This window comes from Xiphophorus hellerii, chromosome 22 (assembly GCF_003331165.1).
Source record: "Xiphophorus hellerii strain 12219 chromosome 22, Xiphophorus_hellerii-4.1, whole genome shotgun sequence".
Lineage (NCBI taxonomy): Eukaryota > Metazoa > Chordata > Actinopteri > Cyprinodontiformes > Poeciliidae > Xiphophorus > Xiphophorus hellerii.
The window spans coordinates 22,491,750-22,551,407 of NC_045693.1; the positions used below are offsets into that span (position 1 = coordinate 22,491,750).

General features: G+C 39.6%; 3 protein-coding genes and 2 long non-coding RNA genes across 6 annotated transcripts; 1 reads left to right on the forward strand and 4 right to left on the reverse strand.

Annotated features, from left to right (window-relative positions):
* Positions 1 to 1,460: 1,460 nt before the first annotated feature.
* LOC116713400 (sporulation-specific protein 15-like) lies at positions 1,461 to 5,739 on the reverse strand. Its single transcript, XM_032553543.1, has 2 exons — positions 4,715 to 5,739; positions 1,461 to 1,535 (listed from the first exon to the last, which is right to left on the reverse strand). The coding sequence occupies exons 1-2, from the start codon at positions 5,696 to 5,698 to the stop codon at positions 1,461 to 1,463; spliced, it is 1,059 nt and encodes a 352-aa protein (XP_032409434.1). The 5' UTR covers positions 5,699 to 5,739.
* A 1,532-nt stretch (positions 5,740 to 7,271) lies between these two features.
* On the reverse strand, positions 7,272 to 7,794 carry LOC116712536 (uncharacterized). Its single transcript, XR_004337556.1, has 2 exons — positions 7,713 to 7,794; positions 7,272 to 7,546 (listed from the first exon to the last, which is right to left on the reverse strand). It is a non-coding gene; the product is annotated as an uncharacterized LOC116712536 (long non-coding RNA).
* Positions 7,795 to 12,268: 4,474 nt separating this feature from the next.
* On the reverse strand, positions 12,269 to 13,896 carry LOC116713401 (uncharacterized). The gene is made up of 2 exons (XM_032553544.1): positions 13,654 to 13,896; positions 12,269 to 13,373 (listed from the first exon to the last, which is right to left on the reverse strand). Exons 1-2 carry the CDS (start codon positions 13,740 to 13,742, stop codon positions 12,269 to 12,271), a joined length of 1,194 nt encoding a protein of 397 aa, XP_032409435.1. The 5' UTR covers positions 13,743 to 13,896.
* Positions 13,897 to 18,783: 4,887 nt separating this feature from the next.
* On the forward strand, positions 18,784 to 50,881 carry LOC116713479 (28S ribosomal protein S5, mitochondrial-like). Its single transcript, XM_032553657.1, is given in 12 exon segments — positions 18,784 to 18,919; positions 30,322 to 30,447; positions 30,983 to 31,096; positions 32,022 to 32,073; positions 32,075 to 32,139; positions 34,648 to 34,682; positions 44,809 to 44,899; positions 45,148 to 45,194; positions 45,413 to 45,470; positions 48,630 to 48,692; positions 48,835 to 48,971; positions 50,364 to 50,881. Coding segments are annotated over 12 exon segments (1,128 nt in total). The 5' UTR covers positions 18,784 to 18,804; the 3' UTR covers positions 50,589 to 50,881.
* On the reverse strand, positions 38,827 to 48,352 carry LOC116713480 (uncharacterized). 2 transcript variants are annotated; one of them, XR_004337876.1, is made up of 4 exons: positions 48,209 to 48,352; positions 48,027 to 48,094; positions 47,883 to 47,959; positions 38,827 to 39,280 (listed from the first exon to the last, which is right to left on the reverse strand). It is a non-coding gene; the product is annotated as an uncharacterized LOC116713480 (long non-coding RNA). The 2 variants fall into 2 exon arrangements; XR_004337875.1 differs by lacking the exon at positions 38,827 to 39,280 and having other exon boundaries at positions 47,273 to 47,959.
* Positions 50,882 to 59,658: the final 8,777 nt, after the last annotated feature.

Below are 59,658 nucleotides of genomic sequence, written 5' to 3' on the forward strand. Positions count from 1 at the left end.
CAACGGAAAACAACCGCTAGAGCTGACGTCCCCACGACGAGCCTCCACATAGGCGTTGAACGTAAACCAGACGCGTGAAACGCTACATCTAGAGCAAAATGTCAAGCGTCTGCATTCAAAGTGCACGCGCATCGAACTTGAAGCGTCGGATGCGTTTGGTGTGAAAGCACCATTAGACTAAAGCCTTGGTTGAGGGTCATTACTGACCACGAAAAGAATCTCCTGGAAGTCATCGCAAAGATATTAATATTTTTTGGCTTAGCTGTGGTCACATTCAAATCCAATAACATACATTTCACTTCAGCTCATTTGTAGTAATATACAGTTCAGTTGATCATTTTAATATTAAAACGTTGTCAGTGTAAGGAAGCCAAGCCAATGACATCTCTTCATTACAATAATCCCTCCATCTGAGTATGTTTTAACTTTGGAAATCAAACTTCAAGTATGTGCAACAAGCTAACTATGCTTTCCAAAATGAGTTCCTAATGTTTTAACATAGGAGAAATCAACAGTGATAAAATAAACTCAAGGAGATAACGTCCCATAAAACAGCTGGGTTAAAGTAAACCCCTTCAGGTTGTTGTTCCCCCCACTGCTGGATAATTATATCAACCAGAGTAGCTCAGGGTCATTTAACACAACGGGGTTGGGTTACAAGTTTGACACCGCATGCTGTGTTAGGTTTTGAGCTAACATGTCATTTTAACGCAAGCTAAGGGTGGATTCAACAGAAATCCAACAGATCCAACAAGCATTTCTAAATAAGTCATGTATGGGTTAAAAAGAATGATTCATCTTCTGTATAAGCTTTCACTACAGGGTGAAAAACATCTAGAGGCCATTTAAAGTGGAGAATTCACTAGTTCCTGTAGTTTTACTAGTTATTGTGATCAAGTGGAGAAAATGCAAAGTTCATGTCAGCTGATACAACTGTTTTCTGACTTTATTAAATTCAGGTAAAGTTAGGAATGTAGCAATAAAGGGGGGAGAACCATCCATGAAAAGATAATCATTATTTTATAATTGTATATACTGTATCTATATTTATAACACATATTTCCACATGTGGAAATGTGTGCATCACATGTGATTCACATGTGATACACATGTGATTTTACCACAAAACGTTCCAAAATCACACATATACATGTGATTCACATGTGGTTCACATCGTTCATACATCATTCACATGAACAAAGTTGTGTGAACCACATGTGTGGTTTTCATGTGGTCACATGTGATTTTTTTGTAAGGGCGGACACATAATCCCACCGTCTGCATCCCCGGCCCATCTTTCTTCGCCTCAGGCCCTGGCTGGGCCCGCCAAAGTCTCGCTGCATCGATCTACGTCACCCTCCCAGCTCATCGTTCATCATCTCTCCATTTCACCACCGCCGTTCATCGCATCGCCTTTCCACCGTTTCATCGCTCTGGTTCAGCCACGTCAACAGCTTCTCTCACTTCCGCATAGCCGCTGTGAACCCGCTCATCAGCACCTCCCATCGAATTTTTCCTGCTACGCCCGCCTCGGGCTTTCGGGGTAAGACTTAGCATTCATGATGTGTAACGCTAGGAAACGCAGGAACTTTTATTAGTCTATCCTCTTCCCGAACTTGCAGGCACTATTCATATGCGTTTCAAATGCTTCAGGGCTTTTAACTGAATGAATGCATGAATAAATTAATAAATAGTAGCCTCCCTCCCAGCAGTGAGCCAAGGTGGATCACCAACCTCTTTTCTACAGCATCTCGCATTCATTTACTGTAACCAAGCCCCCAATATATTCCTTCTTGAACTTTATTATGCCCTGCACTGGACTTCCTGCCCCTTGCACCTGTTAAACACCATCTCATTGCATCACCGCATCACCCCAGCTGGCCTTAATCTACCAGCATCCTGCCATTCCACGCCTAGCGCCATCCCCAGCTGGCCTTTATCTGCCAGCTTCACATCACTTTCCCCCTTTTCACAGCAATGTCGCCTTTTACAGACTCAAGTCCCAGCCCGTAAGCCCGAGTTAGCGTAGCTTCTCCCACCTGCTCCTACTTTTCTCGTCGGGAATTCCCCAGCCTCAGCGCTCCCTTTTTGGGGGATGACTTTCCTAACCTACATCGGGAATGCTCATCCGAGCTCATTGCAATTCACAGCTCGATGTCCTCAGCCAAGGCCCGAGCGCCAAAGAACTTTAATTAATGTAGAGTACAGACCAAAGGTTTGGACACAACTGTGTGTCCAAACTTTTGGTCTGTACTGTATGTCAATAAACCCTTTTAATCGCTGTCTTTCTCCGTCTGAGTCTCTCCACCCCTCTTGAAAAGTCAATAAAATGCTCCCCCCTTTCAAAAATCCATCCACAAAACCTGATTTGTCCCCACATGTCCTGCAGGACCCTCTGCCCCCCAAATAATGAGAGTTGACCACCTCTCTTGAAAAGTCAATAAAATGCTCCTCCTGTCAAAAATCCATCCACAAAACCTGATTTGTCCCCACATGTCGTGCAGGACCCTCTGCCCCCCAAATAATGAGGGTTGACCACCCCTCTTGAAAAGTCAATAAAGTCCTCCTCCTGTCAAAAATCCACCCACAAAACCTGATTTGTCCCCACATGTCGTGCAGGACCCTCTGCCCCCCAAATAATGAGAGTTGACCACCCCTCTTGAAAAGTCAATAAAATCCTCCTCCTGTCAAAAATCCATCCACAAAACCTGATTTGTCCCCACATGTCGTGCAGGACCCTCTGCCCCCCAAATAATGAGGGTTGACCACCCCTCTTGAAAAGTCAATAAAATCCTCCTCCTGTCAAAAATCCACCCACAAAACCTGATTTGTCACCACATGTCGTGCAGGACCCTCTGCCCCCCAAATAATGAGAGTTGACCACCCCTCTTGAAAAGTCAATAAAATCCTCCTTCTGTCAAAAATCCATCCACAAAACCTGATTTGTCCCCACATGTCATGCAGGACCCTCTGCCCCCCAAATAATGAGGGTTGACCACCCCTCTTGAAAAGTCAATAAAATCCTCCTCCTGTCAAAAATCCACCCACAAAACCTGATTTGTCCCAACATGTCGTGGAGGACCCTCTGCCCCCCAAATAATGAGAGTTGACCACCCCTCTTGAAAAGTCAATAAAATCCTCCTCCTGTCAAAAATCCATCCACAAAACCTGATTTGTCCCCACATGTCGTGCAGGACCCTCTGCCCCCCAAATAATGAGGGTTGACCACCCCTCTTGAAAAGTCAATAAAATCCTCCTCCTGTCAAAAATCCACCCACAAAACCTGATTTGTCCCCACATGTCGTGCAGGACCCTCTGCCCCCCAAATAATGAGAGTTGACCACCCCTCTTGAAAAGTCAATAAAATCCTCCTTCTGTCAAAAATCCATCCACAAAACCTGATTTGTCCCCACATGTCATGCAGGACCCTCTGCCCCCCAAATAATGAGGGTTGACCACCCCTCTTGAAAAGTCAATAAAATCCTCCTCCTGTCAAAAATCCACCCACAAAACCTGATTTGTCCCCACATGTCGTGCAGGACCCTCTGCCCCCCAAATAATGAGAGTTGACCACCCCTCTTGAAAAGTCAATAAAATCCTCCTCCTGTCAAAAATCCACCCACAAAACCTGATTTGTCCCCACATGTCGTGGAGGACCCTCTGCCCCCCAAATAATGAGAGTTGACCACCCCTCTTGAAAAGTCAATAAAATCCTCCTCCTGTCAAAAATCCATCCACAAAACCTGATTTGTCCCCACATGTCGTGCAGGACCCTCTGCCCCCCAAATAATGAGGGTTGACCACCCCTCTTGAAAAGTCAATAAAATCCTCCTCCTGTCAAAAATCCACCCACAAAACCTGATTTGTCCCCACATGTCGTGCAGGACCCACTGCCCCCCAAATAATGAGGGTTGACCACCCCTCTTGAAAGGTCAATAAAATCCTCCTCCTGTCAAAAATCCACCCACAAAACCTGATTTGTCCCCACATGTCGTGCAGGACCCTCTGCCCCCCAAATAATGAGAGTTGACCACCCCTCTTGAAAAGTCAATAAAATCCTCCTCCTGTCAAAAATCCATCCACAAAACCTGATTTGTCCCCACATGTCATGCAGGACCCTCTGCCCCCCAAATAATGAGGGTTGACCACCCCTCTTGAAAAGTCAATAAAATCCTCCTCCTGTCAAAAATCCACCCACAAAACCTGATTTGTCCCCACATGTCGTGCAGGACCCTCTGCCCCCCAAATAATGAGAGTTGACCACCCCTCTTGAAAAGTCAATAAAATGCTCCCACTGTCAAAAATCCACCCATATGGCAAAATATGTCTCCACATGTTCTCCACGACCTTCCCCCACATACTGAGGTCCTGCCTACGTCTTTCTCAGATGCTATCATTCCATCAGTCAAACATTAACAACCACATCCTTTTATTTTTTCGCTTTTCCATATGGAGTGATTAGAAGAGGTGGAAGATAAACAATATTTTGGGGTTTCTTCATAGACCTTGGGTTTGTGTCCTGAGATTTCAGTTTGATATTACTTGACTTAATTGGCGGAAGATCATCTTTCTTTGAAAATGAGATCTCTTTAAGCTTATTTGTCAATTCTTTGATGTTGGCATCTTGCAGTTTTATTGTTGCTATATACGTTTTTATCTCTGCTTCTTGGGCTTTAATCTGTTTTCTGAGAGCTCTAATGTCGGTCTTACTCACCTGGATTTTATGCAATGTATCTTCCGGCAGATAGTCTAACTTAGACTTGAGATTTTTCACCTCATGCTGCAGATTGTCCTCCTCAACCTTGAGATTCTCAATTTCTATGTCTTTCTCTTCCAGTGTTTTGGACAATCTGCGGTTCTCAGCGCGATACATTTTGAGTTTTTCCGTTTTCCTGTCGGTGTCTGGGAGAAGTATAATATCTCCTTTCTCTTCATCTAACCCTAACCTTTGCACCTTTGAATAAGTTGCTCTAACCATTTTAAATTTCTGAGCATTCTCCTGGTGTCGCAGAACTTCCTTATTTAGCTCTATAATCTTACATTCCTGTTCGCGAATTAAATCTGCCTGTATTCCAATTTTTTTCTCATTAGAGTATAGTCCTTCTGTGGCTCTTTTGGTTTTTGTCAGAGCTTCTTCTCTCTCCATATTCAGTTTCATATAATCCTCCTGTGTACGCAGGAGGTCTTTTTCAAATTTGATCTTACTTTCCTTGGAGCTCTGAATCGTTTCAGCCAGCTTTATCTTGACCTGCTCCACTTGATTCTTAAGTAACTGATTCTCTTGCTGGGACTTTTCTAGCAGTGTCTGGGTTTCAACAACCTCTCTCTCAAGACTCGCTGTAGAAATTTCCAGTGTGTGGTTTTTTTTCTCCAGGATTGCTTTGTCTGTATGAGCCTGTTCAGATTTCTCCTGGAGGATTTGGTACTGCAAATCTAGTTTTGACAACTTCATCTCAAATTCATACAAAGACTTGTGTAGTGACGTGACTTCCTTTCGTAGGCTCAAATTTTCTTCGTCTTTGTGCTTTATTCGCTTCATTGTTATTTCTTCAATCTGGCGATTTCTTTTCACTTCCAGTTCTGTCTCTTGTGCAGCTTTGCGTTGTCTCTTAATCTCCTCTTTATGAGCTTCGATTACCTTTTGTTTTGCATCCAATGCGGTCTTAAGATTGCCAATTGTGTTCTGTTTAGCTCTCATGACATCTGACTGTTTTTTAAGCTCAACTTTAAGGGTCTCTGATTCATTTTTAAATGTGCTTGTTTTTAGGATAGACGCGTCTAACTGTAATTTCAATTTTTGGTTGTCATCCGTAAGCTCCTTCACCTGCTTTTCTGCGTCCAGCGCTCGTTCTTTGAACCCCTTCAGTGGTTGCACTAGCTCAGCCAGTTCGCGCCTCCGTCCGATTTCAGTAAAGAGAGAATATGACTTATCTGCAAGAGTTTGTTCCGTGTTTTTTAACTGATCTTCTAGTTCCTGAATTCTAGTTTCGCTTTCCTCAAGTTTAGTCGAAATACCTTCATATTTGTTAGTAAGTTTAAAATTTTTAACCTCTAGCTGTTTTATTTCTTTCTTCTGCGAACTTGTGATCTGTAGTTGCTTCCGTAAATCTTTTTCAGTTTGTTGTAGTCTCTCCTTGCACAGATAAGTTTCTGTTCGGTTGTCCTCTTGCCGTTTTGTTGTGTCTCTAGCTTTTTCACCCGCACTTTTCATAAGTTTCTTATGGGATCGGGGACTATTATCAGTTAATTGATCCGAGCTGGCCTTGGTCTGCGAATCTTGTGTTGAACGCTTCATTTTCTTCTTGTTTTTGGATAGCAATCGTTTTGCTTCTCTAAATCACAGAAAGTAATCTCACCTTGGAACTCTTGGAACTCAATGACTTTGACATAGTCAGGGTCATTGACTATATCAAAGTCATTGTCTATGTCATCACTATGTCATGAGTGATGTCATGATCTTTGTCCCCATGACATCACTGCTCCTGCAGCAGTACAGTGAACCCTCATTTTTCGAGGGAGTTACATTCCAAAAAGAACCCAGATAGGCGAAATCCGCAAAGTAATGACCTTTTTTTTTATATAATTATTATACAATAAAATACTCCATAATACATTGAAACCAAAGAACAAAACCTTTTTACAGGCCCAAACATTTGTTTAACAAATAAAAATACTCTATAAACTTTTTTTTTTCTTTTTACAAATAACTACTGTGCAGCAAAATAATTTTAATCATCAATACGAACTGAAGGCGGATTTCCGTGCCCGAATTGCGGAGATCAGCACCGCCCCACCGCAACCCGAGTCATTGGATCAGAACGGGAGAAAATAAAAAATGATTCTGAAAATAAAAATAGAAAGTACAGTAGGACAAATAGTGACTCAAGTGTATTTCACTGCTCTTCTGACTGAGCTGCTGCATCCTGACTCCGCCCTGTAACGTAAACAATGAGGGTCCTTCCGGCACCTCCTGGGAGGCTCAGTCTCTGATCACAGCAGCTTATCACTGATGGGAGCTTTTTTTTCTTTATTAGCTTTTTATATATATATAAAAAGCTAATAAAAAACAACCTTATATAACCCTTATATAAAAACAACCTTTATTGCAGATGTGGCGGCACTAGATTGAAATCAGGAATATTGTGTAATTTAAATTTCTGGACCCAAATAAGTTGCTCCACAGCGCCACCCTGGGAATTTCACCCAGGGAACATTACCTTCTTCTTAAGGCACACAGGTTCGGTCATGCATCGATGTAGACATCTGAGACATTTTCAAATGTGCAAAAAGCTGTTTATTAAATTCTTTTAAAATACTCTTGTTTCTAAAAGCAGTTCATCCTAACAAAAAAAAAAAAACGGAAGAAAACAGAAGAAACTACAGTAGCTGAGGTTACCGGCAGAAGGGGCCACTATAGGGACGGCATCCACCAAACAAAAACCCTTTAAAGCACCAGACGCAGTGAGACAACCCAAACTCAGGAATCACGGCACACAGAAGAGGAAGACACCGTCACCACACCAACACCGCCACCGGACCTCAGCAACTGCCAGCGGAAAAAGACAAGTAATAAATGCAACAACCATAAACTTAATACAACAAAAGAAAAACAGAATCAGCCCAAATAAATAAACAGTTATATAAAGAACCAAAAAGGGCTGGAAACAAAATAAAGAAAACATAGAAAATGCAAGTTGAAATATCATCAGCACCAGGTGTGGCCCTCTGGCCACGCCGCAGCAGGAGGCGAACTGGGCGCGCCAATGCCGCACTCCAAACACCATCTTAATCAGGGCGTGTAGCTGCTACCACAGTCCGACTTTGATTAGTAACGTGCAGAAATCCGGGAGACAACAGAGCAGCAATGGTCCAAATATGGGGAGACCTATAAAAGTTAATTAGTCACCGTTTCAAATAGAACTGCAACAAACTGGAGCTTACAATGAGCGTTAATTCCTTACCTGCCAATCCACACAAACGCGCACACACACACTCGCTGATCGAGGAAGAGGAGGAGAGCAGCGCAGTAGCGTTTCACCAACGATCGCACTTAAATTTAGATTTTCTGACAAATAACAATAGTGCAGGGAGAGCGGAGACCTACCACAAGGAAATCAGAGCAGCATGCACCACACTTGGCGATATGTTGCCTTTTTACCGCCAGAACCCAAGAGACGCGGGCCGCACAGTGGGATCATGAGGAGGACCTGTCTCCGACTTCTTCTTCTTCTTGAGTTTATTGGCGGTTGGCAACAAACTTTAAGTAGCATTACCGCCACTTACTGGTATGGAGTGTCGTTCGAGATGGACTATCTATTTATATAAATATATATATACTCCTACAAATAACAATAATGAATAAACTAAATAAATAAATCATACATATATATATATATATATATATATATATATATATATATATATATATATATATATATATATATATATATACACACACACACATTCATCCATTTTTATACTTAACTTTATACTATACCTCTCTAGATCATGCACATATTCACAAACACACCTACTATAATCAAATTCTGTGAAACAATTTAGTTTTCTTTAAATATTTAATAATTATTTGTATGTGTTTACTCCCCAAATTCTTCCTCAAAATATCTAATAAATTAATCTTTTCCTTAATACATTCAAACTCTCTTCTCATGCATCTTCTTTCTCTTTCATACTTATGACATTCTAATATAATATGCTCTATTGTTTCATATTTTCCACAGTAATCACATTTGCCATTATCATGCTTTTTATTTTAAAAGTGTATAATGAAGTCTTGTATGTCCAAATCTTAATCTTGTTATCACCCTTTCCTCCTTTCTATTTCTTCTTCCATTTCTTCTCTCTCCTACTATTTTCTGAATTTTATAAAACCATCTTCCTGTTTTTTCTTCATCCCACCTTTTTTGCCATTTTTCCATCAGTTTTCCTTTAACCATACTCTTTCCCTCAGATTTACTTGTTTTCACTGTAAAACTAATAGGATTTTGAATTGCCCTCTTTGCCATTTTATCTGCTCTCTTGTTTCCTTCAACCCCAATATGTGCTGGAACCCACACAAATATAACTATTAAACCCATATTTTGTATCCTAAATAATGTATGAAATATTTCTAATAAAATGTCCATCCTACTATCTGATTGACTGTTCTTTAAACTTAATAATGCAGAGCTTGAATCTGAACATATCACTGTTTTTAATGGTTTTATTTCTTCTACCCATTGTAAAGCTAATAATATTGCCAACATTTCTCCTGTGTATACTGATAATCCATCTGTAATTCGTTTTCCTATTTTTAAATTGAATTCTGGTACTACAAAAGCTACTCCTATTTTTCCATTTATTTTTGATGCATCTGTATAAATTTGCATATATTGATAATAATTGTTTAAATGTATCTGTACTGAATAACTATCTGCTATGTAAGATTTATCTTGTTTCTTTTCCATTATTGACATGTCTACTGTTGCTTCTGGTAGAATCCATGGTGGTGTTATTGATATTGGTGTCTGACTTATTTCTAAACTATTCATTTTAAATTATTTTATTTTATTTTCAATTGTCCATCCAAAACTCCTCATTTCTTTCTTTTCTTTTTCCCAACATGGACTTAAAATTTCCCTAGTTGGATGATCAAATTTATTGCTTTGTACATTTAACCAGTAATTTATTTCTAGTTTTGTTCTTCTTAAATCTAATGGCATTTCTCCCATTTCTACTTCTATTGCTGCTGTTGTTGTGGTTTTAAATGCTCCAGTACATAATCTTAATGCCTGGTGTTGAATAATGTCTAATTTGACCAGATGTGTTTTAGCTGCTGAACCATAAACTATACAACCAAAGTCTATGTTAGATCTTATCATTCCAGTGTAAATCTGTTTTAGTGATTTTCTATCTGCTCCCCAGTCACTGCCAGCCAAGCATCTTAAAATATTTAAGATTTTTTTACATTTATCTACCACTTTTTGAATATGAATATTCCATTTTAGTTTTTCATCGAACCATATTCCTAAAAATTTTATACACTTTACTTGCTCTAATTCTTGATTATATAATTTTAATTTTATTTCCTTGTTTAATTTTTTCTGAGTAAATATCATTACTTTTGTTTTTTCAACTGAAAACTTAAATCCCCAGTGCAACGCCCATTTTTCTATTTCAATAATAACCTTTTGTAATTTTCTTACAATGAAATCTACATTTTTCCCTCTTTTCCAAACAGCTCCATCATCTGCAAAAAGTGAACATCCAATTTCTTTTCCAATATCTTTAAATACATCATTTATCATAATTAAGAACAATAATGGACTTATAATACTTCCTTGCGGAGTTCCATTTTCTACTTTATATTTTCCTGAGATCACTTCACCAATTCTAACTTGTATTTTTCTATTTGTTAAAAAGTCTTTAATCCATTTAAATAATTTTCCTTTAATGTCCAACATACATAATTTAATTAATAATCCCTCAACCCACATCATATCGTATGCTTTTTCTATGTCAAAAAATACTGCCACTACACTTTCTTTATTTACTTGTGCTTTTCTAATTTCATGCTCTAGACATAACGTTGGATCATTAGTGCTCCTCCCTTTTCTAAAACCACTCTGAAACTTTGATATATATCCTTTACTATTTAAATAATATACGATCCTATTGTTAATCATTCTTTCCATTATTTTACATATATTGGATGTTAAAGCTATTGGTCTGTAGTTTTCTGGGTTTGAATGATCTTTTCCTGGTTTTGCTATTGGTATTATAATTGATTCCTTCCAGTTCAATGGTAGTTTTCCCTCCTCCCAAATTTTATTAAATAATTGCAATATTATATCTTTTGATTTTTCACTAAGTTGTCTTATCATTCTATGATAAATCCGATCTTTACCTGGTGCTGTATTTTTTGTCTTCCTGAGTGCAGAATTCAATTCAGCTTTTGTAAACTCAACATTTAACAGATTATTTGTTTCTTCAACACTCTCTACTAACTCTTTATATTTAAGTTTTGTATTTTCTCTCCCTTTTCTTCCCTCTTCACTAATATTATTTGAACTATGAATTTTACTAAATGTTCTTGCCAATATTTCAACTTTATCTTCATCTCTTACTATATTTATATTATCAATTTTTAATATAGGATATTCAAACTCTCTCCTTATGCCATTCATTCTTTTAATTATTTTCCAAATTTTTTCTATTTTGGTTTCTTTCCCTATTGTGCTACAGAAATTCCTCCAATATTCTCTTTTAGCATTCTTAATAGTTCTTCTTACCATTGCTTGCTTTCTTTTATAATCAATTAAATTCTTATAAATTGGGTTACCTTTTAGTACTTTAAATGCTTTATTTCTTAACTTTATTGCTTTTTTACATTCATTTGTCCACCATGGCACCATTTTCTTATCATTTCTACACCCTGTTTTCTTTATAGAATTATCTGCTGCTTCCATAATTATTTTACTAATTTCTAAATTTATATCATTTATATCCATTGTCATATCTACTTTCTCTAAATTTATTTGACTCAAGTATCTAAATTTAATCCAGTCTGCCTTATTAAAATTCAGTTTTTTATTGACCTTTATATTCTTATTTAAATTTAATCCTACTCTTATTATAATGGGATAATGATCACTACCTATTGTTGAATTTTTATCAATGAACCACTCACAAATACCAGCTAAAACATCTGAAACAATTGTTAAATCAATAACTGATTCCATCCCTGTTCTTACATTGATTCTTGTTCCCCTCCCATCATTAATACATACAAGATTTTTCATTCCCATTAATTCTTCTATAACCTGTCCATTTTTATCATTACTTTTACCCCACAAGGTACTATTTGCATTAAAATCCCCACACCAAATTATTTTCCCTTCCAAATATTCGGTTAACTCCTCCAATATTTCAATTGATAATGTTTTGCATGGATTATAAAAATTTATTATTTTAAATTTGCCTTCTTGTTCCCATATTTCAATTACTATATATTCAAGTTCTTTCCCTTTCCCTAATACCTGATATTGTATCCCTTGTTTTATAAATATTCCACATCCTCCTCCACCTCTCTCCTCCTGTCGGTCTCTTCTAACACTATTATATCCTTTAATCACAAAATCTAATGTTGTTTTTAACCATGTTTCCTGAACACAAATAATTTCTGGTTTATCCTCAAGACTATCAACATAACCTTTAAGTTCCTGTCCGTTAGCAATTAAACTTCTTGCATTCCATTGTAATATTAGCATTAATTATTTTCACCTGTTGGTCCTGATCTACCATCTACCTCCAGCTTTTTGTTTATGTTTTCCCATGATCCCTCTTTAAACACCCAAAACTTTTCAGCTCCTCTCACTATTATTTTAATTTTCTCAGTTTTATGCTTGGCTTGGTCAGTGCAGTTGATAACATATGCTACAAATAATATTAGTTTTTCTACTGATACTGTGATATTATCTTCTGATTGTACCTTGTTTTGCTGTGGGATTTGGCTCGCTATTTGTTCACTCTTTCTTGTTGTCTGCTCCTTCACATTTTTAACAGTTTCCGCATAACTAATGTTTTTAGTTGTTTTAATCTGTATAATTTCTTTTGCCTTCTTCCTTACCTCACATCCTCCATACGTAACTCTATGTTGCCCTCCACAGTTACAACATTTTTCTTGTGCTTCTTCTTTACACTCTTCTAATTTGTGATCTTCACCACATTTTGGACATCTTTGTTTCCCTTTACAAACTGCTGCTATGTGTCCATATCTTTGACACTTGAAACAACGAAGTGGTGGAGGGATATAAGGTCTGACCTGAAAACTAAGATAACCTATTTTGATGTTTTGTGGCAATTCTTTCCCTTCAAATTCAATGAGGATTGACAAACTTCCTACTCTTTCTCCATTTATTGTTCTTGACAATCTCTTCAAGTTATTTGCTTTTGCTCCTACAATACTTCGCTTAATTTGATCAAGATCTTCATCTAGAGGGATCCCATAAATCACTCCTCTAGTTTTTTTATTTTCTCCCACAATTTTTTTCTCCAACACAGTTTTTTTACATATATTATCCACATTTAAAGCCTTATTTTTTTGTTCTTCATTTTTACAAACTACCAATAGGTTTCCATCTCTCAAAATCTTTACCATTTCAACATCTCCAATTTTCTTTTTTATTTCTCTTGACACCACAATGGGGCTGATGTTATCCTGTTCTTCTTCATTCTTAAGTTTTAATATTATTTTAAATTCCTCCCTCACAACTTTCCTCCTAACTATCCTTTCTTCTTCGGAACTACTTCCTTCCAGTTCTCGTTTATTTCCTTGATTATCACCCATTTCCTTTCCTTCATCTGTTTTATGCCTTTGTAACGGTGACAAACAATCAAAAGAGATATTGAGATTGAGTCCGCAACATTTCGTCTCGTTCCTAACAGCCGTTAGAAAAAAAAAAGCACATTTACCAACGTTCCACAACCGTCGTTACCTAGCAACGGCGGAGTGATATTGACCCCCTCCGCAACCACGTCAACCTGCAACACCACTAGTAAATAACACACAACGAAACACAAAACAGTATTAATAAACACAAAACAGTATTAATTTACCTCGACTATTCCATCACAATGGCCTGTATGCCACACCTTCCCCGTCCTCTCCCTCTTCCCACTGGCGTCCACCCTTCAAAATCCATGTCTTCCTCATTTCCTGTCTCCATTTCCAACCAAACCATTCACATACAAGTTTATGCCAAAATCCGCCTTTTCCAACTCTGATATGTGTTTTGTTTTGCCGCACTCCGTCTCACAAAACCAGCCTGGGCTCCAACTCAACTACAGGTCTCGTGCTGTCAATCTCCGTCGCCGCCCACCTAGGACACCAACCCTTGACTCCCACCTAACCGACCATAATCTGTTCGCGAATTAAATCAGCCTGTGTTCCAATTTTTCTCTCATTACAGCGTAGTCCTTCTGTGGCTCTTTTGGTTTCTGTCAGAGCTTCTTCTCTCTCCATTTTCAGTTTCATATAATCCTCCTGTGTACGCAGGAGGTCTTTTTCAAATTTAATCTTACTTTCCTTGGAGCTCTGAATCGTTTCAGCCAGCTTTATCTTGACCTGCTCCACTTGATTCTTAAGTAACTGATTCTCTTGCTGGGACTTTTCTAGCAGTGTCTGGGTTTCAACAACCTCTCTCTCAAGACTCGCTGTAGAAATTTCCAGTGTGTGGTTTTTTTTCTCCAGGATTGCTTAGTCTGTATGAGCATGTTCAGATTTCTCCTGGAGGATTTGGTACTGCAAATCTAGTTTTGACAACTTCATCTAAATTCATACAAAGACCTGTGTAGTGACGTGACTTCCTTTCGTAGGCTCAAATTTTCTTCATCTTTGTGCTTTATTCGCTTCATTGTTGTTTCTTCAATCTGGCGATTTCTTTTCACTTCCACTTCTGTCTCTTGTGCAGCTTTGCGTTGTCTTTTAATCTCCTCTTTATGAGCTTCGATTACCTTTTGTTTTGCATCCAATGCGATCTTAAGATTGCCAATTGTGTTCTGTTTAGCTCTCATGACATCTGACTGTTTTTTAAGCTCAACTTTAAGGGTCTCTGATTCATTTTTAAATGTGGTTGCTTCCAGGATAGACATGTCTAGCTGTATTTTCACTCTTTGGTTGTCATCCGTAAGCTCCTTGACTTGTTTTTCTGCGTCCAGCGCTCGTTCTTTGAACCCCTTCAGTGTTTGCACTAGCTCAGCCAGTTCGCGCCTCCGTCCGATTTCAGTAAAGAGAGAATATGACTTATCTGTAAGAGTCTGCAATTCTTTCCCTTCAAATTCAATGAGGATTGACAAACTTCCTACTCTTTCGCCATTTATTGTTCTTGACAATCTCTTCAAGTTATTTGCTTTTGCTCCTACAATACTTCGCTTAATTTGATCAAGATCTTCATCTAGAGGGATCCCATAAATCACTCCTCTAGTTTTTTTATTTTCTCCCACAATTTTTTTCTCCAACACAGTTTTTTTTACATATATTATCCACATTTAAAGCCTTATTTTTTTGTTCTTCATTTTTACAAACTACCAATAGGTTTCCATCTCTCAAAATCTTTACCATTTCAACATCTCCAATTTTCTTTTTTATTTCTCTTGACACCACAATGGCGCTGATGTTATCCTGTTCTTCTTCATTCTTAAGTTTTAATATTATTTTAAATTCCTCCCTCACAACTTTCCTCCTAACTATCCTTTCTTCGTCGGAACTACTTCCTTCCAGTTCTCGTTTATTTCCTTGATTATCACCCATTTCCTTTCCTTCATCTGTTTTATGCCTTCCCCGTCCTCTCCCTCTTCCTCTCCCCACTAGCGTCCACCCTTCAAAATCCATGTCTTCCTCATTTCATGTCTTCCAGGATAGACATGTCTAGCTGTATTTTCACTCTTTGGTTGTCATCCGTAAGCTCCTTCACCTGTTTTTCTGCGTCCAGCGCTCGTTCTTTGAACCCCTTCAGTGTTTGCACTAGCTCAGCCAGTTCGCGCCTCCGTCCAATTTCAGTAAAGAGAGAATATGACTTATCTGCAAGAGTTTGTTCCGTATTTTTTAACTGACCTTCTAGTTCCTGAATTGTAGTTTCACTTTCCTCAAGTTTAGTCGAAATCCCTTCATATTTGTTAGTAAGTTTAAAATGTTTAACCTCTAGCTGTTTTATTTCTTTCTTCTGCAAACTTGTGATCTGTAGTTGCTTCCGTAAATCTTTTTCAGTTTGTTGTAGTCTCTCCTTGCACAGATAAGTTTCTGTTCGGTTGTCTCCCCACTGGCGTCCACCCTTCAAAATCCATGTCTTCCTCATTTCCTGTCTCCATTTCCAACCAAACCATTCACATACCAGTTTATGCCAAAATCCGCCATTTCAAACACTGATATGTGTTTTGTTTTGCCGCACTCCATCTCACAAAACCAGCCTGGGCTCCAACTCAACTACAGGTCTCGTGCTGTCAATCTCCGTCGCCGCCCACCTAGGACACCAACCCTCGACTCCCACCTAACCGACCTGTCTCCGACTGGACGCAGTGGCTTCTTATATACCACGCCCACTTTACCCAACTGGAACTTCCTACCTTGGAACTATTTGTGTAGAAATATGTATATTTCTATACCACTACACAGACTCCAGAAACAAACACTCCCGTCACACAAATGTAAATAAAGTCCTTGCTTTGTGACCAACTGACACAAAAAAGTGGTAATTCATGCTATTACATGATACACACTATCCATTATTAAATTTTTAAGTCAATATTTTAAATAATTTTAATATTAAAAAATTTAGTGTTTTTCTTTAATAGCTTCCAGGTCATGTGACCTATGGACTCAAAAATCAGTGTGAAATAGTTCTACTAGTCAGTATGGATGAGGCACATTTTTATTCCATTTCATCAATTTTTTTTGTTTTTTTAGCCAAACCCTTTTTATCGTCATATATAGTAAGTGAATGTGAAGGTAGAAACCAGAATCAAGAATCTAGATCAGCTTGTCGTGAAAATAGGAGACTACCAATGTGAAAACTTTCTGTATATGTAATTCACCTATCAGTGTGCTTGGCAACACCAAACTAGTGGCATTTATTTTTGGTGTTGCACACTCATCAGTTCTGGGAAGCTATCAATGCAGCGATTGCCCTTCTGGAGTTGTCCATCTAATTTCTAAGTACTGCAGTCTTTCAGGAATTCAGCTTAGATGAAGCCCAAACTGAGGCAAAACCAAAGGCGGGCAGTGAAGCACTTAATCTTTTTTAAAAAGAAGTTGTGGGGAATCAGAAATGTGAAAAGTAAGCAAAAAAAACAGACAAGGCAACAGGGATGACAACTAAGAACAATGAAACTGGGGAACTATATATATATATATACACACAGCAATCAGGTGATAGAAAACACCTGTAGCAGGAAGCAAAACCCAGCAGGCTTCAGGGAGAGCAGGATGAACACTATGGCACAAAACAAAAGGGAACTCCATAAACTAATAGAAACAATAAACAGAAAGAAAGGTACCAATCCTTACTGAGGAGGATAATTTACCTTAGTAAAGTGGCGCCATTTGTGTTCTTTACTAAAGATGTTTCCTCAGGGGGAAGTTTTTGCTGCTCTATTAAATGTTATTCATTTTCATCAACGCAAAATATCAAGAAGTGAAAAAGATGTAATAAATTATTTTACCTGAAATAACTTGTACAGGCAATTTGATTCAAATTTGGTTACTTTGGGAGCAGGTTTGTTTTTATCCCTCTACTCTCAAAATTTTTAGCATACAGACTAAAAAAAACCAACAGGGGGAAAGAACTACGTACAAAATTAGAGAACCAATAACTAAAAAAAGTTACCTATAAAGGTATAGAAATAAGAAAATGCTTCAAAAAATACTATCAAAAATTGTATGCTCTAAAAGAACAAGGAATGGACAAAGCTAATGCACTACATGTCATCACCAGAGGTGGGGACTCGAGTCACATGACTTGGCCTCGAGTCGTTAAAATCACGACTTGAGACTTGACTTGAAAAAATGCTCAAAGACTCGGACTTGACTTTGACTTTCATGCCATTGACTTGGGACTTGACTCGACTTGAAGCTGTTTACTTGAAAAATCTTGATATTTTTTACTCAAAGTCTTAAAATTTAAAACACATTATTTATAAAGTGGCGTCATTAATTAATGTCACTCATTCCGTATCAATATGCGCAGACCGTCACTATGGTTTTCCTCTCTCCTTATGTATGTATGTGTACGTAGCTGCAGCACAACCAATCAAATTAACAGGATTTGGACGTTTAAAAAAACGCGGCAAAGCTGCAGAGCTCAGGAACGAAATACGAAATAACCGCTCGAATATGCTTCCGCGAGTAATTTCTTTTGGCTACGTAGGTTATGAACTTTCGACTAAAAAACGAACTGCAACTTGTAAAACATGCAAGAAGAGAATATCGGATGGAGATGCCACGACGTCCAACTTTGTCCGGCATTTGAAGCTTCACAAAGATCGGTAGGTGGCACTTTTCTTTTGCTGTAAGATAGTTGACTTTAGCTAACTTCGTGTTAGCATGTGTACTCCGGGTTAAATTGGTGATTATTTACCATAAATCCGGTCCTTCAAATGCCTCCACAAATAATGTGCACCGTGTTAGCTCAGGAAGCCGGTGGATAGTGAGCGGGGCTCCGGAACAGAAAGCAGATTCTGGACCTGAACACAGGGAACAGAGTCTCTCTGTCCCATCATGATGATGAGCCGGGTCTAGTATCATCTAAGGATGGTTGGTGTATTTGAAGACATCTACGTTGGGAAATTATATTGACAATATATTGTTTTGACAGGTGAGAGAAAAGAGGAAAAAACTGCTGTTATGGTTCTTTGTATTGTGCTGTGGAAATGTCAGCATTTTCGTCTTTTTTTATTGAATATCAAGTTTAACAGAACTGGGCAATAAAGTGGTCCAATTTAAAAATGTTTTTTATACTTTGTGTTCAGCTACACATGTTCTATCATTTGAGATAAATACATATTTTAAAACGAACAAATGGTCTATTATTTGAATTTTTTGTATAATTGCAAATTATAAAAATAAAATAAAAACGACTTTAATGACTTGAAATTAAAGGTTCCTGACTTGAGACATTTTAAGTTGTGTATGTACACTTAGAAGATCTACTGTATGGCTTACCTAAGTGGAAAAGACAGTTTGCAGCTTTTATACACGTTTCCTGTCTTCCAGGCGCAGCATCACTCCGCACCACGGTGGGAGCTGTTCAGATGTCTCACTTTGTCTGTCGAACCTCATCAGGCTCTCTGCAGAGACGCCCAGAGTTTCTGTTGAACCCGTCAGCAACCTGGCAGCAGAGCAGACATGGCAGTTTCTTCAACAAGTGTGAGTTAAGGACATTTTTTCATTATAACTGTTTTCCATTACAACCTTAAAAACACAAACTGTTGGTGTGATTAAAAAAAATGGGGGAAAAGAATAAGTCTAGTTGAAATAATGCATCTACCCTGCTTCTGTTGTTTTCATTTATACATATATTTATATAAAAAAAGTGAGTTGGATCCTCCAAAAACCAAAACAACAAAACACAAATAAACAAAACAAAAGCAAATTAAAAATAATATTTATTGCAAAATGTGTAAAAAACATCAAACAATGAAGCAGAGGAAAAATATCACAAGAGAATATTTTGATTTCCATATTTATATCATGGAATGCAAAACTTAGATTTTATTTATATTTCTTGATCATGTTCTTGTTGAACATGATCACGTAATACTTGAACATAATGAACACAATGTGTTGATAAAATAGAAATAATTGAAAATGCACCCAAAGGGTCACTTTACTAATGCTTAATATACAGGAACTAAAAGGAAAAAAAAATGTTTAGATTAAAAACCAAAAAGCAAAATCAAACATAAATCAGAGAGAAAAACAATATACATAAAGCAAATAAAAATATTTATTAACAACAAAATGTTACATCAAAATGAAAATATAACCAACTGATTAAATACTATAAAACTTTAACCAAGAAGAAACTGTTTTAAAACTGAAACTCAGTTCATGAAACTGAAAGCTAATATTTTCTTCAATCTTGTTTTGTCTTTATGTTGCGATTCAGAACAACTGCATTGTTAAAGTAGTACATTTAGGGCCCCATATAAACTTATTATTCTCAAAGCTATAATACCAGACAAGTCTTGATTAAAAAGACCTGTATGGTAAAAGACGCTGAGATATTTACAGCAGTAGTTCGTACTGTAATAATTCTAAACCTCCTGGTCCATCTGCAGCAGGTGAAGCGTAAAGGAACAGTTGCTTCTTTGGTCATCATGTCTGTGGAAAATACCACAGCTTCGCTGGACTTCGCCTTGTAGGCTTGTCTGAACCGTGATTGGCTGGTCTGCCTGTCAATCATGGTCGACAACAACCTATCAGAGCCTTAATGGGTGGGAATGTTCTAGAAGGGGGCAGAACATGTTTTTCATATAGTTTTTGCAGTAGTTCAGTAGTTGTAGCAACTGTATTATCAGAAAGGAGTTCTAAGTTCGATATTTTCTGATTACTGGTTTGTTTTGCTGCATCAAGAATTGTAAGTTGAATGATAATAAAGGGACGCCACATCTTTGATCGGATGCCTGCAGTTTTTTTCAGATACACCAAGCCCTTCAGTTCAATTGTGGTCCTTCGAGCCGGATTTGGGAAATGCTGCAGGACATGGCGACAAGCACTCCAGTTAGAGAAGAAGAACCCAAGATGCAGCCCGTGGTAAGACCCAGACGAACTGCACGTCCACGAAGCTATACGGCAGATTATACACTGGATCAGCCTGTGCATCAGCCTGCTTCTGGAGCACAGATGCTCTTATCTGATATCAGCGATTCAGATGCGGAAGATCATTGCAGTGCACCCATTAGCCAGCAACCTAGTCCTAACCATTGGAGAATGATGGATCAGTGGGAGGATGCTGATGAAGTTGAGAGAGAAAAGGAGTGTTTACAGAAAGAAAATCAGTGCCAACGTGAAGCTATTTTGGAGCTCACAAGAGATAGAGATGATCTATATCACAGTAACAATGAGATGAGGAGGGAATTGCAGGAGTTGCGACAAACAGCAGCACAGCTGTCCACAGTCCTGGAGACGTTGAAGGTGATGGAACACAAAATGGAGAAACTCACAGCAAGCGAGGCTGAAGATAACTCTTTTGCACCCGCAGCCCATAATGTATGCACCACAGCATTTCCTGTCCCAAAGCCAAGGATTCGCACACTACAGAAAGAGAGGGAAGACGTAGAGCATTATTCACTTTCAGCACTTTCAGCAAGTATAAGAGACGAGTCTACTGGCCCTCACGAAGAGAAGCGTGTGCATCATTCAGATCGAGGCTACAGGTATGGAAATAAAATATGCGAAGAGAGTGTGTCGGAAAGCCTATCAGCAGCTCCAGTTCCTTCGCCACGAAGTTCAGCGAAAATGAGAACCTTTACACCTCCAGTGCCAGCTCCGAGAAGGTCAGTCACATCCCGAATCTCCAGATTAGAGCACCCAGATTCTTCTGCTTCTGCTCTGTTTGAAAGAGAAGATCATTATGATTCTAGAAGGATCCAAAGCTCACATTCAGCACCTAAACACGGAAGTACATATAATGGTCCTGCTCCAACTATACCCTATTTTGTGCATCCAGACCCACGTGAGTTCTCCAGGCTTAGGATTGCTCTTGATAACATTCTGCCAGCAGGTGCTTCTGAACATTTTAAATATCAGGTCCTAACAGATCATCTCAAGTTAGAAGAAGCTCTCCTGATAGCAGATTCATTTTGCAACTCTCCACATCCTTTCACCGACACAATGGATGCCCTGTTCATGCAGTTTGGCCAGCCACATCAGCTTGGATAGCTCAGTTTTCGAGTCCTTCCCATATCGGCTCACCAGGGCCAAAAGGCCGGAGTCCACCCTGACGACTCTGATGGCTCAAATTAGCATCCCTTCTTCAATTGTAAATGTGGTCGTTGACCGTCAGGCCAGAAGGTAGGAATGTGAATAGTCCATGTTGGGGGTGGGTGCAATCTATGATGGAGGCAGCTCTACAGTAGACTCTCCTGTAGGTAGTGCTCTTCAGTTTAGTTTTGAAGCATACATGAAGTGTTTTTGGAGAGATGTGACCTTTTGCAGCTGATCCATGATGTTGTGCTGCATTATCCAGGTCATTTTGCCAAATGTACATAGAGTTTGCAAAACATACAATCTGTTTCAAGAAATGTGCAAAGGTTTTTCTAAAAGAAATTAGTAATGTTTCTCTTTGAAATAAAGCTAAGAGGGTATAAAATGACAGTTTAGAAAGAGCAGCATGCACAGCGTGGTTGAGACTGAGGATACCACCAAAAGGAAGCCAAACACGGTCACAGATTACAACAAAACAAAGTGTGGTGTGGATGTGATGGACCAAATGGTGCGGGAGTACAGCGTGCGTGCAGGAACACGGAGATGGCCAGTTGCGGTGTTCTACAACCTGATTGACATGGCAGCACTGAATGCACATGTGCTTTATCAGGCATGCACTGGGGTGAAGGAGAGACGGGTAGACTTCCTTGTTGAACTTGCTAAAGAGTTCGGTAACTCTCATGTGAATGAGAAGAAGGCACACAAGGAGAAACTGCTTCGGGAACAACCTTCCACACCCAGCCCAGGCAAAAGGGCGAAGTGTCAGGTCAACCAGCGAACATTTTTCTCCTCAAACATTGTCCTGAGCCGTATGCAACGAAATTTCGTTCTTTATACACCCTGTGCATTGAAAATGACAACAAAGTCAGTCTAAGTCGAAGTCGAAGTCTAAGTCTATTGTGCAACTGTGAGATGCGTTGAGGCCATTACCAGGGTACTGATAAGGTAATGGCCCTATTTACTGAACAAAAGCACCTGCTAGATAAAATCCTTCAGGCCAGTTGGACTATCGAAGCCGAAATAGGTATACGTCAAAGTGGACTAACTTGAGCTATTCTAGTGTTAGCACGAATAGCAGAACTGATGGATGGACCAGACATACGCAGCGGGGATGGGGAAGCATTTCGCATGTTTGCACTACGGATACGTTCTCTGTTGGGCATGTTAGAGCAACTAGGAAGAGAAGGTAGTATTGAACTCCATTGCGGGTCTCATGTTTCCAGATTGCTAAGCAAGCTTCCACACGAGCTTAGAAGCAGTTTTAGAAGAAGAGTGCATCCAAGTAAGGTTCCAATTCCAACTCTGTATGATCTAGGAGAATGGCTGGATTTTGAAATGCAGGTTTATGAAGATAGTACCAGATTCTGTACTCCTGTCAGAGATAGCCAAAGGAAAAGAGGCACAGAAAAGGACAAAAGGGTGGTGTCAAGAACTACAGCATTACTGCTCAGTTCTGGGAAATCAGGAGAGACCAAGGTTTCTGAGCTGACACAAAATGCCATTACTACTGAGAAGGTCAAGAATAAACCATATTGTCCCTACTGTGACCATTCCAGTCATTTTTTGAACGGTTGTCAGAACTTTCAGCAGCTTACAAAGGAACAGAAAGTGCTGTGGATCAAAACAAATAACCGCTGCTGGCGTTGTGGGAGAGGACATCTGTCTGCCAAATGTACTCTCAAGGCAACGTGTAAAACCTGTGGACGTAGGCACTTGCTGATACTACATGATGTAAATGAGAAGTGGCAGGAAAAAGAGGAGACGGCAGAGAGGGGGAAACCCCCAGACCAGGGAACCATTGTGGGTGCATGTCTAACAAGCAGTGTGGATGACAAACTTTATGTTGGACGTTCTCTAACCAAGCGTAAAGTTCTTCTAAAAATAGTCAAGGTCCGATTGAGTAACGGGAGCAAAAGTATGGAAGCCTTCGCTGTTCTGGATGATGGTTCGGAGAGATCCATTTTGCTCCACAGTGCAGCACGTGAGCTTGGTTTGGAAGGGGAAGCTGAAGCTCTTGTTCTCCACACAGTGAAAAAAGACTCAAGGGTCATCCATGGCCATGCAGTTTCATTCTCTGTCTCCCCTGTAGCTCAACCAGCAAAGACATTTTGGATTAACCGGGCTTTCACAGCTAAATCTTTAAACCTTGCAGAACACAGTCAACCCACTGTTGCTCTTCAGAGAAAATACAAACATCTGCAAGATTTACCACTTCAACCGATAAACACGGTTCAGCCACTTCTCCTGATTGGATCTGACTTCCCATATTTAATCACTCCCATGGAACCGGTCCTCTTGGGGAGTAAAGGTGGCCCAGCAGCAGTCAGGACTCGCTTAGGTTGGACATTACAGGGCCCTGCGGAAGGAGTGAAACCGGGATCAGACACACAACAATGTAATTTCATCTCATTTCAGTCTCCCACCATTGAGTTGCATCAACAAGTTGAGAAGCTCTGGCAACTTGATGTTCTTCCATATCGGAGCACAAAGGAAGTGACCAGGTCCCGACAAGATAGTGAGGCTTTGTGCACCCTTCAAGAAAAGACTGTCAGAACTCAAGTTGGTGGAGTACTCAGATATGCTACCCCAATGCTCCGCATTAAAGGCACAGAACCTCTGCATGCTACTCCTGAAGCAACTCTTCCACTCCTCAGAAACATAGAAAGGAGACTTACTAAAAATCCTGATCAGGCAGAAATATATAAGGCTGAAATGAAGAAACTGGAGGATGCTGGTTACATACTGAAGTTACAGCCTGAAGAAGTGGAGAAATCTGATGAAGCCTGGTACATCCCACATCACTTGGTACAGCACAACAATAAAAGCAGAGTAGTTTTTAACTGTTCATTCCAATATCAAGGCAGAAACTTAAACAAACTACTCCTACCAGGTCCTACTTTAGGCCCATCCTTGCTGGCAGTGCTTCTTCGCTTTCGCGAACATACAGTGGCCATTTCTAGTGATATTAAAGCAATGTTTCACCAGGTGAGACTTCTCCCTGAGGACAAACCACTGTTGCGGTTCCTTTGGAGGGACTTAAAAAGGGAGGAACCGCCAAGTGTATATGAGTGGCAGGTGCTCCCCTTTGGGACCACCTGCAGTCCATGCTGTGCCACTTATGCACTGCAAAAGCATGTTCAAGATCACAGCCTGCCTGAAGAGGACATCCGAGAGGCAGTTGAAAGGGGTTTCTATGTGGACAATTGTCTCCACAGTTTCAGTTCAGAAATGGAGGCAAAGATGTTAGTTGATAAACTTCGAGATGTCCTGGCTGAGGGAGGATTCGATCTAAGACAATGGGCGAGCAACGTGCCATCCGTAATCAGTCATCTCCCAGAAGATGCCAGATCAACTAGCAGCAATTTGTGGATAAATCAGAATCAGCTTGATACATTTGAATCCACACTCGGACTCCACTGGCATTGTCCTACAGATCTGCTGCATTACAAACATCTTCCTACTGGTGACCTCTCAGTGACGATGCGAAGCATTTACAGAACTCTGGCTAGCCTGTATGACCCCCTTGGTTATATTATCCCCTTTACCACCAGAGCTAAGATTGTCATTCAACGTCTCTGGGATAAAAAAAGAGAGTGGGATGATCCAAGACTTCCCGAGGACCTGCTACAGACATGGAAAACCTGGCAGGCAGAGCTGCCCGACCTAGAGAAGATCTCTTTACCTCGATGTTACACCACGGAAAAGTTAGATCTACCGGACAGCAAAAGAGACATCCATATATTTTGTGACGCGTCAGAGCGGGCATACGGCTCAGTTGCCTATATGGTCACAGAATCTCCAGATGGAATCCAGGAAATTGCTTTTCTAGCAGCCAGGTCACGAGTAGCCCCACGAAAGCAGCTGTCCATTCCAAGATTGGAATTGTGTGCAGCTCTCACAGGTGCACAGTTAGCTCATGTGCTAAAGACTGAACTCAACATACCTATACAGAAGGTTTATCTGTGGTCAGACTCCACCACTGTTTTAACTTGGCTAAAGTCTGAGTCATGCCACTTTAAGGTGTTTGTTGGGACCCGGGTGGCAGAGATTCAGGAGCTGACTTCAGCCCAGGATTGGCACTTTGTGCCATCAAAGGAGAATCCTGCTGATGACATAACCAGGGGAAAAACTCTGACCGAACTAGCCGTTGTCTCCAGATGGACACATGGGCCTCTCTTTCTTCAAGATCCTATTGATCAATGGCCGCTCATGCCCTCAATTTCCATCATGGATGGCGAAGAGGAGCTCAAACATTCATCATTTTGTGGAACCATTTCTAACATTCCAAACTCCACCATCCCTGGGGTCACACAGTACCAAACTTTCAGGGATCTTGTAGAAGCGACAGTGAAACGTGCTCATGGGGCGGCTCACACCTCTGGCAGCTCCACAGCAGATGATTATCGAAAAGCTGAAATCGAAATATTGCGACAAACCCAAATGGACAGCTTTCCTACTGAGTTTCCTAAGCTCAAATCAGGCCAAACGGTTGGACCTAGTAGTCGGTTGTATCCTTTGGATCCACAGTTTGACCAATCCATGGAACTCATTCGTGTGGGAGGCCGTTTGAGACGTGCCTCTGAACTTGAAGAGGATTCTATCCACCCATTCGTACTCGATTCTCGTCATCCTGTGACAGAATTAATCATTAAGGATATTGATGCAGAGCTTCACCACCCAGGACCAGAGAGGGTATTTGCTGAAATAAGGAGAAGATTCTGGATTCTACGGGGCAGGGAGGCTGTTCGGCGCTATCAGCGACATTGTGTTGGCTGCAGACGATGGAGAGGAAGACCTGTTGCTCCCCAAATGGCTGATTTGCCACCATCCAGACTCAGACTATTCAAACCACCTTTCTACTCTACTGGAGTAGACTGCTTTGGACCTTACATTATCAAAGTTGGCAGAAGACATGAGAAGCGGTGGGGCATCATATTCAAATGTATGACCACAAGGGCTGTGCATGTAGATCTGCTGTCCAGCCTTGATGCCGACTCGTTCTTGTTGGCACTGAGACGTCTGATAGCACGGAGAGGAAAGCCCTATGAAGTACTTTGTGATCAAGGCACCAATTTTAAAGCTGGAGAACGTGAACTGACCGAGGCATTCAGGAGCCTTCAGCTACAAATCCAGGAGCAACTGGCTGGTCAACAAATAGACTTCAGATTCAACCCTCCAGGAGCACCGCACTTCGGTGGGTGTTGGGAAAGGGAAATTAAATCCCTGAAATCGGCCCTCACGACAACCTTGGGTGCCCAAATTGTGACAGAGGAGGTGCTGCGCACACTTTTGGTGGAAGTTGAAGGAATACTTAATTCCAAACCACTTGGTTATGTTTCAGCAGATGTAGCTGACCCAGATCCTATCACTCCTAACATCTTGTTGATGGGGCGGCTAGACCCATCTCTTCCTCAAGTTAAATACCCAGAAGTAGAGATTGCTGGTCGGAGGAGATGGAGATATAGTCAAGTGTTAGCTGACCACTTTTGGAAACATTTCCTAAAGTTTTATCTGCCAGGACTCCAGGCTCGGAATAAGTGGCAAGAGCACTCTGAAGACCTGCAAGTTGGAACCGTTGTGATGATAGCAGACCCACAGTTACCACGAGCTCTTTGGCCTGTTGGTTTGATAAAAACGGTTTTCCCTGGAGCAGACGGGAGAATCCGCACAGCTGAAGTGCAGGTCAAAGAGCGCAACTATATTCGCCCTGTAGTACGTCTAGTAAAACTTCCAGAAATTCCAGAATGAAGGGCTGATCTTCAGTTAATATTTCCCAAGCTGCAAATTATCACAGACAATTTGGGGGCGGCTGTGGAAAATACCACAGCTTCGCTGGACTTCGCCTTGTAGGCTTGTCTGAACCGTGATTGGCTGGTCTGCCTGTCAATCATGGTCGACAACAACCTATCAGAGCCTTAATGGGTGGGAATGTTCTAGAAGGGGGCAGAACATGTTTTTCATATAGTTTTTGCAGTAGTTCAGTAGTTGTAGCAACTGTATTATCAGAAAGGAGTTCTAAGTTCGATATTTTCTGATTACTGGTTTGTTTTGCTGCATCAAGAATTGTAAGTTGAATGATAATAAAGGGACGCCACATCTTTGATCGGATGCCTGCAGTTTTTTTCAGATACACCAAGCCCTTCAGTTCAATGTCAGAACGATAAAGGCGGCCATGTTGATCTCATGTGAAGCTGCCAAAGCGTTTCATGAACTCTCTCTGCCTCTCATCCTGACTGCCTTCATGGCGGCTCCTCATTTTTCAGTCTTACTCATGTCCAAGTTGAGGAATGTTAAATGCCTTCTGACTGTCAGCATGTCTCACTCACAGTTTGAGTTCTGATCAGAAGCCAACACAAACAGCAACAACCCGTCACTTTACATCGACTCGGCCTCCGATCAGAAAACACATTCGTTCTCATGCGTAAAATGGTTCTGCTGCTTTTCTCATCCAGATTTTTCACAGGAGAACCAGATGGGTCTTGATTCTTATTCCAAGCAAGGTTATGAATATACTCCACTTGAAAAATAAGGTGAATCTTTATATTTGTTATATTAAGCAAATATTATGTTCAGTCTTGTGATCTAAATGTGTTTATGTAGTTTTTGTTATAGAACTAGCAAATATTTTACCCCATATTTAAACCACTTTTTTATTCTGTGAAATTAGTTTGTATCGTATAGACCAGGGGTCACCAACACGGTGCCCGCGGGCCCCCGGTCGCCCGAGGGGACCTTGTCAGTCGCCCGCAGAGCAAGTTCCAAAAATAGCCATTGTCATTAGGGAGCACTGCCAACGAAATTATTTAATTTAATGTTTTTACATTGAATTAATAACATTTGTTTATATTAGAATTTTTTTTTAAAGCAAATTACAAAAAAATGTTAAAATTAATTGCTTTATGCATAAAGTTTTTTTTCTATGGTTAAAGTTCAGAACTGCACAGACGCCTGCAGGATTTTATCGGAGGGCAGCAGCGCCTGCAGCTGTACGGCTGCACCCACTCTGCCTACCTTAAGATTTTCCTTGAAGTAAAAAAAGAAAATAATAATTTCTGAAAGTTTTATTATCGAACCCTCTTTACAATTCACAAAATTGTGGAGAAAAAAAAAAAGATCTTATGTGTCAAAACATCTTGTACGTAGCGCACGTCTGAGTCTGTGGGGGGAGGGGAAGGGCACGCCAAAGCTTAAATCTGATTGGTCAGTTTGCTTTTGTTTATTTTGCGGCTTGGCGCTTTTTCTGTAAGATAAAAATGAATGACAGGAGTTTGAACCTCCCGCAGTTCTAAGAGCGGTTTGGATCCCGGCGAAGCTTTTTACAGTGTCGGTTCTGGCGGGTCGTCGGTTTCTGAGATTCTTTGATGTTTCCCGAACTGGAGAGCTGATGGTCACCTGTCGGCTGACATCTGCTGCTCTTCCTGAGCGTCGCGCTAAGACTGCGAGTTAAACAATTTAATCTAGTCGAAACGTTCCCCAAAAGAGTAGAAATTAAGCAAACATTGTTGCTTCACCTTCTGCTCCTTTGGACGTCTGACACCACCTGAACCTGGGAATCAACACCCTCCTCTTTCCCTGGATCACACGGGTCGGCTTCGCTTCCATGTCTTTATTATTTAGCATCGTTTGTGTAAAACGAAAAAAAGGGTGCGCTGCTTTAGTGGTTTAGGTTTGTGCGGCTTTTGTGCGACGCCACATGATGAGCGTTGGAGAAGTGGTTGTGCTCTTGCAGGTCAGGTGCAGTGATACTTTTCTACATACCTTCCAATCTGTCGGACAGTTTTTTTCCGACATCTGCTGGTGTCAGCCAGCTGGTGACCCGTCAGCTTTTAAGTTTGTGAAACCACAAACAAAGCTAATAAACCGGCGACTCGCCAGAACTGCACACTGTAAAAAGTTCAGGTGGGATCTTAGAACTATGGGAGATTCAAACTCCACTCATCATTTTTAGCTCACAGAAAAAGCAAACTGACCAATCAGATTTAAGCTTTCGCGTGCCCTTTGACCCCCACAGACTCACACTGATGTGCGCTACATACAAGATGTTTTGGCACAAAATAACTTTTTCTTCTCTCCACAATTTTGTTAATAGTAAAGAGGGTTGGATAATAAAAAAAATACAATAACGTTTCTTTTTTTTATTTAAAGGAAAATCTGTACAGCTGCACCAATCCAGACTCTTCAGTCACTTGTGGGCAATTTAGAATCACACAGAAAAGCTCCAAAAGGGAATCAAACTGAAAACTCTGAACTAAGAATTTCTGATCACATAATAGCAATTAACCATAGCTGCATGGTAAATTATTACTGCTAACTATTGTCAGTAGTCAATAACATTAATATGATCAGGCAGCATGCAATCATATGTCCATATACTCTTATTATAATGGCTGAGCCAAGAAAATTTATGTCTGTATCAAACAAGTAGCCCTTCGTGTTACTCTGTACCCGTGAAGTAGCTCCCAGTCTCAAAAAGGTTGGTGACCCCTGGTATAGACCCTAATCATTTCCATATTATATAAATACATGAAAATGTTTTTTAAAAGTAATAATTTTGATTTAAAATCTTTCCACTTTTTAAATGGTAAAATTCTTTTACATTTGGCCTTTAGATGAATCTGCTTGAGTTGTATGGTCAGTCTGATTTAGCTCAACAAATAATTTATTCATAGTCATTTCTGCTCATATTTTAACATTCAGCAATTTTTTAAATTATGAGCTAAATGTTACGATTCACTTCTTCAGTTTTTAAGTGGAAGAAGATAAGATAAGAACCTATTTTAAAAAAACAACAAAAAATCATTAATTATGATTGATGTGTGTTTGTGTGTGTGTGTTGGCAGTGACGGCTGAGGAACTGTGGAGGGGTGTGTTGGCTGAATCCGGAGCCGGAGCCAGAAAGGGCAGAGGGAAGCGAACCAAACGCAAACTGAGGAGAGACCTCAATCGAGGACAGCTGATCGGAGAAGGTGAAACGGCATCTGTTTGTGTTTGGAAAATAACTCTTGAAGTGTCAAGAGTGTTTCTATGTCCCAGTTGATTCAGATATAAACATGAGGTTGGCTACATGATTTTCCCTTTTCAAACAGGCTGTAATTTATCCTCCTTGGTTTTAATTTAGAGAGCTGCTTCTAATAATTTGGCACTTATGCCTCTAACTAATGCTAACAGACAGCTGATGGACACGGCGCTCTAGAATATTCATAAGCCAGTCTGAATGAATGAATTGCAGCTCTATGCTGATAAGAAAAATGACTTTTTGTTCACTGTGTGCTCTTTTTAGGATTTGGAATCATTTTTCCTCACTTTTCTTTCACTCTCTCTCTCTGTCTTTCCTCTCGTTTTGACCTCATTTTAGCTAAATACCATGTGTTCATTAGCCTAATTCTCTGTGTACTGCAAAAAAAAAACATGGCTAAATCTTTAAAATGCACCGTTACCTCCGTACATGTTTGAAGTTTCGCTGTCTATCGAACAGATTTCCTTGTTCTCATCTGTCTTCAGGTCGAGGTGGCTTTTTGTGGCCCGGTCTGAATTCTCCTGTATTAAAAGACGGCGCGGTACAGAGCTTCAGCCGAAGAAGCGACGCCGAGCAACAGGAAGTTCACGCTGAACTAAGTAAAAACACACATTGACACACGTTACATTTTTTTTATCTGCTTCTGCAGACTTAAGATTGAGCTTAAATCATAAATACTTTGTTACCAACCAGAGGTGGACAGGTGGATAAACATTGTACTCAAGTAAGAATAGCAATACTTCTACATATTTTTACTCGCATAAAAGTAATAAGTAGCCATCCAAGAACTGACTCAAGTAAGAGTAAAAAAGTATTTGGTAAAAAATGACACTCAAATACTGTATCTGATCAAAACATCAATCATTTAATGTTTAGAAATTACATAATCAGACGGACCAAAATGTGTTTTATGTTGTAAAATGCATTTTTGTATTTTACAACCTAAATGGAAATAATTTATATAAATAATATGATTACAAAATAACAAAATAAATCATTTTACATTATTTTAGTGTAATACTTGTGTGCGTGTGGTGAATTTTTGGTTAGAACAAGTTTGTTCTTCATTCAGTGAAGTAACTCCAGAAATTAAAAATAGCAAAAGTAGTAATACTTCATAATAAAATGACTCATATAAAGTACAAAAGTGCAGAATAGTAAAAAAAAAAACTCCTAAAAGTAATCCCCCCGCCCCCCAAAAAGTTACTCAAGTAAATGTAACTAAGTAGAAGTAACTAGTTACTTCACAAATCTGTGTGATATTGTTACCATCATTTAATGCAATGGAAATTTCCTTTTTGTGAAACATCAGGAGAAAAACAGCGGGGACAGAGGGGCAAATTAAGTCTTCAATTTGAGAAATTGAAGCACCGCTGGTGTGAGAAGTTTCCAATTTGTTTCCACTGTGATCTCATTAGTTAGCAGTAATCACACGCCTAATTTGACAGTGACTGAAAGCCCCGTTGACGTGTCTCGCGTCGAGCCGCTCGAAGTGAGACGTTCGTCTGCCTTGTCTCCCGGCAGTGCGGCAGAGGGACGAGTGGGAGAAGAGGAGGAGGATGAAGGTGAAGAGAGAGAGGCTGGACCGGAAGCTCCTGGGGGGGCATCAGCCTGGGGCAGCCTGACCCCGGACCCAATGGAGGTAACCTGCTCCCAGACACCCAGAGGGGTCAAAAAAACTGTCTACTTCAGGGCCGCAACTGACGATTGTTTCAATAATCGATTATTTCTGACGATTAATCGGATAAAGAAATTGATACATTGTGCTGATTTTTCACTTCTTGCAATTTTTTAAGTAAGAAGATGAACATCTTAATTCCTAAAATGTCATAACGTAGTATTCCATAGTTTTCTTGATAATTTGTAGCACAAAAAAGAAATACTTCAACATCAAGTCTGCTCGACTTAACAACAATACAATGTAGGGCTGATCTGTTGACTATTTTTTGGATTCAATGTTTAATAATCGGAACGCAAAAGGAACGTAATAGAATTTCATTTTATTTTTTTACGAAAATGTAACCCTTTGAAGTTCTGAGGCGTTTTGGGTGGAGTCTAATTACAGACAAAGAAGGTTTTTATTAAACTGAAATACAAAATGTACATATTTTTGTTCATTTCTGGCTTATTTACTCATCTAAGTATGTTGGTCTTTTTCATTTGGCCTGTTTTTGAATTTGTAAACTCCACAATTAATCGATTACTAAATTTGTTGACGATTATTTCAATAATCGATTCATAACGATTAATCCAATTAATCGATTCAGCCCTTCTCTGCTATTGCTTTTATTTCCAACCACAAACAACCTGGAAATGAATACAAATTTCTACTTGCAAAATTCTTCACACGCATTACACTTTTACATGTTATGTTACATAAACATTGCATTTCATCAGAATATTTTTTTAAATCGTATTTTGTAGAAATTAGAACCAGTGCGTTATGCAATTCTTTCGCACAACTACATCATCAAGTCTTGGTACTTTTGCAAAGATGGCGTAACCTCTGCAATTCGACATGCGCTAGGCGACCTGCACTAAAATCCCAAGCACAGACACTCCAGTCTAAAAGCGACATCTAAGCGCGGCCCGTGTGCAGACTGGATAATCATCAGTGAGTCGGCATCATGACACAGACAAGGCTCAGAGGCACAGCTCACTCTCGGACAGACGCGCCGAGTGGCACAGGAGGACGTGGAAATAACGGCAGCGGTGGGACGAGAGGGAGACGGATGAGGCAGCAGAGGAGTAATAAGGGGCTGTGCAGCTGTGTGTGGGAGAGGAAGAGTGACGGGTCAGCATGGGAGCCCATTATCAGTGATGAAGATGAGGCTTCGACTCAAGTGTCAAGTGGAACGATTTCCTAATTTAGAAAGACATTTCTGTCCTTCCGTGTTGATTTAGATGGGTTTTCACCTCCCTTTTTACTTTCCCTCTTGTTTCACACGTTGTGCTTAAATCACACCCCGAGTTTTTCTGTAATTTCTGCTCTTTGCTTGTTCTTTTCATCCTTTATCTCTTGTTTTTTTTTCAGTCTATTAAGCCTTTCTAATTCACACATTTTCAATCTTTGTTTGTTCTCCTTCAGTACTGACTGTCTTGTTGCATTTTATTGAACCTTCAAGATTTATGTTGGCCTTTATTATGAAATTTTCTCTTTCAACAAAGTTTTTTTCAACTTTGTTAAAAGCCAATTAGACTACGTTACCGTTTGGTTTTCTTTGAGCGCTGTAAAATATTAAAGTAATTATTATTAGTGTTCTTCCCATTTCAAACTATGACTATATCAATTGTAAAGGTCTTTCAGGCGCAATAAGGAGCTGTTATTGTTTATTAGTGCAATTATTGCAGATTTCATTTAAAACTTTTGAATGTTAGCCGGTCAGGGTGGAGTGTTATGGAGAACATTTCTTATCTTCATGTTGTCAGCCTGTCCTCATAGCTGAAGGTTTAAATAAAAAAATCTATTAATTCAGTTTTATCTGCTTCAAACTAAAGAAAATTCACTCTTGACTCAGTGGCTGTTTTGGGGTTTGGTCATGGACGGACACACAGCTGTGTGTCACCAGGATTCAAATATAGTAAGAAATTTGAAATAAAAGAATTAATTGATAAGTAAAAGTGGTCAAAGGATAGACCCCTGAGGAACGCCTCATCTGATTTTTGAACAATATGTGTAAAATCTCATCAATTTGCAAGGCACTGTATGTACATTTGTTGTCTTACGCCTCTTTGCTCACACACACACACACACTCTTACTTGTTATTCTCCCCAACACACAATCGATGGATGCGGTGCATTTACAGCTTGTTTGCCTGTGATCAGGGCGGCTTTCGTAAAGACGGTGGGACATTCCCCCAGATGGCAGAGGTGTGCCGATACAGTATTTTTTTCTCTTTATTTTTTCCTCCATGGCCTTTTGTTGAATTCCGCCTTTGTTTGTTGTTAATTGGTTAGAAGTGAGCAGATTGCCGCGGGGAAACAAACATCCTTCAGAGGTCACTGAAAATGAGAAGTGCAAACTCGTCACGCTGCTGCAAAGACTTCTGGGCATTTGTCCTGCCAGCAGGAGGCCAGTCTAATCTGTTCATCATGTGGGGATGTGTGTTTGAGTTTCAAATCTTTCTCTCTTTTTCCATGTCTTGGCAGAAACCTATGAAGACTTTGATTCTCGAGTCATTGAGGTGAGTTTTTTTTTCATTGTACTGAACAGATTACAAGCGTACACAAGTTATATATTTTTTTTTAAGGGCTGATTGTTTTAGAAGAGTTGTCATTATTATTTTAATGATGCACTGAGTTTGGAATCACATTGTTTTAATCACGCTTTAAAGAACGAAATAAAATCATACTTGCAAAGCGTAATATGACAAAAATATTATTAATAAGAAATTATTTTTTATTAAAGTAAAAATGGACATATCAAAATACATGCTATTGGTTGATGCACGAATTCAATAAATTGTGGCAGTTCTGAGTTTTGACGCTTTCAATGACTAGAGAAAAACATGATCTACTAATCACTAATCTATGCCGATCAGATGGAAATTCTAAGACATATATTTATTTGAGCATGTCATAGTCAATTAATTTTGTATTGAAATTGAAGCACAAATATGACACTTAGCTTAAACACACCCCAGTCAAATGGAAAATGTCACTACAATTCGAGGTATGTATTTTTAAGTGAATTTCTTTCACTTGTTCTTGATTTGTTGATTTTGAAACAAACTTTAGTGAACCTAAAATGAATCAATAACAAAGATTTATTTAGTTACTGCTATTTTGTACATATTATCCAAGACATGGAGTATTAATTCCTCTCAAATTGTCATTTTGAGATTATGCTACAAAAACAAAGAGTTTTAATACATCAAAAAATTCTGCAGCACATCCTTTTTTCCCCTATTCTAGTCTGGAAGGCTGTTATTGTTTTTCATTTACAAATCACTTGCATTTTTATTGCTTGAAGTCTTGCGTTTTGTGCAGTGAAAGTCAGAAGGGAAATATCAGCTGTATGAACAGAGCTAGACGAACATTTTTGTGAATCTTTGAACGTTAAAAAAAAATTACCTAAAGAGAACCGTGACGGATTCTAATCTTTCCGGTTCTGTTCAGGGTCGCTGAGCAAAGGAAGCAGAAAGTCTGAAAGCGCCGAGTGTGTAGTGTCTGACATTTTTCCTCTTGAACAAAGAAGGTCAATACTTTCAGTCAGAATTATCAGAGCAAAAGGAAAAGTTTTTGTTGAGTAAGAAAAGAGAAGTTGTCGATTTGGGAAACTGGCTGAGTTGTTTCTTTGGTGAATCTTTAATATTTCACCTCCGCTGTACGAGTTTACGTCTAAATAGATGTTAGCAGACAACATGTGTTTATTTTTTTTCTCTTTCTTCTTTTATGGTTTGCCCAACTTATTTAACTAAACACACAGGCATGATGCCATTTTGGAGTTCTACTAATATTTTCCTAAAGCCACTGAAATATTAACACTGTTAAGACTCACCTAAGCTCTGTTTTTGTGGAGTTATTTAAGCTGCAAAACTCTTCATTGCTTTACCCTTTGTACCTTAACAGGGACAATATTAAAGAGGTAAAAATAATAAGCTAAATAAAACGTGCACAAAGTTAATTTTATATTCCTGATCTAAAACTGCTGCTCCACACCCACCTTTGCACTGGTCTTCTCATTTTGATAGCATGACGAGACGCGGGACAGTGTGACCACATCTATTTAAAGTGAGTGAACAGTGCTGAGGTCCAATTATATGTAAATGGCTGAGCAGTGTTTTTGAGATGGGTGTTTGCCCTGGGCAAACACCCATCTCTTGGCATGCATGCCAAGAGAAGAAAGAGACTTTTTAACTACTCTGTTCTACTATAAATAAACTTTGTTTTCCGTTTCTTACCTGAGCTGTCATTAAGAAATGGGCTATGCTAATTGTGCTAACTCAGTTAGCACAGACAGAAACACCTCAAGTCGGTGTGACCTCAACATGTCAGCATAGTTGTTTTCTTTATTTCAACAATTGTACAACTGTTTTGGAAAATAATCTCATCTTTGCAACATTCCTAAAGAATATGTATATTTACATTTTAATGAATTTACAGAACATTTTTATTTTGAAGCTTCCTGCCTCATGGAAGACAGATTTTGTCCAGAATGCTGAACTAATACAGATAATGACATCTGGCCACCTATTTAATCCACCTGTTACTTTAAATTGAGAAGTTTAGTCCTTGACAAAAAAAAAAATATTTTTTTATGTTGTAAAACTAAACCAAAGAAAATATCTTAACATGCAACCCTAATAAAATGTAGCAGGAAACTTCAAGTTTCGGCCTACAGCTGAATCAGCAGCTGTTAAATTGAAAGACCGAAGACAAAGCGGCTGTGTGTGTGTGTGTGTGTGTGCGTGCGTGCGTGTGTGTTGGATGACATATGGATACGGTACTCTCTGCGGACAGTTCATTTAGATTCTCTGTTCATCATGCAGAATCTCCCCTTAATTCAATTAGCACTAATGGGCCCTGGTGAGCTGGTGGGAGCTCTGCCACAGGGTCACACACACACACACCAAACACCCAACTATGCCTCGGTGGCCCTTCTTCACACACATTATCCTGCTGGAAGATCTGTAGGAAATAAGCTGTGCATTATTCATGGTTACTGCACAGCTGGATATCGTTTCTAAATATTTCATGTAGATTTCTCTGGTGTTCACTTCTTCTTCATGATAGCCATTTCTAATCACCTTTTAAGCATTTTATTTTATTTTTATCTACTCCATATATGGACATTAATGCGTGTGGGTGTGTTTCGCATTGATAGTCTTCCCCAGCTCTCCTGTGCGCATTAATAAGAACGGTGTCACAGACATTAGACTTCCCCTTGGAAGCCGACAGACACTTTTATGGTGCCATCGCCTTCTATAAATACACCCTTCATGGGGATGAGTGTGTGTCTGTGTGTGGCACTATAAATTCAGGCCTAATGAAATGGAAGAGGCTTACTGGAAAAAAAAAAGAAGGGAAAAAAAAAGGCTCGTCTCCCAAGGACGATGAGGCTGCATTAGTGAGCAGATCCAGCGGGAGGAGAGGAAGCGGGGAGGGAGACGGCTGAAAAAGCGAGAGGTGGAGCATGGCTTGTGAATCTGAGTTTGGGAAAACAAGTGGACATAAACCACAAAATTCTAAACTTTGGTTTTTTGACTGCAATTGGAAAGTTAGAGAAACTTCAGATTTTGCAATAGCCGTTGGTGTTTATTGGCTCAGGGCAATGCAAGTGGCGCTCTTCTTTTAGGCCCTTTTCGTGCAATATTAGAAATTTACCAAAATATGCAAACGATTCAATTTCTTTTTAAATAAAAAAACTTAAACATTTAATTGCCTAAAATAACACATCCTTCCTTTAAAATGCCTGTGTGATGCTCAGGAGGAGCCCAGCAAATACCATGGACAAATAGCGGGGAGGAGGAGACTAGAGGGTTGTCCCGGCAGACTGTCAGTTCCCGAAACTATAAAAAAAATAAATAAATAAAAACTTATAAAAACACACATACACACAGCAAAAAGCTTGTTGGGGTCTAATGGATCCCATCTCTTAAGACTGTGGGAGGGTTAATGTACAAAATATGTAGAAAATTTATAATTTTTTCCACAGTTTTGGCTTAATTACCACTCTGAGGATGTTGTTCTTTCAGCAGTTGAGCTTTTTTTTGGGCTTGTGTATGCCAGTTAACAATTAACCAATTACTAAATTAGTTAACAATTGTTTCAATAATTGATTCATCACAATTAATCCAACTAATCATTTCAGCCCTAATAGCAAACTGGCTCTTTCATGCCTTTACTGTGCTTTACTCATGCTAATACATCAGCAGCAGTGATCGTAGCGTCTAGATCTCGGATGGCTCCACATCCTGATCCTGGCTTGGGATCGCTCTCTTGGATCGCGTTAGGAAGCAGCTGCACGCTGTTGTCTACTTCTGCACGACTTCACCTGGCTGTCGGCTGCCTGGGAGGATGTAGCTGAATCTGATTCTTCAGCACAATGATCTCTGTGGATTTCTAGGAAGGTGAAAAGCCAAGACATTCCTGAGACTCAAAGACTCAACTTGTTTTTCTTCTTTTTTAATGAGTTGTTTATTGTCTACAAAAAGAACCGGAAAAGGAGTTCTCCAGCTTTTTCCTCTTTCTCATTAAACTCCATTCATTAAATGTTGTGGGATTTTCTTTGAAAGCCTAATGCTTGAAAAACCCAAAGTTGATGATATTCGTCCAGCATGGCTGTTCCAGGAAAGATGCCAGAGTATGGCACTGTATTCTTTTTTATTTTTTTTTTGCTGTTTGACAAGTCTGCATTGGTTGTCTCCATCGCCTGGCTAGAGCTTGTTGCTCAAAGCCAGAGCAGGGAGAGGAACGCAACAGAAATGGCAACCAACTCGCCTACTGCCTGCACATAGTGAGTGTGATGAGGCGCAGCTGGCTGTTCGTTTTTCAAACTATCAATGACCAAACCTCATTGGTGTTTCCTGCAGGCCTCAGTCTGGATTTTCCTGCCTCCATTCTCCAGGATGCTCCTTCCCAGGCCGCCTACATGCTACATGTGATAATAAACCACTTGTACCTCACCGTGTTGTTTTCAGGAATCGTTAAAACAGTCGGGCAATTCTGAGTCGATGCCAAGCCCACTGCACGTATGAATCCTGTGCCAAAAAGCCTTTAAAGACCACTCACATGCTGGCTGTTTCCTGACACCGCGCTCCTAATCCTGTGTAAATGGGACCTAAAAGGAAGACACACACGTTTAATCCAGAGTTGAGAGTTATAATGAAAAAAACCTAAATTTTACCAAGTATTTTTGGTCTAGTTTCTAGTACAAATACCTTAGTACACTTGAAATGAAACAAATATGACGAGTAACTTTTCAACTAGAATGTAGGAGCTTGTTTTAAGTGAATAACTTCTTGATATTAATGTAAAACTACTAGTTGGAAGTGAATCTGCTAATGGAACAAGACATTTTGTTTCTCTCTTATCAGTTAAATATGAGAAAATGTCTTGTTCCATTGGCAGATTATTTCCCTTATAACTTGTACTTTTTTAAATCAATCTTAAGGACTTATTCAGTTATAAAAAAAACTCCTTCATCTTGCTGAAAAGTTACTTGTCAGTTATATTTGTCACATTTCAAGCACACTTAAGATATTTGCCCTAGAAACTAGACCAAAAAAGACTTGGTGAGATTTTGTGTTTTTTTGCAGTGTATGTTTCACACTTAAGCATTGCAAAACTGTCTTACTAATCTTTTAAACTGCTACACATCTTGACTTTTTATTGTATAATTATTAATCCTCTAAAGTCCCAAGTTCCTCCAACATTAGGGTACATTATCTTTTACTGATCAGAGTAAATATTTTATGACTGACATCAGGTTGAGGTAAAGCCAAATGTTCCCTACCTGGATGGGAAAATGCTATAAGACGTCGTCATGCAAAAATCTCATTTAAAGCCCAGCGATGTCACAGAGTGGCGCACCATTTAGTTAAAAACAATACATCCCAAACATCAGCCTCTAAGAAAAGAGATGGCATGTCTGGCACACTCACAAAGTAGTTTGTTGAAAATGAAAAGAAGGGATGACAGAGTTAAAGTGAAACAAGATGAAAGTGATGTTCCTGGCCTCCCTCCAGGTTCGGCAGCCTCTTGGACTGGATTCAGTGATTTCATTAGCGGAGATGGAACCTTGTCAGTGATAGAACAAGTTGGGTTTTTTTGGGGGGGGGGGAGTTAAAAACCTTGAAAGTTTGGTTGCAAACAAACAGCTGGCAGAAAAAGAGATTTTATGTGCACTTTTAGACGAGATGGGCGGCTTCTAATCTTGTGGTAAATTTAGATTGCAGCTGCCAAGCACATTAAATTTGACCAGAAAAACTATAAAATCACAGGTCAAATAATAGTAGGTAAAGTAGCACACGCACACACACACGTCAGTTTTGTATTTGAAGCAAGATTTACATACAAGATTAGTTGACGTTGAGAAAAAAAGGCCTGCATGTATTACACACGCTGTTTGCGTTTGTATTATCCTCGGTGTTTTATAGTTTTTGTTTTACCATTTAAGAGAGTATTTTAGATTTCCAGATATTATAGGAGACGTTTTATGCAAATTTACACGTTTTTTACTGCTTCTAGAAAGTGCTTAAAAGGTCCATCCGTTTTTCTGGCAATAAGTAAAAAAAATCTATTATTTTTTTGGTGTCTGAAATATGAGCCGTTTCAAAAACCTCCAGATTGTTAAGTCTTTCAAATCAAAGAAATCATTTTACTCGAGGTGCATTTAGGGCATGACCAAGCGTAAACTTTTGCAACAATGAAGTACGACAAACCCCTTTATTGTACGCGGAGCTGGGAAAACGTGAAAGCCCGAGTTGCCGAGGTAATGCATGCTAACGCAGCGGTGATGTTATTGTGATTGTCAGTTTCTTTGTGCTTTCTCATCGCCCTGCGGCCCCATGTGCTGAAATGATCTCCCCCCCTGCACTGCAACTTATAGACAAATGCAGACAGACAAGGAGACGCGAAGCAACAGATTGAGAAAATAACCGATTAGGCAGCAGCGAGAGCAAGATAGAAACATCCTCCCACCGGCGTTCTGTCGCTCATCCGCCTTAGAAAGAAAAACAAAATCCCTAGCCCATCTGCTGTGCTGCTAACGCGCCGCCAAAGCCCATGCATCCTCACCTAAAATGACAACTGCAGCCAGGAGCGCCTCATCGTCTTCGCGGGCGTCAGCTCTGGTGGCCACAGGCAACACTGAAACGTGAGAATTAATAACTTGATGGAATCTGGTTTGCGAGGTGCGTCTGAAATACCATCTGTGCGGAAACCTCGCTTTTATCCTTGAATTCAAGCGCAAACTTGGCTACAAAACGAAATGAGAGGTGGCAAATGCCCACAACATCCTGCATCTACAAAGCGCTCGTAGATTCCTGCGAAAACATCAACAATAAGTGTGTAGTTAGAGACGGAAAACCAAGAAATCGTGTCGATTTTTATTTTTAACCACGGAAGCCGAAGCATCCAGGACCTCCTCGGTGTGTACGCGTGTGTTGGCGTGTCCTGCAGGATTGTTGTAGGAGTGTTTTGGTGTTCGCTGCTACCCTGACCCCAATCCTTCGTCTGTGGCCCCCTGGTTAAATTATAAACCCTTCACTGAAATGTGCTTGTTGCATAAGTTGAGAAGCTGAAGGCGAAGTTAAACTTTGGAGCTCCATCGGAGGAGATGCAACACTTTCCTGTCACTTGTTCCCTCTTGTTTGGCACGCAGGCGCCGGAGCAGGCCAGGATTTGTAGCCGAGATGAGCCAGCTCTATGAATAAACGTATGGCGGTAAATACAGATGTACACAAGATTTTAAATGTGTAGTCTTACCATTATCAGACCATTGATGGACTATATTTTCAGGTTACGTTTGTCTGCAGTCAGATATTACAGCAGCTTCTGTCTCCTTTAAATGTCCCTCCTTTTCCAATTAGACTCCCGTCGTGGATGTAAGAAGTTAAAGTTAGCTTGTAACTGTTAGCTTCTTCAGGTGCAAGTCACACATTATTTTAGTAATCAATTTTTATTTATTTTTTTTACCCCTCCAGGGGCTCTTTTGTGGGCTCCAGTGTCCCTTATATGAAAGTAAGCTGACAGGAAAGGGGGAAGGAGAGAGGGGAAGACATGCGGCAAATGTCGCTGGGTCCGGGAGTCAAACCTGCGACGGCCGCATCGAGGACTCAAGGCCTCCAAACATGGGTCGCGCTAACCCCTACGCCACCACGCCACGCCCCAGTAATCAATTTTTAATTTTATAATTTTAGTCTACTTTAGTACAATACTAGAAACACATTAAAATATTCCTTTTTTTTAAAAAATAAGAAAATAAACATTTTATTGCCTTAAATGCAATAGCAACATTCCTTCAGTGTATGCTTAGTCATCTGCAGCTAAAGAATAGAAGTGGAAAGCTCATCCAGTTTTGCTTCACTTAGCATAATTATAGTGTATGGCTAATCTGGTGATTATTTTTGGATTAACTGATTGCGAAGCAAATGGACTATTAGTTTGTTTTTTGGTGGGTTCGGCTAAAACTGCCACTTTCTAGGTAGAACATAAGATTTTTCTTTATCTGAAATGAAAAATGTGTATATTTTTTTGTACATTTTTGCCTTAATTACTGCTCTGAATGTGGTGTTCTTCCAGCAAATAGCCTCTTTTTAAAATCTGTATACTCCAGTTAGTTACTAAATTAGTTGACGATTATCTCCATAATCAATTTATCATGATCAATCCAATTAAGCGCGTCAGCTCTAGTTGCAAGCATTCTTTTGGAAATGCTGACCATTCTCTAATTGGGTTTCTGCAATAGGCAGCATGTGCTGATATGTCATAGAAAGTGAAATGAGTTTTCTCAGGCAGTATAGCGCATAGAGCAACACACTTCCCCTCCCCTACCTGTTACCTCGCACTGAGAGGCAGTTAAATTTTTAAACCACAGCTGAACCAAAATTGCAACATTTGCTACATTTTCACCTGGTTCTGTTCGCTTTCACATTGCATTGTCAGACGATCCAAACCCTTTCAAAAACCTGTGGTGGCGCTGCACCAAGAACCACTGAAGAAAATGATACAAAAACCTGTAAAGACATGAGTGCAATTTTCCTCCTCCGCAAAATGTAAGCGAAAATGGAATAGCGTCAGATTTGAGTGGTTGTAGGATTTCTCTTTTGATGTCAGTAAGAGACCAGGAGCCATTTCTCCAGCTAGCGCTAGATTTGAATGCTTATTTAGGTTGTATTTACCCAGAATACCCAGCGCTATAGTCCACTTCCTGCTTTTGGAGCGGTCTCTGGTCCACTTGGTATTCACATATGCATTGGAACCGCATCAGAATTCACTTCAACCGATCCGAGACCTAGGATTGTAGGTGGACCAGAGTTCGATTGCGTGTTCACACCTCCCTAAACGAACCAGACTTTCTAGACGAACAAACCAAAGTTCCATTAAACGGAGCTGGTGTGAATGCACCGTTACATTCAAGCTGACTGAGAACCATGAATAATTCCTTAGGTGAAAGGGTGTCAACTGCGTAATAATCCCATAAATTAATAAGTCCATTATAATATCTTTAAATGTGTACTCTAATCAGTGCTCTAATTTTCCTAATGAACTCGGTTTAATGTGCTGATTTTATGTATCACTGTGGACACCGAGCAGCTCAGCTGCTCAAGGTATAACCCAGCATCTTGTCTCACTCTGTGTTTCTGTGCAGGTGTGTGTGTGTGTGTGTGTTAGTCGTGTCGTACTTTATGCTGTTTTCCTGGGAGTCAGCAGTTTGCCTGTGTGTCATCAGGGCGCCGCACAAACTCATGATCTCGCAACTCATGCTCTTCCCCCCACCCCGTGTTTTTTCCCCGTCGTGTTTGCTGTAACGCACATCCGCATGTTCAGCTGCACAGAAACGCTTCTTCACAATACTTTTCACCATAACCATGTTTTTTTTCTTAGTTTTAATGCATCTTCTGTGTTTTGTTTGTTTCTCACGTTGTGGCTCTCTTCTTCTACACCTAATCTGTCAGATTAAGTCAAACCAAATTTCCACCCTCGTCTTTAGAGACTTTTTTTTCCTCCTGACTTCTGTGTTGTTTTCCTCATTTTGTCTGTTTTATCTCTCACTTCTCTTACCTTTCTCATAATCTTGTTTTTTTTTTTTTTTCCTTTCTGTTTGTCCTCCAACTCTCCTCTGCACAGCTTCTTCAGCTTCTGTTCTTTTTCTTAAACTTTCATTTGTCTTTCTGGCATGTGACTGCTGCCCCCTACAGTTTCAACTGAACACTGCAGGGACATAATCAAGCAGTTAGACCCAAGAATACCATCAGCCCAATCTTAACCACCTTTATGAAGATGGAGCAACCTGACATGCTTTTGTCAGGTGACGCTCGTTAAAGTAAAGTTTTGGACCTCATTGACTAAAACAAAGATGTACAATTGAAGTAGGGTGCAGTGGATTTATTTTAAAATATTTGCGTTTAAATTTTGAAAACTAATGGATTTGAAATTCATATGCACCTTTTTCTGTATGTCTTTGATTGATTTCTAATGACTATTTTGACTGGAAAATTTCTGCACTTCATGAAATATCAATGCAAATGTCATAATTCTGCCGAGTGCTTCTCTACCTCCAAGTCTGATTTCTTTTTTTTTTTTTAATAAATACAGTCTTTACGTGTTGCCAGGTCACATTGTGGGTTTGCTGTTGGATTTTAGGTGAAGAGCGTGTTCAACATGACGGCCAGGGAGGGCAGGAAAAGGTCCATCAGCTGTTTGGTTGCTGTAGGAAATGGCAACGGAGTGGCAGGTTTGATCCTTTTTTCTTTTTTTAAAAAAAATAAATTAAAACTAAAACAAGTCGGGCAGTTTGACTCTGAATGTTGTTTAGGAGTCGACAGAATTTCTAAAGCAGGCGCATCAGAGTTGATTCCTTGTAAATCCTGACTTATCATTTTTTTCTCGAACTTATTTCTTCTTTTAATGCTGAAAAAAAAAGTCCTTTAGGGGAGAGAGGAAAACCGTTTTGTAACCCGTCTCTCCTTTCTGTGTCGTTAGGGTTCGCTTTGGGTAAAGCAACAGACAGAAATGCAGCTCTGAGGAAGGTAAGAACTCAAAGCACGTCAGATTCGGGGTCGACTTGCTCATTTTCTCTTTGGGTTTGAGTTAAGTATTTAAATAATGTCGTTATGAAACAAAACATTAACCACGTTACCTGGTGTTTATTCAAATCTTTATTTGGATAATGACCAGGTCATCAGATATTTAAAATGTGTATCTTAACTTTTGTCTACCTGTTTTGCCATACACCCATGATTTGCAGGCCAAGAACCGAGCCAAACGCCATTTGTACCACATTGAGCGATACAACAACCACACCAGTAAGTTCCTCATCTCAGTAGAGCTGACCAGTGAGTACTGGTTCATATCCAGTTTACTGCCTGCTTTGTGTCCCAGTTGTTTCCGAGTAACATATAACAGAAGAGATCTGACTGCTCACTCATTCAAGTACCTTTTCAAAGGGTTATTATGAAAAAATACTTTTCTAATTTATTGAAATTATGACCTTGACGTGACCCTGAATTAGGTCTTTAAAGCGGCAGAGTGCAGGCCAGCTACCGCTTCAAATAGTCAGATTCATTGACCAGCTAAAAATGTCGAAAACAATAATAAATATCATGTATAATAGTATAAGTTTAAAAATCAAAATAATTTTTAGGAGCAGTCAGAATTTTACATTTCAAGCAAATACAGGAACATTTCTTTACCTTTTCCAAACTTAATTTCCATATTTTTCAATGATAACGTGTTTCTTATAGTCATTTTAGAAGCAGAAATTCAACGTGTTAACATTTTTTTACACAATTAAACGTTTTCCTTGCTTACCTAAAAAAGTCCCGAGCTGGAACCTTTATATTTTGTTTCTACTGCGCCCATAAATCTGACGCACAAGTGACATTCGACAAACAACAGCGATGGACGGCAAAGCCGCTTCTCTTGCCACTTAGTCACAAAACATTTTTTTTTTTTATTAAAAAGTGTTGCTTATTTTGTCGACATACAGTTTTCAATTAAAAAGCGATTGAGTAATTACAGACCCTGCAATTAACTTGATTAAAAATGTTAACGTAATCGAAATTAAATGTAACTATTTGAATACTAGTTTGAATACGGTCGTGGATACTCTGAGGCGACTAAACAGTCTATACATCTTACCTCTTCTCCTTCCGCAGCCCAGGTTTCCTTCCTGTTCCCGCTTTGCTCATAATCTCCCCAACTTCGCTTTCTCCTTTTTCCTCTCTGCTGCCCCCTTGAATCACCTACTCATGGTCTCATAAGTGACATAGTCTGAAAAATGGCTTTGTAAGGCGAGAATCAGAACGCATTACTTGAACTTTCTTATGGGAAAGCTCCAGTTGGCTTCTTTCGCCGCTGCTGGAGAGCAGCGTCAGAAAGATTAATGCGAGTGAGTCATCAGCCTCCGCCGCGCCCACCAGAGGAGAAAGTTAGCTTCCTAATTTGGCCCCAAACCAGGCGGGGTGTGTGTGTGTGTGTGGGCGTGTGTGTGTGTGTGTGTATCTGTACCCTGCTTGACTTCGTGAACAGTGGTATATTTAATTTTCTCAGGTTCCGCTCTCTCTGTGCTGCCATCTGCAACCTGTCTGTGTGATTGCTTCCTTTTTTCCTCTTTGTCTCAATGTCACCACCACCCGCCACCTTGGATTACTTGAATTTCTTCTTCTGTGGAAACAATTTGACCCAACGGAGGACTTTGTAAAGGAATACAACGGCAGCAAGAGCTGGTCTGCTGAAATATTGCTTTAAATATAAAAATACAAGTTCTTTAAAATATTTCTGTCGCGTTGAAGACGGCGGCCTTTCATTCATTCTTTAAGGTTTTTAGGGAATCTACAGAAAGAAGTGTAAAATATGGACGTTGATGGGGAATGACACAAAGTTATAAGTAGTTTTTTTTTCATCGTTTTGCACAAATCAGCTGAAGTTTAGTCAGACTGAACAGAGGGCAGATGGTAACCGCACAGGTTCTCAGTTGCATTTTGCTCTGGACTTGTATGTTTTAAATATATAGTCATATTCAATAAGTTAGAACATCATTGAAGTGCTTATTCATATTACTAACTCAGCTCAATAAGTGAAACAAAATAAATATATTAAATACACACACACTGATGTTGTCAATTTTCTTTTATGAGGATTTTTTTGCTGGCAGTCAATAAAAACAAGTCGTTTCAGATTAGAATGAGTAGCATATAATTTATTATTAGGGTTAATATTAGTTTTACTAGGTATTTTTAATCTGATGCAGACCCTCAATGTAACACAGAATCTAAATTATTGAATGAATGTCAATTTAATAAATTAAAGTTTTTAGCAGTTTTTCAGCTTTTCTGTTATTCAGAACGACACTAAAAGTACATTTTTCATAATTCACATACAACAGATGAAAATGTCCCCTTTAAGCAAAATGCGTGTTGTTCTGTACTTGAAAGCCTAAACATATTTCTTTCTGTTGCTCTTTCTGTCTATATGAAGTTATAAGTTGTCAAAGATTACGTTACATTGGTGTCTCTAAATGACTTTATTTTGCCTGGACTGAAAGCAGAAATGGCCCTTCGATCGTAAAGGTCGTGAGGTGCTTTGGGATTTGTCGTCGATTTTTTTTCATTTTGGTAAAGTTCCTCCAAAATCGTAATTTTTCTGTTTTTTGAATCACCGCTTTCTGTATAAAGTTAAGTGCGTTTATAAGTAGCAGCAGCGTCGAATACATCAACCTCTCTCACTTTTGGCGTTTGCTTGAAGAAATCCACCAGATTTAGTGATATCTTTTATCCGTTCGGTCTTCCAGCGTCTGAAGGATAAATTAGTTATTTACTCTGGGGAAAAAAAAAATAAAAAATCTGTTTTGATTTTCTCACTTTGTCAGATGAAGCCGGACCCCCTGCAGCTACAGCAAATGCTCGTCTCCCTGCGGTGGATGAGTCACCTAAGTGAATGGGAAGTTTATATTAAGTTAAATCAACTTTTTGATTCTTCACTTACCTTGACTTGTGAAATGAGCACTAAAAAAATAAAAAAAATCCTTAGAAAATTCATTTACTCGTATTTCCTCCTCTGTTCTCATCAACGTCTGTCTGCACTGCAGCAGCAGCCGCGTTTAATATCGAGTTCTTTGATTCACTGGTTGTCGGCAAGCGCAGGATTTTCTCCTGAAGCAATGCGTCTGGCAGCACACAGCTCCTCCTGTGGGGAAGAAGAAGTGAGCGTGAATAAGTAATGGGCTGCAGCTGCTGCAGTGAGCGGGAGGGACATCTGGTGGGCATGTAGAGAACTACAACGTCCAAAAGGTTAGGTGGGGGGATAAAAACCGGGTAGCAAGGCTCAAAGTGCCTACAAAACACGTGGAGCTCGTTAAGATTTCCTGGATTTGTTTATCATTTATTGGTTTGGCTGTTTTGCTTCCATCTGTCTCTGCTCTGCCGTCATGCAGCTGTTTTTTTTTTTTTTTCCTCCGCCGACAGTTTATCACGACATCAACTCCAGGTTCAAGAGGACGACTCTGCGCATGAAGAAGCAAAACGAGGGTTGGTTGGCGTCAGTTTCGCCCGAGCTAATTCAAGCCAGATGTTCCGCTGTGCACATTTCCGTTTAACCATTACATATTCTGCTGTGACTGCAGCTGGAGTTTAATTGTGTGTGTGTGTGTGTGTGTGTGTGTGCGTGCAGGTTACGGTCTGCACTGCCACAGGGCCGTCATCACGCTGTGCAAGCTGATCGGCATCAAGGACATGTACTGCAAAGTGGACGGCTCGGTCAATCTTCTCAACATCACGCGGGCGCTCTTCACTGGGTTAGCCAATCAGGTGAGATCATGTTGGGACGTCAGTAGAAAATGAAAAATTCTCCAAATAATAAAGTCACTAAATTTTTGGTTTTAGTGTTTTTGGTTTTTAATCCTTTACTAGGGAACAGCTGAACTCGTGTTGGTAATTCTTTGCGTCCAATCCATTTTGAAAATCTTAATTTAGAATTGTCTATATTTGTTTAGGCCGGTTGAATCGGCCAATGAGAACAGACTCAGGCAGTTTCATTGAAGTACAAAACTGTACTGAGTCAGTTTTTAATGCGTAATTAATTTAAATATTGATAACACATAAAAACCCACATACAGCTAAAAAGTATTTTGCTGATTTTAAAACTGTTTGATAATTTTGTACTGATGCACATTAAACCCTTTCTACGAGATGGCAATCAATCAATCAATCTATGAGAATTTAATGTTAAAATATGGAAAGCAGTTTTTCAGAATTTAGGGCTCGCATGAAAAGGTAATTCTGAGAAACAAAAAGAAAAGTTTGGAAAGCAGGAGCTTTCTTATTTTTACTGGGGTTGAATATTAATTTTCCAGATATTTAATCCTTTTTTCCCCTCTAGCAATTGTCTAATAATCCTCAGCTATTTTATTTTCATTGCGCTTGCTTCTATTTTCTAGGAATCTATTTTCCAGAAATATAACGTACTACTTCTACACAGATGACACTCAGGTTTACCTTCCATTAAAATCCAGTGGATCCCCGTCTGTGGATAGGTTACTGAATGGACCGGAACCGTCTTAGGAATCTTGGAGTGACTTTGGACAATGATTTTAAATTCAGTGAGATCGGTGCAGTAGTCCAGTCTAGCTTTTTATCATCTGAGGCTTATAGGTAAAGTCAAAAGACCATGTTCCTCGTAGGTGAGGGTTAATCATGAGTTCAGACTTCAGCTAACAGGAAGAAGGCAACATGAACTCATCACGCCGGGTTTGTATTTCATTCAGCGGCTGACTGTTTCTCTTAGAGTTACTAAATTTAGTTTTTAAATGTTTAAATATTCCAGCACCTTTTTTGATTTTTTAGATCTTTCCTATTAGATTTCTGAAGGTATAAAAAACTAAAGCCTTGAGTTGTTTCTGCCGGATCTCTAAATGATTTTAAATGATTCTCTTAAAAATTCTCACGTCTTAATTGCTGATTTAATCGATTTCATAAGCTGATTAATCTCACACAGACATAAAAGATAAATTACTCCGGCTATGATGCAGGAAATTGGAGGTTTCCTTCTTTGTCAGAGTAAGGATGCATCTGACTGTTTTCGTCGATTCAGACCATCATAACCCCTGTTCTTTTATTAATAACTCAAGAGATAAAGCTCTTCTTATCTCCTCGTCATTATTATAGTGCTAAATCTCTTTCACTTCTTTGACCACCCTTCAGGAAACTCATCAGAACCTGGCCAACAAGAAGCAGCTCCACGTGGTGGAGTTCCAGGCCCACCGGGGCCCGCTGCCCGTGGTGGTGGCCAGCCCGAAAGACGGAGCGCGTCTCCAGCCGGAGACCGTGGACGAGGTCCCCAACACCAAGCTGCACTGGGACGACGTCCGAGACGCGCAGGGAACCAAGCGCTCCATCTGGGCGGGGGTGAAGCGCACCGTGTGGTAGAGCAGACCACAGGCTGGACGGTGGTTTATTAAAGCTCTCTGTAAGGAGGAATGGCGGGAAACCGAAAGGACTTGCGGAGCTTTTTCTTACAGAAACGTTAAACAGCATCGTTAATCTGAGTTTATCGTGTATTCTCCATTTAAATGTCAGTTCAATAAACTTATGAAAGTTTGTTTGGCAGCAAAACTCTAAATCATCATTCTAGAACAGTCAATAAAAATGTCGTCGTCCATGTCGGTGATGTTACATGATAGATTGACAGTAAAATAAAGTTTCTGTTCTGAGTCTCTCAATTAGATCTTTTTTTTTTTTTTTTACTTTAAAAAAAAAAAAACACAGCAGGAAGGAAGTCAAACTTGATGAGAAAATTCTCCGGGTGAGGTTCCATCTGACACAATCTGCACTGCTCCACTACATACTGACTTAGAAATGCAGTGACCTGACAGACGCCACCGCAGGAGCCCACTCATCATTCTTCGACACGTGGCAGCGTCTACATGTGTTGAAAAGTAATGAGCTGCTGCTGAATCTTCGAAATGTAAAAGCCTCCAAGGTAGGGTCGAATTTTCTTGTTTTTCTTCTTTTTTTGCGTTAGAAAAAGCAGAAGCTCAAACAGACAGAGATAAACTAGGAGTCAAAGAGTTTTGTCTTATTTAATTGAAATGACACATTTAAATTAATTTCACTCTCACCAGCCTCTATTAATCACACCTTATTAATCATACCTGGTTAAAAAAAAATAAAGTTTCAAAGCAGAGAAGTTTATGATCAGAAAGCAATATTAATATATTTTAAACTAATGAATTAATTATGAGCTAAACCTCACTTCACCCCTGCAGCTTACAGTTTGGTGTCTGACACAGAGTGTTTTGTCTGTATGGGCGGCGTGCTGTGGTGGCACAGTGGCACAGGGGGTTAGCACGCCCCACATTTGGAGGCCTTAGACCCGCGGACGTCGCGGGTTCGACTCCCGGTCCCGACGACCTTTGCCGCATATCCTCCTTCAAAAATGGCGCCGGCTCAGCTGGCTGCCTGCAGACGCAGCTCCCGTCGTGTGTGTGTTAACCTGTGTATAAAAAATTCTTGCTGTAACTGCGAAATATGTTAAATGACCCTGAGCTACTCTGGTTTATATAATATCCAGCAGTGGGTGGAACAACAACCTGAAGGGGTTTACTTTAACCCAGCTGTTTTATGGGACGTTATCTCCTCGAGTTTATTTTATCACTGTTGATTTCTCCTATGTTAAAACATTAGGAACTCATTTTGGAAAGCATAGTTAGCTTGTTGCACATACTTGAAGTTTGATTTCCAAAGTTAAAACATACTCAGATGGAGGGATTACTGTAATGAAGAGATGTCATTGGCTTGGCTTCCTTACACTGACAACGTTTTAATATTAAAATGATCAACTTAACTCTATATTACTACAAATGAACTGAAGTGAATTGTATGTTATTGGATTTGAATCTGACCACAGCTAAGCCAAAAAATATTAATACTCCTGGCGGATTTATGAGTTTAAAGCAATTTAAAAATTTTACAAATAGGTTTCTTTTTTCTGGAAGTAATTTTAATATTTTGCAGTGTATTTTGGTCAGGGGGAATTTTTTTAATTGACTTTTCAAGTGAGATTGACCCTCATTGTTCACTGTACTGCTGCAGGAGCAGTGATGTCATGGGGACAAAGACCATGACATCACTCATGACATAGTGATGACATAGACAATGACTTTGATATAGTCAATGACCCTGACTATGTCAAAGTCATTGAGTTCCAAGAGTTCCAAAGTAAGAGTACTTTCTGTGATTTAGAGAAGCAAAACGATTGCTATCCAAAAACAAGAAGAAAATGAAGCGTTCAATACAAGATTCGCAGACCAATGCCAGCTCGGATCAATTAACTGACAGTGATCCCCAGTCACATAAGAAACTCACAAGAAATGAGGGTGAAAGAGCTAGAGACACAACAAGACAGCAAGAGGACAACCAAACAGATAATACTGTGTCCAAGGAGAGATTACAACAAACTGACAAAGATTTACGGAAACAACTACAGATCGCATTTCTGCAGAAGAAGGAAATTAAACTGCTAGAAGTTAAAAATTTTAAACTTACTAACAAATTTAAAGGGATTTCGACTAAACTTCAGGAAAGTGAAAATAGAATTCAGCAACTAGAAGGTCAGATAAAAAACATGGAACAAACTCTTGCAGATAAGACATATTCTCTTATGTCTGAAACCGCACGGAGACGTGACCTGACTGACAAAGTTTCAGGACTGAAGGTGTACAAAGGACGAGCGCTGGACGCAGAAAAACAGGTAAAAGAGCTTACGGAGGACAACCAAAAATTGAAATTACAGTTAGACGCGTCTCACCTAAAAGCAAAAACATTTCGAAATGAATCAGAGACCCTTAAAGTCGAGCTTAAAAAGCAGTCAGATCTCGTGAAAGCTAGAGAGAACACAATTGACAATTTTAGGATCGCATTGGATGCAAAGCAAAATACAATCGATGCTCAGAACGAGGAGATTAGGAGACAACAGAAAGCTGCACAAGAGACAGAACTGGAGGCGAAAAGAAATCGCCAGAATGAAGAAACATCAATGAAGCGAATAAAGCACAAAGACGAAGAAAATTTGAGCCTACGAAAGGAAGTCACGTCACTACACAAGTCTTTGTATGATTTTGAGAAGAAGTTGTTGAAACAAGATTTGCGATACCAAATCCTCCAGGAGAAATGTAAACATGCTTGTACAGACAAAGCAATCCTGGAGAAAAAGAAACACACACTGGAAATTTCTACAGCGAGTCTTGAGAGAGAGGTTGTTGAAACCCAGACACTGCTAGAAAAGTCCCAGCAAGAGAATCAGTTACTTAAGAATCAAGTGGAGCAGGTCAAGATAAAGCTGGCTGAAACGATTCAGAGCTCCAAGGAAAGTAAGATCAAATTTGAAAAAAGCCTCCTGAGTACACAGGAGGATTATATAAAACTGAAAATGGAGAGAGAAGAAGCTCTGACAAAAAACAGAAGAGCCATAGAAGGACAACGCTGTAATGAGAGAAAAATTGGAATACAGGCAGATATAATTCGCGAACAGGATTGTAAGATTATAGAGCTATCTAAGGAAGTTCTGCGACACCATGAGAATACTCAAAAATTTCACATGGTTAGAGAAACTTATTCAAAGGTGCAAAGGTTAGGGTTAGATGATGAGAATGGAGATATTATACTTCTCCCAGACACCGACAGGAAAACGGAAAAACTCAAAATGCTTCGCTCTGAGAACCGCAGAATGTCCAAAACACTGAAAGAGAAAGACATAGAAATTGAGAATCTCAAGGTTGAGGAGGACAATCTGCAGCATGAGGTGAAAAATCTCAAGTCTAAGTTAGACTATCTGCCGGAAGATGCATTGAATAAAATGCAGGTGAGTCAGACCGACATTAGAGCTCTCAGAAAACAGATAAAAGCCCAAGAAGCAGAGATAAATACATATCTAACAAAAATAAAAATGCAAAATGTCACCAATGAAGAATTGAAAAATAAGATTGTAGAGATCTCATTTTCAAAGAAAGATAAACTTCCGCCAATTAAGTCAAAAAATATCGAACTGAAATCCGAGGACACAGACACAAAGTCTATGAAGAAACCCCAAAATATTGTTTATCTTCCACCTCTTCTAATCACTCCATATGGAAAGGCAAAAAAGTAAAAGGATGTGGTTGTTAATGTTTGACTGATGGAATGATAGCATCTGAGAAAGACGTAGGCAGGACCTCAGTATGTGGGGGAAGGTCATGGAGAACATGTGGAGACAAATTTTGCCATATGGGTGGATTTTTGACAGGGGGAGCATTTTATTGACTTTTCAAGAGGGGCGGTCAACTCTCATTATGGGGGGTAGGGGGTCCTGCAGGACATGTGGGGACATTGGGCCAATTGGGTAAATTTTTGACAGTGGGAACATTTTATTGACTTTTCAAGAGAGGTGGATAACTCTCATTATTTGGGGGCGGAGTCCTGCAGGACATATGGATCAATCAATCAATCAAATTTTATTTGTATAGCACATTTCAGCAGCAAGGCATTTCAAAGTGCTTTACATCATATCAAACACAGAAACACAAGGCAACATAGAACCAACAATCAAAACATGACATTAATTCAGGTTCCATCAATAAATTTGTAATTGATTACGTTTCAAATACAATCCTAAACAGGTGGGTTTTTAGTCGAGTTTGCATCCATAGAAGGTTTACCTGTTACACTCCTACTGTGTTAAATGGAACAAAATACACTCAACAAAAATATAAACGCAACACTTTTGTTTTTGCTCCCATTTTTCATGAGAATCTATCTAAAATTCATTCCAGATATACAATACTACTATTTCTTTCAAATGTTGTCCACAAATCTGTCGAAATGTTAGTGAGCACTTCTGCTTCGCTGAGATAATCCATCCCACCTCACAGGTGTGCCACATCAAGATGCTGATCTGACATCATGATTAGTGCACAGGTGTACCTTATACTGCCCACAATAAAAGGCCACTCTGAAATGCGCAGCTTTGTCTCACAGCAAAATGCCACAGATGTTGCAAGCATTGAGGGAGTGTGCAATTGGCATGCTGACAGCAGGAATGTCAACCAGATCTGTTGCTCGTGCATTGAATGGTCATTTCTCCACCATAAGCCGTCTCCAAAGGCGTTTCAGAGAATATGATGTCAGATCAGCATCTTGATGTGGCACACCTGTCAGGTGGGATGGATTATCTCAGCTAAGCAGAAGTGCTCACTATCAAACATTCAGACAGATTTGTGGACAACATTTGAAAGAAATGGTAATATTGTTTATCTGGAATGAATTTTAGATCTTTGAGTCCGTCTCATGAAAAATGGGAGCAAAAACAAAAGTGTTGCGTTTATATTTTTGTTGAGTGTACCTATTGCTATTTTTATTCCCACTCACGCTCACAATCACACAGTTTAAAACAATGTAGACAGCATTTTAATGGGCTTCTAGCACAAGGCTCCATACACCTCTTTCACGGACACATTTGGCCATATGGGTGGATTTTTGACGGGGAGCATTTTATTGACTTTTCAAGAGAGGTGGTCAACTGTCATTATTTGGGGGGCTGGGAGGAAGGTTCTGCAGGACATATAGGGACACGTCAATCAATCAATCAATCAAATTTTATTTGTATAGCACATTTCAGCAGCAAGGCATTTCAAAGTGCTTTACATCATATCAAACACAACGCAACATAGAATCAACAATCAAAACTTGACATTAAGTCAGGTTCCATCAATAAACTTGTAATTGATTATGTTTCAAATACAATCCTAAACAGGTGGGTTTTTAGTCGAGTTTGCATCCATAGAAGGTTTACCTGTTACACTCCTACTGTGTTAAATGGAACAAACCTATTGCTATTTTTATTCAAGCTCACAATCACACAGTTTAAGACAATGTAGACAGCATTTTAATGGGGTTCTGGCACAAGGCTCCATACACCTCTTTCAAGGACACATTTGGCCATATGGGTGAATTTTTGATAGGGGGAGCATTTTATTGACTTTTCAAGAGGGGTGGTTGCGCCAGTGTTTGAGGCTTGCCGTCTGACGCTCTTCCTGTTTTGCCTTTGTCTGCTTCGTGCTTTTAATTTTATTATAAGTGTAAACTCTCTGATTGTGTGTGATTGATAAGCATTGCTGAATATTGGAGCCTTGACTTCAAATATGTTTGCACTTATACTACAGACAAAACCTCGACCCTTTTGTTGGGCATTCCAGCTCACCTGTGTTGTTTCTGCACTCTACCTTTCCAACGAAAGCCAGCCCACCGCCGTGGAAAGCGTAGCGATCGGCTAGTACGATTAAAGGCTGCTTTATGGTGCAGTTTCTTGGCCTCGTTCAGCATGTGTGGCTGGTGCCTCGCCTTTCCTGCCCATTCCGTGTATTGGCTCCTGTGGACACCTGTCTGGTGCCCATCGGTGGAGGCCAAGATGGAGTATTCTGTGGGAAATAACACTGACTCAGAAATAACACTAACTCAGCAACTGGTTGTATTCCACCAGTAAAGCAGCTCTGGATTTGGTGGCACCACTAAAAGTTCGACTTCCAAATTCTAATTAAATGAGGTCACTCGGGGTGCAAGGAGAGACTGTTGCAGAGCTGAACCCAAGTGGAAAAAGGACAAATAACAGGTGCCGCTCCAAATATTGAAGGAATGCTAGCGCCGTTATCAAAGGATTGGAAAAGATGCCCAAAGAAGGCACCTGTTAGGTCTGATTGTATCAAACAGTCACAATCCTGCTATCCTATTTAAAACTATTGACTCTGTTCTAAATGATCCACATAGTGGTTTTATGGAGACTTCACCTACTGTATGTGAAAGCTTTTTACACTTTTTTGTCAAAAAAGTTGCTTCCATTAGGACCCAGATCATCCCCTTTGTTTATGACCCCTCAGTTGTTGTGCCTTGTTCTGCTGTTTTGGACAGCTTTGAACATCTGACCTTGCAATCATTGCAGGAGACGGTTAGTCACTTAAGGCCAACTGATTCTCCGGATGATGCTATTCCACCCTAATTATTTAAAGATGTTTTTCAAACTACAGACAATTTCTTCAGTCTATCTGACCCATATAAAGCGTCACAATTTTAAAGGCATGCAACTGCCTTGCTTTCTTTGGTCCAATACTGATAGTAGCACAATATTTACTGCTCGTGATTATTACATGCAACAGTCTGCATACAATACAGCGAATAGGTTGCTTACATTTTTTATTATTAGCTTTAGCTTACTGAAAGGTCTCTCCCCACTTGCAACAGTCACAGACAATGTGCAAAAAATATACATGAAGCAAACCAGACCAGTCAAAAAATACCATATAGTTGCATTTTATTGCAGTATCTAGCTTTAATTAAAAAAAGAAATTTCTCCATGTTTGTTAAAGTTGTCACCATGTTGTGACAGTTTGCTATGAAACAGATAATCTGTGAAAAAAAATCTATCACCTCCTCCCTGAACTACTGCTGCTAGCTAAAGTAACGCAACATTTTGACCAAAAGCAACCAATCAGAAGCAGGAGGAGGGTCTTAGCGCTGTCAGTCAATCTCATTCACTCCCTGCTAAATGTGCTAATTGTAAAAAGAGCAAAGACAGAGAGAAATCCAAAATCCCCTGGAGTGAAGCTAACTAGCTTGTCATTGAACACAGTGTTGCTCACCTTTTTTTTTACTGGGACAGGGGTTAAAGGTTATGTTGGGGTTAGAGTTGCTGCTGACCGACTCACCTGTTGTTAAGAGTGGTAAAAGGTACAGCGACAAGTTCAATATATGAATATCTTGGTATTTCTATTCCTTCGTTCATTAAATGCTAGTGAAATGGAGGCAAACAATAGTCTGTAGCTAAGCTAACTATGCTAAATGGTTGATAGTCACACAGAGTCTACCCACCTCTCTTGGAGAAAAATTGTGCTACAAATTGACACTCATGTCTTTTTCTCTCTCTTATCTCTATTTTTTTTGAAAACCTGACTTTATTATTTTTTTAGACAGCATAGTAACTGCCACAGTCGTTCTGGGGCCTCATGCGTAAAGCGTGCGTGCGCACAAAAAATGTGCGGCGCCATATTTTACGCACAAGTTGGCATGTATAAAAATTTACTTTGAGTAAATATACGCAAACTTTTTCTGTGGACAATATCAAACTACAATGCGTGAAAACTAAAACACTGCAATCTGACTATATTCATTGTTATTTAGACCAAGTAGCATCAAACCCAATGTTTTTTTCATAGTTTTAATATTTTATTGTTTAAAGGTAAACTGAACCGCATTTATCCTCAGACAACAACATAACACGCAGACAAAATAAAGAACATAAAAATAAATGGATGTGAAAACTTCACTCGAATGTAAATAGTACTTTTCCTCAGTTTTTGTCTCATAAAAATGTAACGCATTGGTCCGTGCATCGAAGCGCATGAAATGCATCTATGGAGTCATTTCCTTCTCACTAAAAAAAGAAAACAGGGTTGGATCAACAGATTAAATCCAAACAAGTTTGATTATTTTAAGGTGATCAAGGTGTGTATACAATCACATGTACATAAGTAGCTGCACATTGTAATTGTGTCACAGCGCTTCGGCTCTGACGGGGTCACATAGCTGTCGTTTTGCCAGTTAACATGCCATATTGAATTAGTTTCAAACATTTATTTTCATAAGGCTTTAGCAAATATTTTGTTTCCAAATTATAATTTTTCATTGTTTGGTTACAGATGCTATACAAATTTTTAGTTTGTACGTGGAAAATTAGGATGCGATATTCAGTTTGACATACATTTAGAGCATGCTTTCAATGTTATGGACATGGAGAAAGACAGACAATCTTTTAATCATTTTAATATGAAAAAGAACAGAACCGTTTCTAATTCAATGTATCCTCAGGTCTCAGTTTTGGATGGACTTGTTTGGAGATTTAAGAGACTCCTGAAACTTCAACGGAAGCGTTGAGCACCAGTGCTTCCTCAGATTCTGCTTCACCAGAGTTCTGCAGAAAGACCTGGATGAATGCAAAAATCTCTGGAATAACCACAGGATCCGGCCAAGCAGACTTGCATCATGTCCTGGGGGGATTCCAAACGAACTCTTATCTCTTGCCTCACAGGTAATTGACATCTTCACAAATAGAAATAATGCTTGACATTACATAATAATGCAGAAGTGCTGTTAGCACAAGTTAGGACATCTATTATCTATGTACAAGTAACCTATAGCTGTTAATGTATAGTGTATCACAAAAGTAAGTACACCCCTCACATGAGAATGTGGCTGTTCTTACTTTTTTTTTTTTTGCCAGTTTGTTGATTCTTGCGTTGTGTGTGAATTGTGAGACAGTTATTTTTTGTTTTTGGGCATGTGCACCGACTGATGGCACCCTTTGAATTTCGTTGTCCTTGTGACAATGACAATAAAGATGTATCTTATCTTATCTTATCACATTACATTTCTGCAGGTATTCAAGTATATCTTTTCATGGGATGACACCAACAAA

Excerpts from the sequence above, each read along its gene's own strand:
- LOC116713400 (XM_032553543.1), bottom strand. The coding sequence starts at position 5,698 with ATGAGAGCTAAACAGAACACAATTGGCAATCTTAAGACCGCATTGGAT. Across the intron at positions 1,536-4,714 it reads ATACATTGCATAAAATCCAG|CCCGAGGCGGGCGTAGCAGG; the intron begins GTGAGTAAGACC and ends TTACCCCGAAAG.
- LOC116713401 (XM_032553544.1), bottom strand. The coding sequence starts at position 13,742 with ATGGTTTGGTTGGAAATGGAGACAGGAAATGAGGAAGACATGGATTTT. Across the intron at positions 13,374-13,653 it reads AGAGGGAGAGGACGGGGAAG|GCATAAAACAGATGAAGGAA; the intron begins GTGTGGCATACA and ends ACCGTTACAAAG.